This window comes from Phocoena phocoena, chromosome 3 (assembly GCF_963924675.1).
Source record: "Phocoena phocoena chromosome 3, mPhoPho1.1, whole genome shotgun sequence".
Taxonomy (NCBI): Eukaryota; Metazoa; Chordata; class Mammalia; order Artiodactyla; family Phocoenidae; genus Phocoena; species Phocoena phocoena.
In genome coordinates, this window is record NC_089221.1 from 128,358,805 (window position 1) to 128,419,752 (window position 60,948).

General features: G+C 48.3%; 1 protein-coding gene across 2 annotated transcripts; it reads right to left on the bottom strand.

Moving 5' to 3' along the window:
- Positions 1–29,592: 29,592 nt before the first annotated feature.
- SPARC (secreted protein acidic and cysteine rich) lies at positions 29,593–52,553 on the bottom strand. Of its 2 annotated transcripts, XM_065873375.1 has the most exons (10): positions 52,483–52,553; positions 42,146–42,215; positions 40,591–40,653; positions 39,919–40,006; positions 38,393–38,514; positions 36,448–36,568; positions 34,546–34,679; positions 33,513–33,661; positions 31,308–31,456; positions 29,593–30,822 (listed from the first exon to the last, which is right to left on the bottom strand). In XM_065873375.1, exons 2-10 carry the CDS (start codon positions 42,200–42,202, stop codon positions 30,794–30,796), a joined length of 912 nt encoding a protein of 303 aa, XP_065729447.1. In that variant the 5' UTR covers positions 42,203–42,215; positions 52,483–52,553; the 3' UTR covers positions 29,593–30,793. The 2 variants fall into 2 exon arrangements, with proteins under 2 accessions (XP_065729447.1, XP_065729448.1); XM_065873376.1 differs by lacking the exon at positions 52,483–52,553 and having other exon boundaries at positions 30,245–30,822; positions 40,600–40,653; positions 42,146–42,202.
- Between the last annotated feature and the right edge of the window lie 8,395 nt (positions 52,554–60,948).

Here is a 60,948-nt window from a genome sequence, read left to right on the forward strand (position 1 = left end):
CTGGGTTCTAGTCTCAGCTCTGCCTCTTTTTTTTTTTTCCTGCCTCTTACTAGCTGTGTGGTGTGGGCAAGTCACTTTACCTCTTTGACCCTCAGTGTCTTAATCTATAACAAGATTATTGTGGGACCCAAATGAGAATGCGTAAGAAAGCATGCAGCAAAATAAATAAAGGAAAACATTAATATGTGGAGTTATTAAGGACACACAATAATGCTGGTGAAAAACAGTGCATGCTGGACAGCTTGCTTGTCACCAACAGCTATGCTTTTAATTCCAAATGTAGTTGAATCCACGTAGATCTCCTTTACTTATTAAAGGAGAACTGACTGTCCCATCTCCTTGTGAGGCTTTTGCTGAGGACCTCTCTTTCCCCAGGGCAGCACTTACAACATTCCTTGCTTAGTTATCTGCCTTCTGACTTACAGCTAATTGACGGCAGTGTCCAAGCAGTATTTATTAAATACTTAATCTTTAAGCAGAAGACACAGTGGGAGTGATGGATGGATGGATGGATGAATGGATGGGTGGGTGGATGGATGGATAAATGGATGGATGGTCAGTTGAATATTTTCAGAACCCAGAGGGAGGTTAATTCTGATTATAACACTTCTTAGAGTCTTTAAGGATGGGTAAGATTTCAGCAGGGTAAGAACAAGAGGTTAGAAAGGAGAAAGGAAGGTCTCTTAAATAGTTTCTGGGACCCAAAGCAGTCCCACAAAAAGCTATGCTTTCAGCTTACTCTGGTCTCCAGAATATTTTAAGCTGAATATAGGGAACAAACTGTTCATAGCTCCTTTTTTTTTTTTTTTTTTTTTTTTTTTTTTTTTTTTGCTGTACACCGGCCTCTCACTGTTGTGGCCTCTCCTGTTGCGGAGCAGAGGCTGTGGACGCACAGGTTCAGTGGCCATGGCTCACGGGCCTAGCCGCTCCGCGGCATGTGGGATCTTCCCGGACCAGGGCACGAACCCGTGTCCCCTGCATTGGCAGGCGGACTCTCAACCGCTGCGCCACCAGGGAAGCCCCATAGCTCCTTTATTAAGTAATGTAGGAGGCAAGACAAAAAAAAAAAAAAAGAAAGGAGAAAGGTGTTTGGGGAGCTGAGGACAAACTGAGATAAGGCAGGAGACAGGAGAGTTCAAGGTGCTTGGTGATAGTTGTAAGTGGTCTGGGGTTGATGGAGTGCAAAGAAAGCTGTGGCCTGAGATACAGCTGGAAAAGTAGAACCTGGTTATGGCAGACCTTGGAAGGTGGGCAGAAGTGTCTGCACTCTTCCATCCTGCAGGCCGTGGGGCATCCTGGAAGGTTTTGTAAGGGAGGAGAGACCTGCTGTGCCCTGTGCTCACTGGCAACAAGTGAAAGGATGGGCACCAGGCCAGGGGCCGGCTCTGGGAGGAGGCCTGACCACTTCCTGCTGTCTTCTGGGCCTTCCAGAAGAGCTGCCAGGATGGGGTAAGAAGGGTTCCCCGTCAGGCTGCACAGCTGCACACGGGCACCTCTGCCTCCCAGCTGTGTTCTGGAGCCAAATACAGGAGGCTATGGATCCTCCTGCAGAGAAAGCCTCCCCACTATGGCAGGGATCCCCAACCCCCGGGCCGTGGACTGCTACGGGTCTGCGGCCTGGTAGGAACCGGGCCGCACAGCAGGAGGTGAGCGGTGGTCGCGAAGCTTCATCTGCCATTGTCCATTGCTCACATGACCATCTGAACCATCCCCTCTCCCCCAACCCCCAGTCCATGGAAAAATTGTCTTCCATGAAACCAGTCCCTGGTGCCAAAAAGGTTGGGGGCCGCTGCCCTGAGGAATGGCTGGAGTGGACACCAAGCCTCCGAGGCCTGCCTCCAGGGCAGACATCCCTGCAAGACTTAACCCTCCCCATTCCCCAAAACACACCGAAAGGACCGCCCTGACTGCCAGGAAAGGCCTTGGTTCTGGGTTCAAGGGCTGGCTCTTCTGGTCCGGGTGCCTTGGGCTAGTCCCTGCTTCTCTCTCACAGGCCCTGTGTTGCACAGCTCCAGAAAGTAACATGCACGTGGAAGACAATGAAACGATGCCCCTGGAGTTGTGCAACCCAGCGGCCTTGCCTCCCATCTCAGCTTCCTCAGCTCTACGAAAAGTGAGGACGAGGGTTGGTGTGGATCATCTCTGAGGGCGATTCCCGGTCTCACCTGGCAGCAGTGTGAGCGGGGTGTGGGGCTTTGGGGAGGGAGAAGGGATGGAGCCTTTGCCCAGGGCCAGACATAGCGATAGAGACGGTCTAGAGGTTGAAGGATAGCCAATCCCCAAAAACAACGGTGATCCCCCCTCCCAGACCAGACCTGGACTTGCATCCCTGACCCCATCCCTACTACTCTTTCCAGTTGTGTGTAATCTAATCTCTCTAGCCAGTTTTTCCCCAAGAATAAACCAGGGAGAAGAAAATATATACCTCATAGGGCCGTTGTGAGCATTAAAAGAAGTGATGTATTTCAAGCACTTAGCAGAGTGCCTAGCCCAACATGACAGCTCAATAAATATTAAGTTCATCACTATTTTTGTTTTATTTTATAAAACAAATGGATCTGCCCTCAGCCATTCTTACTTTGACCAACCTCAAGATCACAATAAGCCCCATCCAGGGATGGCCCCAGAGCAGAACACACACAGATGTTCACTGAAAATATGCATGAAAGGGGTTCTGGGGAGTGAGAAAAAGAAGAGCAGGATACCTCCTCTCCCCACAAACAGAATGACCCCCATCTTCTGATGAACTCTAGAGGTGGACCTGGCTACTGGAGGAATTTGGCCAAAGCTTAAGTTAAAAGAATGAAGCATTAACTGTGAAATTTCAGGTAGAACGACGCACAGATGGTTTATCTTCCTGATCCCCTAAAGCCAGACTCTGTGAGTGGCATATACTGTACAACATCCAGCCCATGGGCTAGCCCCAGCCCAACTTTCCATGGCGGGGATGAGAAGGAACCATCAAGGAAGGTTCAGGGCCTGAGTGTTTTACTGATAGTCAGCTGGAAGCCATTAACACCCTGCTGAGGAATGGAGTCCAGCCCTGCCCTGCCCTGCCCCACCCAGGCTGCTGGATGAAGGAAGGGCCAGGTGTGGGACCCAAATGCAGAGAGGAACGCTCCACCTGGAATCTGGAGATTCTTAGAGCAAGAAAGCCAGCAAGCAAATCCATCTGATATGGCCTCTCAGACTTTTCCATATTTTATATTTCCTACATAATTAGAAAAAAATAACATATATCAAACACCAATATTGGGGGAATTCCCTGGCAGTCCACTGGTTAGGAACCCGTGGTTTCACTGCCAAGAGCACGGGTTCAATCCCTGGTCGGGGGACTAAGGTCCCGCAAGCCGTGAGGCCTGGCCAAAAAAGTAATGATATAATAAACACCAATATTGGGCTAGTCTGAAATTCACAACACATAGTCTCTAATCCAGAACCTGCCACTAGGGGGCATCTATGGAATGTTGAGCAAGTCACTTCCTACCTCTGAGCCTCAGTTTCCCCAGCAGTACAGCGAGTAGGGATTCCCTTCTGTTCTAACAGCCTGTACTTGTCGAATAAGTGCCAACATTAGGGTAGTGGGATTGTAGAGGCCTGGCTACTTGCTTGTCATTTGCCTGTTTTCCATACTTACAAGTTTTCTGTTACTTTAAATTTGGGAGAAAGGCAACCACTGGAAAATCACCACTTCTCCTCTCATTCTCCCCAGCAGGAAGCAAACCCCATGCCCCAGGTGATCTGGTAAAAATGGGAAGATTAAGATAGCGGGACCCTACACCCGTCAGTCACCTGGTGGGTCACCTGGGTAATCCTGTGATTCTATCAGTACAAACCCAGAGCCTTAAGTTTCCAGAAAGCCAGAGCTGATCTGTCACACAAAGACCACCTGGTGTCCAGTTTCACCCCTACAAAGTAGAACCTTAGGACCAAAGAGACAGGAAGCTGCCCAAGATCACATTGTTCCCCGGGGTCAGAATGGAAACATCTGAAACTCAGGCAGGTCTCAGACACCATTATGTTCTGTGATTTTGGTGTTATAATTTTAAACTTACTTGACAGAAGTTGAAAGAATAGTGCAGGGAACTCCCAGAAACCCTTTACCCAGATTCACCATTTGTTTATATCTTGCCCCATTTTCTTTACCATTCTCTTGCTCCGTAAATACACACACACACACACACACACACACACACACACACACCGATTTTTATCTGAACCATTTGAGGTCAAGTCAAATACAGTATCCCTCAGGGTGTTAGTGAATATTTCCCTTTCAAAACCACAGTATACTGATCAAAATCAAGAAATTTACCTTTGATACCGTACCATTGTTTAATATACTGTCCATATTCAAATGTCCTCAGTCGTGCCCCCAGCCCCACCTCAGAACTGGCGATTATTTTTACTCATTACCCCTGTGCCCCTCCCTTTCACCTGGGGAACCTGACTCAGGCCTTTAATCCTTTCTTTCTCACCCGCTGCCTCCTGCTCAGGGCCCCTTTCCCCTCCCGCTCCACTGAGGCCTGCCCAGGCCAGACAGGACAGGAGGTGCCGCCGCGAGGAGACCTTTCGCGCTCTCTGACCCGGGAGCGCAGGACGCCTAAGCCTCTGCCTCCAGTGCCCCCAGGGAGGGTAGGTGTCTGGAGGTCCCAGGGGGCGCACCCGCAGTCGTCAGTAGTGCCCAACAGCCTGCCCTGTCCCTAAGGGCCAGAGGGAAGCCCAGCCCAGGAGGGGCTGTGCCGAGGAGCTCAAATTCTGTCTAGTTCTAGAGACAAAACTCACTCCTGTGAAAAAATCCACGTGCTCCAAAAGGGGTTTCCGTTCAGAGGGTTCTGTGTGATTGCGAAAGGGCAGGGAGGAACTTTCTGGGGTTCCAGATATGTTCAGTATGTGAGTGGTGGTTTCGGGGGTGCATGCTTGTGGAAAAGTCCATCGAGCTGTGCTCCTGAGGTGTCGACCCCTCACTCTACGTACATGTCAATAAATAATCATATCTGTATAAACGTGTGTGTGTGTGTGTGTGTGTGTGTGTGTGTGCGCGTGTGTGCGCGCGCGCGCAGGGTCATGTGGCTGTGAGGTGAAACACAGTGCAGGGAGCAATGCCATGAGCTCCAAGAGGAAGAGACAGCTCACACCTGTCACTTTCTAGACACTGAATCAACTGTTGAATAAACAAATGAATTAATTTGATGCTATGACCATAATTCTCAGCGTGGAAAGATAGTCATGATATCTTGCTAAATGGAATAAGCAGGTTATAGAATAGTATGTGGGAATGATCCCGTTTTTGTAAATATTTATGTTTGTATATTTTTTATATCTAATCTAGGTAACATACCAGCTTCCTAATAAGGGTTCTCTCTGAGTGAAAAGATATGGACAATTTCTTTTTTTTCAGCTTTGTTTATACTTAAGAACATTTTTTATAGCAAATATGAACTGTGTGGTTAAAAAAGCAAATACTTTAAAAAAATTATTCATAAAAAAGCACACCAGGAGGGACTTCCCTGGCGGTCCAGTGGTTAAGATTCCGAGCTTCCACTACAAGGGGCGCGGGTTTGATCCCTGGTCGGGGAACTAAAATCCCACCTGCCACACAGTGTGGCCAAAAGAAAAAAAAACAAAGATACTAAGAAAGCACCAGGAAGCAATGCAGGTCCTGAGCATTCTGGGGCTCATTTGTGGTTTCTAAAGAAGGGTTATACACTTTGCTGTACACCTGAAACGAATACAACATTATAAATCAACTATACTCCAATTAAAATTATTTTTTAAAAAAAGAAGGGTTATAGTTTGTAGTATGTCCCAAATTTATCAGAGCAAACACCCTTTGGAGAAATGCTGCTCTAAAGAGAAAAAGGTAGAAGGATTCTGGGTTGCTGGTAATTGCATGGCGTCGTCACATCAACCCAGAACTGCTTGTGTCCATACTTCTTCTACACCTAAGAAAAACAAAACTTTTATGTGCAAACTATGGCTCTTTGGCTTTTTTGCTATGCTGAATTCTAGTTGATACCAGAGTTCACACAGTGCCAGGCAGTTTGGAAGTGGTCAAAGACTGTTAATGCTGTTATTTTCAGCTCTTCTGGGGGGGCGGGTGCTGGGATCTTATCCCCAAGACAGAAGCTACTTTCCCAAGCCTTTCACACATGATTCCTGAGGTAGTTACTGAATACAGATCAGTTCCTCTGCTCGCTAGGCTGCAGCTGAACAAGTTGGAGATGGAGTCAAGTTCTGGGGCTGCAAGTGTAAAGCCTGGAAAAAATCCCAGACCGCGAGTGTCAGAACCAAATATGTGTGGACTCAATGGATCCTGGAGGGTTTCTGAAACCACAGAGGCCCAACTCACATGGGGAAGGCTCTCCTCAGGGATGAGAACCACTGACTCTTGGAACAAGAAGAGCCCTTAAAAGGTGACCACACCAACCTCCTACTTAAAATACATCCCCTCCATGGCATCCCCTCCAAGTGGTCCTCCACCCTACCTGAGCACCTCAGTGATGGATGCTCACCACCTCCGAAGGCAGCCTGGCCCTTCTTCCAAGACTCCAGACAAAGTTCTTCCTTGTGTTGAACTATGGCTTCCACTCTTTGGCCCTGGTTCTGCCGTCCAAGACCTCACAAAGCAAGTTGTCCCCTGAAAATCTTTCATGTGTTGAAGGTGTTTCCCCTTAATTAAAATAATAATAACAGGTACCGTTAATGTGGAATTTACCGTGGCCGGACGCTCTGCTGAGCATGTTACATGCCTGATCTCTTTCACTTCTCACAATGGTCCCACGAGGTACGGATGACTGTTGTCCGTATTTGGTAGATGAGGAGTCTTGAGTCTTAGGAGGGATGAAGAACTTTGTGTGAGGTTGCTCAGCCAGTAAGTAGCAGAGCTGAGATAAGGAACCCAGACTTTTCAGAACTTAACCACTGCACTCTGCTACCTCCTGTGTGTGTATACACACACACACACACACACACACACACACACACACACACACACACCCCGAATCTTCTTTTCTAGCACTATCACACTGACAACTCTGTGACCTAGCAACAAAATTCCCATTTGGTTCTGAAGGGTCCAGAACCTTCCAGGCAATTCTACCGTCCCCTCCCCTGGTTCACTCACCTCTCTGCTATGGTCAGCACCTCTTAATCCAGCCCTTGGTTTCATCTCCTCACATCACTTTCCAAATAGTCCCAAATGTAGGGCATATATGTTATTTTTTAGTTTGTCCAGCAGGCCTTCCTCTCTCCGTTGTAAGTGACTCAGAGGGCCCATTGCTGAGTGTCCCCATCCAGGCAGGTAACCCAGGCTGGGCGGACTTTCTCACTCCCCTGTCCTGGCACCAGTGGTTGGTACGACAACAGACAGCCCCATGACCTGACTGTGACCAAAGAGAATCTTCCTCTGGGAGTCCTGTGGGGACTTTGGGAGAAACTTCCCCGCCCCCATGGACTGACTACTGGATCCATATGCGAGAAGATAAAAACCTGAGGAAGTAAGCCCATTGTGTCAGTTTCCTATTACTGTGGTAACAAATTACCACAAACTTAGTGGCTCAAAAGAACATAAATTTATTGTCTTATAGGACTTTCCCGGTGATCCAGTGGCTAAGACTCCACACTCCCAATGCCCGGGTTTGAACCCTGGTCAGAGAACTAGATCCCACGTGCCACAACTAAAGATCCCATGTGCCACAACTAAGACCTGGTGCAGCCAAATAAATAAATATATATTTTTTGAAATTTATTATCTTATAGTTCTAGAGCTCAGAAGTCCTAAAATCAAGCTGTCAGCTGGGTCACGTTCCTTCTGGATGCTCTAAGGGAGACTACAAGACTCCTTGACGTTTTGTAGGTTCTGGCGGCCATCTCCATTCCTAGGTTTATGACTCCTTCCTGTGTCTTCAAGTCCAGCAAGTCATCATCTTCAAAGCTCTCTCTCTCTCTCTCTCTCTCTCTCTCTCTCTAACCTCTGCTGTCATCACATCTCCTACTCTGACCTTCCTGCTCACTCTTATAAGGACCCATGTGATTACACTGGGCTCACCTGGATAATCCATGATACTCTCCCCATCACAAGATCCTTAACTTAATCGCACATTGCTTTTTACCACATAAGGTAACATATTCACAAGTTGGGTATTAGGACACAGACATCTTTGGGGCCTGTTGTTCAGCTCACACATCCATTCATGTAAAGGAAGCTCAGCATCAAAAGAGAAAAGCCAACAGGCAGAAAGAGCAGAACTGAGAGATGGAGAGAAGAGAGCCCTGGATCCAGCCATGTCTGAAGCCTCAACTTACGTGTTGCATGAACCAATAACTTATCTTTCTACTTAAACTCATTTAATCTCAGTTTCTGTCACTTGCAACCTAATTGGTTCTGATGGTTACACATGCCTACCTTAAAAAATTCCCAGTCAACTCAGCTCTTCAAAGGGGCAGGCTCTCTGAGTTCCTGCTTGTTTCACAAACCCAGAATTGACACCCATAGTACTACAAGTACAAATACATGTTTGGGGAGCAAATAAAACAGAGTAGAAAAATTGAGATTGTCCTGGGAACTCAAGTGGAAAAGTTCAAAGAACACTGCACTGGTGGCCAGGAGACTTGGAGTTAATCCAAGCTCTGGTGAGAGAGAGCCCAGGAGACCGCACAGCTGCTCTGGTCTCCCCATCATCATGGTTGACACTAAGGCTGCATCTCACTCCAACCTTCTGTGTTTTCTAGTACATGGTCCTGTTTACAGAGACCTTAGTGCTGAGAATACCCTTCTTGCTCTGTGTTTCTATCACACACAAAGGCATGACACCAGAAGTGAACGAGAAGCTCGGCTTTTGTGGTACATAGCCAGTGGCAATCACTCTACCCTTCCCATCTCCTCCTCATCCAGCTTTTGGCAGCAAAACAGTGACTTTGAGGGGCTTCCCTGGTGGCGCAGTGGTTGAGAATCTGCCTGCCAATGCAGGGGACATGGGTTCGAGCCCTGGTCTGGGAGGATCCCACACGCCGCGGAGCAACTAGGCCCGTGAGCCACAACTACTGAACCTGCGTGTCTGGAGCCTGTGCTCCGCAACAGGAGAGGCCGCGCTAGTGAGAGGCCTGCGCACCGCAATGAAGAGTGACCCCCGCTTGCCACAACTGGAGAAAGCCCTCGCACAGAAACGAAGACCCAACACAGCAAAAATAAATAAATAAACTCCTACCCCCAACATCTTCTTTAAAAAACAAAAACAAAAAACAGTGACTTTGAGAGAAAGCCAAGGAGGAGGGAAGAAAAAGAGGCAGCTCTCTCCTCTAGCTGTTAAAAAAATCACACACGTGTAAAACCTATTGGCCACACAGCCCCCTGTACTCCTGACTAATTTACAATCCAGGCAAGGGAACAGCCTACGTTGGCTTGGTATATTTCTCTATTTTTAGAATTTTAAAAATAATAACCACCCACTAATTTAGAGAATTTTAAAAATAAGATTTCATGGGTTTTTTCTTTTTTAGGCAAACCATATGATGATTGGTTCTCTGAGGGTCCTTGTGGCACAATCTTTTTAAGAGCTTCTTGGGAGCATGTAGTCAGGGGAGAGTTCTGTATGAAACCCTGGGAATGGCCAGGATGTAGAAACCAGCCCCGCAAAGGGCAGGTGCGGACCATGCCCTGAGTTGAGCATCCTCAGGCAGAGGGCATTAGGTACCCAGCGTGTTGTGTTCCATACGTGCTTGTGCCTGCAGCCCAGAGGGATATGTTCTGTGTGGGAGTCATTGCATCTCCAAGACTGTAAACTAGTAGCAGCGCCTTGAACTTTGTCACTTTGGGACAGCCATTTTCCGTGTTGGGCCTTAATTTTCTCCTTTACGAAATGAAAATAGTGGACCAGAATTCAGTGTCATTCCAGGCAACGTGAGGGCGCTTCTGGAGGCTGGCGATGTTCTGTTTCTTGAACTGGGCACTGGTTACATGGATGTGTACAATTTGTGAAAATCCATTGAGTTGTACATTTATAATGTGGGCACTTTTCTGGATATATATCTTGCTTCAATAAACGTTTACATAATGTATAAAAGAGGTAGGAGAGGGAATGGGTGAATCAAGATGAAACAAAATTGGATGTGAATTGCTGAAGCTAGGGGATGCGTCTCAGAGGTTTATTATGCCATATTTTATACCTTTGTATCTGTTTGAAATTTTGCATAATGAAAGTTATAGGGACTTCCCTGGTGGTGCAATGGTTAAGAATCTGCCTGCCAATGCAGGGGACATGAGTTCGAGCCCTGGTCCGGGAAGATCCCACATGCCACAGAGCAAGTAAGCCCATGTGCCACAATTACTGAGCCTGTGCTCTAGCGCCCATGAGCCGCAACTACTGAGCCCACGAGTCACAACTACTGAAGCCCGTGCTCCTAGAGCCCATGCTTCTCAAGAGAAGCCACTGCAATAAGAAGCCCGTGCACCACAACGAAGAGTAGCCCCCACTCGCCACAACCAGAGGAGGACAGCGCGCCGCAACAAAGACCCAACGCAGCCAAAAAATATAAATAACTAAATAAATTTATTTTAAAAAATTATAATAACAGCTCTTCTTTCTCTAAAATGCTGTCATTTGAGGAGCTCCCACTATTGTGTAAGAATGAAGAAGAAAGGATAAAGGCCAGTCACAGCTCTCCGCCTTCTGGAGTCAGAGAAGAGAAGGTTTCCTACCCGACACGGCCAAAACAGGTTTACTGTAACAGCAATGAGGCATGCTGTGCCTCTTGGACAGAGATTGGTTTTGTTTCATCCTCGCTTCAGATATTGTTTGACATATTCATGTGTGATAGAGCAGATTAACAAGAGTGCTCTGAGACACGGCTGTTTATTTAAGTCACCCGTAAGAATGCCAGTGAGGTCTGGTGCAGGATAGATTCTGGGTTGTCACAGCCCACGCTAGGTTGCTGCCTTGCCCTGGTGCCAGCTGTGCCAGTTCAGCTGGTGGCAGGAAGCAGGTGAAAGGGCAAGTCCCACAAGGACCCTCTGGGGTTTGGCTTGACCTTCAAACAGCAATTGCAGTGTCACCCTCACCCTTAAAGGGGTTGTGACTAAAACACCATGGCAAAGTGGCTGGGAGTCCCTCTCTCTCTGTAAATATGTACCCAGCCACTGCTCCATGCCAGGTGCAACTCTGGCGTGAAGGGTACAGCAGTGCACAGAACAGACTAAAATCCCTGCCCTCGGGGAACGTCCATGATTTGCTAAATCATATAAGAGCTTTAAAGACTTCCTCAAAAAAGTTTTTTAATTGTGGTAAAATATACATAACATTAAATTTACCGTTTTGACCACTTTTGAGAGTATAGTTCAGTGGTGCTAATTTACTTCACTGTGCAACTAATCTCCAGAACTTCTTCATTTTACAGAATGGACATTCTATGCCCATTAAACAACTCCCCTCTGTCCACCTCCACCCCAGGCCCCTGGTAACCACTATTCTACTTTATCTATCAATTTGACTTCTCTAAGTATCTCATATAAATAGAATCATACAGCATTTGTCTTTTTGTGACTGGCCTGTTTCACTTAGCATAATGTCTTCGAGGTTTGTCCATGTTGTGTGTGTATCGGAATTCCCTCCTTTCTGGCTGAATAATATTCCCTTGTGGTATATAGCACATTCTCTTCAGCCATTCATCCGCAGATGGACATTTGGCCATTATGAATAGTGCTGCTACGTATATGGATGTACAGATGTCTCTTTGAGACCTTGCTCTCAATTGTTTGCGGTATATACCCAGAAGTGGAATTGATGGATCATATGGTGATTTTAATTTTTTGTGGAACCACCGTACTGCTTTCCACAGTGTCTGCACTATTTTACATTTCTACCAACAGTGCACAAGGGTTCCAATTTCTCCACAGCCTCGCCAACACTTGTTATTTCCTGTTTTGTTTTGCTTTTTTCAGTAATAGCCACCCTAATGGGCGTGAAACAAAGACTGTTTTTAAAAAATTACTTGTACCAGCTTAATTATAGAACAACGGGGCTAAATTAAGTGTTCTGGAAAGACACGTGAAGGAAGGCACAGCTCAAATTCATCATTAACAAATGAGCAAACTGAGGCTGGTGAATAAAGGTCTTGCTCAAAGTCAGGCCTTGAGGTACTGATGGAGGTGGCCCAGGATTCTAAACCAGGGGTCGACAGACTTTTGCTGTGAAAGGACAGGTAGTAAATACTTTAGACTCTGGGCCACAGGATCTCTGTCTCAACTCCTGAAGTCTGCTGCCGTATCAGGAAAGCAGCCATGGATAACACGTACAAGCGTGGCTGTGTGTCAGTAAAACTTTATTTACAAAAGCAGGCAGTGGGCTACAATTTGCTGCCTCCTGTTCTAAACCAATACGCTAAAATGTGGCAAGCAGGTGTAGCAGTGTTCCTCGCCTCCTGCACCCACACTTCCAGTTGCCTGTGTGTGATCTTGTTGGTCAAGGTAACCCGCCCAGCTCGGACCAAGAGGTGGGCACGTGGCCCAAGCTGGACCTTTCTATCTGGCCTTCCTATCTTGAAGCAAGGACAAGGTGTTGAAACTGATCAAACCTGTGGTCACTCGTGGTGTCTCTGTTGCAGGTTCCTCCTACCTGGATCCCCAAAGCTGCCCAGTTCCCAGCCCTTTCCTATCCTGGTGTCTCAGTTCTTCCTTCTATTCTTCAAGTATTCCCACATCCTTTCAGTAAATTTCCTTTCTCCTGAATTAGCTGGAGTCAGTTTCTGTTGCTCACAACTAGAGAATCTTGACTGATCATTGACTTTTAAGGAACAATATCCTGTATAATTTCTTCAACCACAATGCTCCCAAAGAGCTAAAATAGGATCTGATTTCTTAAAATGCAGTTATCCAAAAGTTGAAGGACATCTCAGATTCATCAGTTGAAATGCTGCCTTCCATGCCTGCCAATGCGGACACACCGCCGGGACCACCATCATCCTTGTTTCTTAGTTCAGCAAATACCCCAGCCCTCCCCAGCTGTCTGTCATGCAAGCCCCTTGCCCACTCTGGGTCTCAGTTTCTCCATCTGTAATATGGAGGGAGTGCACAAGCACGGTGACTCAGGTTCCATCCAGCTCCAGGCTTTTATCAGGGTCTCCTACTATGTGCTCAGCCCTGTGCCTGCAAAGGAGCTTGATGATGAATTGGGGAGAGACGTAAGGCATTGATAAGCAGTGGTGACTCGAGGCTGCCTGTGCAAGGTGCCAGGTGAAGAAAACAGCCATTGGCGCTCAGGGGGAAGAGAGCCACTATGGGCTGGAAAGGACTTTAACTGAGGCTTTAAGAAGTGATAGCTTTTTTTAATATATAAATTTATTTATTTTATTTTTGGCTGCGTTGGGTCTTCGCTACTGCACGCAGGCCCCCTCCAGTTGCGGTTAGCGGGGGCTACTTCTCGTTGCGGTGCGCAGGCTTCTCATTGCGGTGGCTTCTCTTGTTGCGGAGCACGAGCTCTGTGTGCACAGGCTTCAGTAGTTGTGGCTCGCGGGCTCTAGAGCTCAGGCCCAGCGGCTGCGGCGCACGGGCCCAGCCGCTCTGCGGCATGTGGGATCTTCCTGGACCAGGACTCGAATCTGTGTCCCCTGCATTGGCAGGTGGACTCCTAACCACTGCGCCACTGGAGAAGCCCCTAAGAAGTGATAGCTTTTGAATAAGGAGAGAAGAAGGAAAAACTCTATGCCCTTTGGAGGCCCACTCAGCAGCCTTCAAACTAAGGTCTGGCGGCAGGTCCTGGCTTCATTTCCCTCCCTGGAGGAGCAGAGGATGAATGGAACAAACCAGGGGATGCTCAGGTCCACTTCCACGGGTGATATTATTTGTTCCATTGAGTTTCTTATAGGTGTTCCTAGTTGTTGGCTGCAGGGAGCCGGGTGTGTACAGTTCTGAGCTTTTTAGCTAGAATATCAAAGTCTTGCTGAACTTGCTTGTTTTCTGCCTATTCCAGCTGTCCAAGCAGTTATAGACAGCCCCCTGCGTCCTCCCCACCCCACCCTCCAGGAGGGCAGGAATGAAGAGGGGCTCTGATTGTGTGGTCCAGCCCCCCAGGAGGTACCTCTGATACAGACTCTTCCCTCACCACAGGGGTGCTGGGCAGGGTGGCACAGGGCCGTAGGGGATGACCCTCTCTCCTCCTCAGCTTTCTAAATGCCATCTGTTCCAAAATCCAAAGCTTGCTTTCCGCTACACCCAAACCACCCGTGGGACTGGTTATCCCCGGTACAAACACCTCTTTGTTTCCTGCTTGTGTTTGTTTGTTGGCATTTGAACAGTTCTCTGTGGTTCGTGTTTGAGGCCAGCCTGAGGCAAAATGAGATTGGCAGAGGTAGGCATGGGTGCCACACCTCTCTTCCACTCTCCTGCCCAAGTCTAGACCCCAAGCTCCCCTTTATAACAGACACCACGACCACCACCTTTGGTATTTCCTCCCCCCTCAGGGTCTCATTCTTTGCTTTTTCACATGGCTTATCTCCGAAACAAATCTCTTCTAAGAGATGAAATTTTGAAAAAGTGTTTCTGTTTTAATAGGAATCTTCTGGAGACATAATACCCAGGCACTGTGACAGGTTTCTCAGGGCAGATCAGGCTGCCCCTCAAGTATACTTCCCCCTCCGTTCTTTGTCTATGCAATGGACACTGGTGTGCTCTGGCCCAGCAAGAAGGGGACCTGAGCCCCTAGTCTCAGCTCAGCTATCAACGTTGGTATCTTCTGCCCCTTGGGGAGAGCCTCAGTTTTCCCATCATTATGGCAAAGGGGTTGGATGGAAGGATTACCACCAGCCCCACCATTTACCAGCCTGTGTAAGCGGGGCGCTGGCCGGGGGGAGAAAATGATGGGGCTGACCCCCCACACCAAAAGAAAGTTCTCTGCTTTTTAAGAACTGCTCATGAAACTAGGAGACGGTAAGTTTTCTGTAACACTCATTGCTTTTCTGCTACTTGGGATGGTTTTCACCGAGGTGTGGCACTTTACAGCTTCTAAGGTGCCGTCACTGCCCTGATTCAATTCAGTGCTTGTTCTGTAAAAAATTAATAAACAGAAACCTCAATTAAATAGAATTTGGAGGCCTGAAGAGGGAGCTTTCACACCCAGCACCACTGCAGAGCCCAGCAGGAAGAAGAAAGACCCCTCTTCTTTGCTAGCACGGACTCAGCCACTGAAAAGCCGTGGACTCTTGTTTAACTACAACCCTTCCACCTGCCTTTTCCCCTATGTAAAAGAGTTCTTCTCTCCTAGCTGTGCAGGGACTTGCACATAGCTCACCGTGGTTGCAGTTCCCAAATTGCAATTCTCTGCTGATCCCAAATAAATTCATTTTTGCTGGAGAGCTATCCAGCAGTCTATTTATTATAGGTCAACAGTTCAACAGATAATTCTGAGCATCTATAAGGTGTCAGGCATTGTCTTGGCTCTATGGATATAAGCATGAGTGAGATAAGTGGTAGGGAAATAATATGGTAGGGAAAAGGAAAAGGGAATTGAGAATGGATACTTGTGGCTCCTTGTGGATAGAACTTTGAATGTAAAATGGGAGTGAATAGAAAGAGCCCATTTCCGAAAGCAAAGTAAGCATTTATTAACAAGAAACAGCCAAACTTGGGAAGGTCTAGAGGCAGCTTGTGCAAAGGCCCTGAGGCAGGAACTAAGTGGGCCACTGGGCCACCAGGGATCAGAAAGACGGCCAATGTATTTGGAACTTAGGGAGCCAGGGTGATGGCAGGACATGAGGTTGGAGAGGAAAATGGGGCTGGATGGAGCAGAGAGATTTATGGATTTTGTTTTGAGTATAACAAGAGATCGTTAGAGTTCTTTTAACATTACAAAAGTCACGCTGGCTGCTATAGTGCTGTCATTAGCACCACTTTGTACCTCTCCAGGGCACCATTCACTGTGCAGTTAATGTAAACAGAGCCCCCTGGAGTTGTGCAAGGTGAAGCAGTCCTGACCGCGTGAGCAGCTCAATCCACATGAGCCTTCAGGCTCTTAGGACCCTGATGCTAAGTGACTTAGGGGTAGAAAGTCTTCCTCAGGGGCTCTGATGATGTCAAGCCTCTGTCATCTTTGAGAAGCCCAAGGGGAACTCTGGCCCCTCTAGGGTGTCTGCACTGATCCCCATAAACACTCCCTTCTCCCAAACTCTTTCATCTGAGAGGTCGAACCAAGGGGCGGCAGATGCTCCCTCACTCTCTCCTCCCTTCAGGCTGACACTCTCTAAGCCTTTAAGCAGCTCGTAACTCCATCATCTCAGTGCCCCTTGGAAGGGAGCAGCCGGCAGATTAGGCGATTCTGGGATCCAGGCGCTGAGGAATTCGGGGCCTCTCAGGTTTCTTGGCAGGAGTTACAAGTACATGCAGAGACTCTTCTTCAGAACAAGTGAAAATAATTCCTTCCAGGGGCAGAAAAAGGCATGCTTTTGGCACAGGACTTCATAAGATGTTATCTCAAGAGACCCGCATGGGAGCCCTGGGAGGGAACGCAGAAGTTGCTGAACCAGGTGGAGAAATGGACAGGCAAGCGCGGAGAGACTTACAGGGTTCCTTCCCACAGCAATTCAGGGACTGGGTCTGCTACCTGGCAGCCTCTTGCGTTTTCCACTCTCCTGGGACTGGAGGGAGGGAGGGGAGGGGAGGGGAGTGGAGGGGAGCAGAGTCCTACTAAAGTTCCAGGCTCAGTCCCACTCCCCAAGCTGGACATCTTGGAGGAAAAAAAAAAAATCACAAATTTAGAAAGTTAGGGCTGCAAGGGACCGTGGGTATCATCCAGTCCAACCTTTATCCCATGGATGAAAAGACTGAGACCCCAAAGCTGAGTACTTCCCCTTGCTGGCCAGCAGAGGAGGTGGCCTTCTATGCCAGAGGAGGAATTGGAATGGATGCATTTTCAAGGGCATTTTGGCAACATCTGTCAATGTTTTAAACACACATATAGTCTTGTGCCAGAAATTCCACTCTATGAATCCATCCTACAGAAATGCTTGCACGTGTGCACAGAGCTGTATGTACGAGGTTCACTGTAGTGCACATTTTGTCGGTGCAAGAACCCCAGAGACAGCACAGGGCATGGGTATCGGTAGGTGCAGCATTAACCTGTGGGGCATTCGTTTTATGGAATACTGTGTAGGCACTCGGAGGAGGAAGGAGACAAACATACATCATTGCTATGGGAAGATTACTGGTGATATTTTAAATGAAAAATAAAGCACACAATAAAGCGTATGGTATAACCCAATTTGTGCAACAAAGAGTATATATACATATGTACGTACACACATATATTCTTGTGTGTTATTATGATATTTCCAAAAAGATGTATAAAGAATATTAACAGCTGAGGAAATGAAACGGGAGCTGAGGAGAAGACCTTTTATTTACATTTTATGTCCTGCACAGTTTGGAGTTTGCTGTTGGGTGGGTTTTTATTATGTCCATGATACTTCATGATACTTACAGGCACAGGAATGATGACATTGTAGGGCTTTGGGATTCTGCTTCTGGAATTCCTTTCCTGGCTGTGCCACTAAGAGTAGATATGGAGCCGGTCACTTTCCCTTTTTCTCCCTGAGACTCAGCTTCCCCACCTGTAACATGGTGTGTGTGTGTGTGTGTGTGTGTGTGTGTGTGTGTGTGTGTGTGTCAGGGAGTGTGGTGGAGCAGGTGATCTCTCAGTGTCCTAGGGGCAGACAGGCCAGGCTGCTCCTGGCATAGCTCCAGAGTTGGGGCGCACAGCCTGGGCGTTCCCATTTGTTGTGTCAGGTTTCCCCCTGCTGGTCTCTCAGGAAGTGCTCAGGAAGCTTCCAAGAAAGAGGTTCTCAAGGATGGTTGTACCGCCCCTTGGGTGTCCTTTGGAGATGTGTGGAGTTGTTTGGGGATGTGGCGGTGTTGGGGGGCAGCTGGCATTTAACGGGCAGGGGCTGAGAGACCCTAGACATCCCCCAAGGCTTCAGGCAGTACTGCACAGTGAAGAATTGTCTCACATCCTGCATGGTTTTTGAATGAACTAGTGAAGAAATCCTGTTCATAATTGTCTGAGCCTGAAACTCACTCTCCTTTACAAACATTAACAAAGTCTTTTGCGTTTTTGTTTGTTGCTGTTCTGTTTTGCGCTGTTTTAGGGTCTACTGAATTGCAACCATCCTGTAAATCAATGATGCTTGCTCTTTGCTTTGTCTAGAACTTTACCAAGAGTTGTTCACCATCTCATAAAACCACGTCACCAGGGGCACCTGTGTGGTCCCCATTTCCACCCACTTGTATCTGCGCGCATTTGTAGCCATATTCCTTGGCAAATCCGTAACCAGAGAGACCTGAGAGGTCTTTTAACAGATGGAGAACTAAATGTTACTAAATTAGCAGAGGTATATGAAATGCAGAGGTTTTATTTTGTTTGTTTTTTATTTTCTAATTTTTTCCAGCTTTATTGAGATATTAGAGATATATAACATGTAAGTTTAAGGCGTAAATGTGATGATTTGATATACGTACGTATTGCAAAATGCTTACCACAATAAGGTTAGTTAACACCTCCATCCCCTCATAAAATTACCTCTTCTTTTGTGTGTGGTGATAACATTTAAGACCTCTGTTAACAACTTTCAAGTATATAACACGTTTTGATTATATTCACCAGGTTGTAGATTAGATCCCCAGAACTTATTCATCTTATAGCTGGGGGTATGTACCCTTTGACCAACATCTCCCCATTTTCCCTACGCCCCCAGCCCCTGGCAACCACCATGCTACCCTCTGTAAGTTCAGCTTTTTAGACTCCAGATAAAAGTGAGAACGTACAGTGTTTGTCTTTCTCTGTTAGATTTATTTCACCTAGTATAATGCCCTCAGGGTCCACCCATGTTGTCGCAAAAGGCAGGATTTCCTTCTTTTATGGCTGAATAATATTGCAGTGTGTGTGTGTGTGTGTGTGTGTGTGTGTGTGTGTACATTTTCTTTTCTTTTTGTTGAAGTATAGTTGATTTACACTGTTGTGTTAGTTTCAGGTGTACAGCAAAGGGATTCAGTTATAGTTTATTCAGATTATTTTCCATTATAGATTATTACAAGATATTGAATATAGTTCCCTGTATACAGTAAACCCATGTTGCTTCTCTATTTTATGTATAGTAGTTTGTTTCTGTTAATCTCGTACTCCTAATTTATTTCCCCTCCTCTAACCCCCTTTGGTAACCATAAATTTGTTGTCTATATCTGTGAGTCTATTTCTGTTTTGTATACAAATTAATTTGTATTATTTTTTAGATTCCGCATATAAGTGATATCATGTAATATTTGTCTTTGTCTGACTTACTTCACTTATTACGATATTCTCTAAGTCCATTCATGTTGCTGCAAATGGCAATGTTCTATTCTTTTTTATGGCTGAGTAGTATTCCATTGTATATATTTACCACATCTTCTTTATTCATTCATCTGTTGATGGATATTTAGGTTGCTTCCATGTCTTAGCTATCGTAAATGTGCTTCTGTGAACATTGGGGTGCACATATCTTTTCCAACTAGGGTTTTTGTCTTTTCTGAATATATGTCCAAGAGTGGGATTGCTGGATCATATGGTAACTCTATTTTTAGTTTTTTTTTTAAGGAACCTCCATATTATTTTCCATAGTGACCGCACCAATTTACATTCCCACCAATAGTGTAGGAGGGTTCCCTTTTCTCCAAACCCTCTCCAGCATTTATTTTTTTGTAGACTTTTTGATGATAGCTATTCTGACAGGTCTGGGCTGATACCTCACTGTGGTTTTGATGTACTTTTCTCTAATAATTAGCTATGTTGAGCATCTTTTTATGTGCCTGTTGGTCATCTGTATGTCTTCTTTGGGGAAATGTCTATTTAGGTCTTCTGCCCAATTTTTGATTAGGTTGTTTGTTTTATCTATATTGGGTTGTATGAGCTGTTTGTATATTTTGGATATTAACCCCTTGTCAGTCACATGGTTTGCAAATATTTTTCCCCATTCTGTAGGTTGTCTTATTGTTTCGTTGATAGTTTCCTTTGCTGTGCAAAAGCTTTTAAGTTTGCTTAGTTCATATTTGTTTACTTCTGCTTTTATTTCTTTTACCTTGAAAGACTGATCTAAGAAAATATTGCTACAATTTATGTCAGAGACTGTTTTGCCTACATTTTCTTCAAGGAGTTTTACGGTGTCATGTCTTTTAGTTATTTATTTATTTATTTTACTATTTTTTTTGCCTGCATTGGGTCTTTGTTGCTGCATGTGGGCTTTCTCTAGTTGCGGCGAGCAGGGGCTACTCTTCGTTGTGGTGTGCGGGCTTCTCATTGTGATGGCTTCTCTTGTTGCGGAGCACAGGCTCTAGGCGTGTAGGCTTCAGTAGTTGCAACACGTGGGCTCAGTAGTTGCAGCACACAGGCCCTAGAACATGCAGGCTTCAGTAGTTGTGGCACGTGAGTTCAGTAGTTGCGGCTCACAGGCTCTAGAGTGCAGGCTCAGTAGTTGTGGCACATGGGCTTAGTTGCTCTGTGGCATGTGGGATCTTCCTGGACCAGGGATTGAACCCATGTCACCTGCATTGGCAAGTGGATTCTTAACCACTGAGCCACAGTGGAAGTCCCATGTCTTATATTTAGATCTTTAAACCATTTTGAGTTTTTTTGGTGTTTGGTGTGAGGGAGTATTCTAATATTATTGGTTTACATGTAGCTGTCCAGCTTTCCCAACACCGCTTGCTGAAGAGACTGTCTTTTCTCCATTGTATATTCTTGCCTCTTTTGTCATGGATTGACTGTGGGTGTGTGGATATAGTTTTGGGCTCTCTTCTGTTCCATTGATCTATGTATCTGTTTCTGTGCCAATACCATGCTGTTTTGATTACTGTAGCTTTGTAGTATTGTCTGAAGTCTGAAAGGGTTATGCCTCCAGTTTTGTTCTTTTTCCTCAGGATTACCTTGGCAATTCGGGGTCTTTTGTGGTTCCATATAAATTTTGGTATTATTTGTTCTAGTTCTGTGAAAAATGTCATGGGTATTTTGATAGGGATCACATTAAATCTGAAGATTGCTTGGGTAGTATGGCCATTTTAGCAATATTAATTCTTCCCATCCAAGAGTATGGGATATCTTTCCATTTCTGTGAATCATCTTCAGTTTCCTTTATTAATGTTTTATAGTTCTCAGGGTATATGTCTTTCACCTCCTTTGTTAAGTTTATTCCTAGGTATTTTCTTAGACACAATTTTAAATGGGATTTTTGGGGGTCACTTTCTGATATTTCATTGCTAACCTAAAGAAATGCAACATATTTCTGTTTATTAATCTTGCATCCTGCTCCCTTGCTGAATTCATTTATCAGTTCTAGTAGTTTTTGTGTGGGGTGTTTAGGATTTTCTATATAGGGTGTCATGTCATCTGCATATAATGACAATTTTACCTCTTCCCTTCCAGTCTTATACATTTTATTTCCTTTTCTTATCTGATCACTGTGGCTAGGATTTCCAATACTATGTTGAATAGAAGTGGTGAGAGTGGGCGTTCTTGTCTTGTTCCTGAATTTAGTGGGAAGGCTTTCAGCTTTTCACCATTGAGTATTAAGCTGGCTGTGGGTTTGTCATAAATGGCTTTTGTTATATTGAGATATGTTCCCTCTATATCCACTTTGGTGAGAGTTTTTATCATGAATGGATGTTGAATTTTATCAAATGCTTTTTCTGCATCTATTGAAATGATCATGTCGCTTTTGTCCTTTCTTTTGTTAATATGGTGTACCACATCGATTGATTTGTGTTACGTTGAACCATCCTTGCATCCCGGGAATGAATCCAACTTGATCATTGTGGATGATCCTTTTTATGTATTGTTAGATTTGGTTTGTTAATATTTTGTTGAGGATTTTTACGTCCATATTCACCAAACTTATTGGCCTGTAATTTTCCTTTTTTGTAGTGTCTTTTTCTGATTTTGGTATTAGGGTGATGGTGGCTTCATAAAATGAATTTGGGAGTGTTCCCTCCTCTTCAGTCTTTTGGAATAGTTTGAGACGGATAGGTATAAGTTCTTCTTTGTATGTTTGGTAGAATTCCCCAGTAAGCTGTCCAGTCCTGGACTTTTGTTTGCAGGGAGTTTTTTTGTTTTTTATTTTTGTTTGTTTTGGTTTGTTTGCGGTACGCAGGCCTCTCACTGCTGTGGCCTCTCCCGTTGCGGAGCACAGGCTCTGGATGCACAGGCTCAGCGGCCATGGCTCACGGGCCCAGCCGCTCTGCGGCATGTGGGATCTTTCCGGACCAGGGCACGAACCCGTGTCCCCTGCATTGGCAGGCAGACTCTCAACCACTGCGTCACCAGGGAAGCCTGGTTTTTTGTTTTTTTAAAATTACACATTCTACTTCACTTCTAGTGATTAATTTGTTCAAATTATCTGTTTCTTTGTGACTCAATTTTCATAGGCTCTATGTTTCTAGAAACTTGTCCATTTCTTATAGGTTGTCAAATTTGTTGGCATATAACTGTTCATAGTATTCTCTTAATGATTTTCTGTATTTCTACAGTATTGGTTGGTATTTCTTCTCTTTCATTTCTTGTTTTGTTTATTTGGGTCCTCTCTCTTTTCTTCTTGGTGAGCCTGACTAGAGGTTTGCCAGTTTTGTTTATCTTTTCAAAAAACCCACTCTTGTTTTTGTTGATCTTTTCTGTTGTTTTTTTATCTCTATTTTATTTCCTCTCTAATCTTTATTTTTTTCTTCCTTCTGTTGACTTTGGGTTTTGTTTGTTCTTCTTTTTAAATTCTTTTAGGTGGTAGGTTAGGTTGTTTATTTGAGATTTATTTCTTGAGGAAGGCCTATATTGCTATGAACTTCCCTCTTAGAACTGCTTTTGCTACATCCCTTAGATTTTGTAAGGCTGTGTTTTCATTGTCTCAGGTATTTTCTGATTTCCTTTTTGATTTCATTGTTGACCCACTGGTTTTTCAGTAGCATGTTGTTTAGTTTCCATGTGATCATTTTTTTTCTACATTTTCTTTATCCATTCATCCATTCATGAACATTTAGGTTGTTTCCATGTCTTGACTATTGTTAATAATGCTGCAATAAGCATGGGGATGGAGATACCTCTTTGAAATAGTGTTTTCATTTCCTTCAGATATATACCCAGAAGTGGGATTACTGGGTAGTATGGAAGTTCTATTTTTAGTTTTTTGAGGAACTTCCATACTGTTTTTCATAGTGGCTGCACCAATTTACATTCCCACCAACAGTGTAGGAGGGTTCCCTTTTCCCAAACCCTCACCAATACTCATTACCCTTGTGTTTTTACTGACAGCCATTCTAATAGACGTGAGGTGATATATCGTTGTGGTTTTGATTTGCATTTCCCTGATGATAAATGATGCTCAGCACCTTTTCATGTACCTGTTGGTCATTTGAATATCTTGTTTTGGAAAATATCTATTCAAGCTCTCTGCCCATATTTTAATCAGATTGTTTGGTTTTTTGCTGTTGAGTTTTATGAGTTCCCGGTATATTTTACATATTAACCTTTTATCAGATAGATGGTTTGCAAACATTTTCTCCCATTCTGTAAGTTGCCTTTTTATTTTGTTGATTGTTTCTTTCACTGTGCAGAGGTTTTTGAGTTTGATGCAGTCCTACTTGTTTATTTTTGCTTTGGCTGCTTGCACTTTTAGTGTCATACTTAAAAATTTTTGCCAAGACCAACGTCAAGGAGTTTTTCCCTGTTTTCTCAGACCCAGTGTCCACCTGCCCTTTTTCTTGGTTACAAGGCTTTTCCTACTCTGACCTTGCCCCACCTCTCATTACTTAATTAATTAATTATCGTAACAAATATTCACTGAAATCTTAATATGTTCCAAGAAATGTGCTCAGGGTTAGGGGCACTGCAGTGAACAAAAGAGATCAGGTCCCTGTTTTCAGGGACCTTACATTTTCATTGGGGGAGGGTTGTCAGGTAACAAAAGTTAATAAACAAGATAATAATTACAAATTGTGATTATTGATATGAAGGAGAGGAAATGGGAGTAAGAGGGGTAGACCTGAAAGGTCTCTCTGAGGAGGTGACATTTGAAGTGAGTCCTGACAGTGGTGAAGAGGCAATATTTTCATTACTAATGAAAAGCTACTAATGAAACTGTTTTAATGTGCCTACTAATGAAAAGCTGGGGAAAGAGTGTAGTTCCAGTGGCAGGGACAGCAAGTGCAAAGGCCCTGAGGCAGGGCAGACCTCGGCTGTTTCAGGAACACAAAGGAGGCATTGTGGCTCCAGTATAGTGGCTGACGGGTGTGTGCTAGGAGACAGGGCTGGAGGGGTCATTTATTAGACACCATCTGTAAACAAGACACAACCCTGTCTCCTGGCACTGTCTTTCCCGTCTGCTCAGACTGCTTGCTTCCTGACCATGATACTTCCCTCTACTTCTCTGAATCCTATCCACCTTTCAAGACCAGCTTCTATCCATCTCCTCCCAGAAACTCCCCTGACTCTCCCAGCTCTTAGACATGGGGGATGGGGGGGACGCCTAGTATGTGTTGAAGCAGGCGGCTCTGTTCACTCTCTTGCCAATGTTTCTCAAGGTCTTATGGTTTCTAGACCACCTGTATCACAGTCCCCTAAAATGTTCCTAAGTTTTGAAAGTGTTTTTAGTGAAATGTTTAAGTTATAGCAAATAAAATTACGTATATTTATATGCTCACTATCTGCTTTTAAGAACTTTACCATTTGTCCATATTTGGTACAGTTCTGTTTTTGTTTCTTAAGAAATAAAACACGTTACAAATACAGGTGAAGCCTGAGTGCTTGTCGAAGTGCAGATTCCAAGGCCCTAGCCTGGGTCTACTCACTCACAATCTCTGGAAGTAGAGCTGGCAATGTGCATTTTTAACAATCCATCCTCCCTCCTCCTCTCTCACCTACCACGATTCCTATGCATAGTGAAGTTTGACAATTACTGATATATGCCAGTTAAAATCTGCCCCATCAAGCAGTTGCCTGTTCTTCCTTGTAGCCAACTCAGGAGGTCTTAATCTTTGCTATGCATCAGGGTCACCTGGGGAACTTTTAGAAATGCAGATGCCCAGTCTCCTCCCTAACCTTGTGAATCAGATTGGGACAGGGATGTCAGGCAACTCTCTGACCCAAACCTCAAAAAGGTGGATTTTTTTTTTTTTTTTTTTTTTTTTTTGAGGTACGCGGGCCTCTAACTGTTGTGGCCTCTCCCGTTGCGGAGCACAGGCTCCGGACGCGCAGGCTCAGCGGCCATGGCTCACGGGCCCAGCCGCTCCGCGGCATGTGGGATCTTCCCGGACCGGGGCACGAACCCGCGTCCCCTGCATCAGCAGGTGGACTCTCAACCACTGCGCCACCAGGGAAGCCCCAAAACGTGGATTTTTGATGGTTGCCAGGGGTGGGGAGGAGCGGGGCATGGAGTGGGGAGGACCCATCTCCCTTGTTCTGTTTGAAGCACTGCTAGGATCATCAAAGTCATGTTCAGATATCCTTCCACTTGATTTCCCCCAGAATAATGTCAACAAATATTTCCCATGCGCCTGACTGCTGGGCAGAGCTGCTAGCAAAAGACGTTGGTCAGGTATTTGTGGGGAAGAAGACCTGACCCATATCTGGGCTGCAGTCCCAGCTCAGACATTAACTCAGTGGGTGGACTGGAGGTTGAGTTGCCAGATTTAGCAAAGAAAATGACAGTACACCTGGTTAAACTTGAATTTCAGATACCTAGTGCATAATTTTCTAATAGAAGCATGTTCTAAACATTACATGGGACATACACTAAAAAAAAAAAAAATTGTTGTTTATCTGAAATTCAACTTTAACTGGAAGTCCTGTGTTTTATCTGGCATTCCTACCTGAGGGGGTATCTTCAGCTCCTGCAAGCCTCAGTTTCCCCGTTTGGAAGATGAGGGGGCCTGGGCTTGATGACTTCTGTGGGTTCTTACGGCTTGGATGCTTGTAGCAGTCAGTTTCGATGCATCCCACTGTTCTGGGAGCCCTTCTCCCCTGCTCCACCAGAGGGCGCCCTGGCTCAGCTCAACGAGCTCCAGGCCTATGGCTCAGGGAGCGGACTGCTCGGTCCCTCTGGCTCTGGGTGGCCATCTGGAAACCGGGTTGTGAGGCTTCGATGGCCCCAGGTCCTTACTCATCCCTAGGATAGCTTATTCAGAAGGAGACATGGGGAGATCTCTTAGAGTCTCTGAAGAAGAGACCATCTCACTCAGCTCCCCCTCTACCATTATATAGAAAGGAGAGTGGACCCCGGAGGGGAAGGCACTTGTCCAGGCTCACACCCCTGTCCTGGAAACTAGACTTATGATTCCCTATCCAGAGCCTCTTTACCTCCTTAGGGTGCCCTTATTTCTGCTTCCTGTTGGCCATATTTTAACCCTTGCAGTCTTTTTTTTTTTTTTTTTTTTTTTGTGGTACGCGGGCCTCTCACTGCTGTGGCCTCTCCCTTTGCGAAGCACAGGCTCCGGGCACGCAGGCTCAGCGGCCATGGCTCACGGGCCCAGCAGCTCCGCGGCATGTGGGATCTTCCCAGACCGGGCCACGACCCCACGTTGCCCGTATCGGCAGGCAGACTCTCAACCACTGCGCCACCAGGGAAGCCCTACCCTTGCTGTCTTAAAGCCAAAGCCAACACAGACACCAGGCAGCCCAGCACAGCCTAACAACTGTGGCCTGCCTGAGTCCCTTCTCAAAGGGAATATGGTCTTGAAACCTTACAAATGAGAGAGGACCAGGGGTAAAGGAACAGTCCAGGCAGTGGGGAAAGACCAGGCCCCTCACATTTAAGTTGGAAATATCATCATCATCATCATCCTCTATGAGGAAGGGACCATGACCTGTGCGGCAGGGACCATTATCACCAGGATTTTACAGATGAGGAAAACAAGCTCAGTGTTTGGTCATTGGACTGAATGGGGCTCAGTCCAGTTCTGCAGCAGATGTTGGGAGGGAGGGAGGGAGGCTGGCTTCTGTTACCAGGATCTAGATGATCTCCAAGGGACCCATACCCCCCTTCAAGGAAAAGAGGAATTGCTCAAAGGGAGAGATACCCACCACTTCGGAGCAGGAGATGATTTTAGGAGACTTACAGACTTGGCATGAATTAACATTGAATTAAGTGTAATTCAGTTCTCTTCTGGACCATTTGATTATCAAAGAGAAAGTCTCTTAGATTTCTTCTTTTGACAAGAAACAGAGCATCCTTCAAGCACAGGGGACATTCATAATTGGGTGACATTTTTTTCCACTGTATTTTTTAAAATTTATCTTTAAGGTTTATCTCTATGGTAAATGATACTGGTTTTCCACCCAAGGTAATGAGATAATTTCTTTTAAATGGTAAGTTTTTGTTTTGGTTTGTTTTTGGTTTGTTTTTAAGAGATTTGACTTAAAGGGAGGAGAAGCACAGATAGAAGGAGAATGTGAAAACACTTGCCTCTAGGGATTCTGAGGGCCCCTCTCAACTCAGCTGATCAGTGTTGCTGTAGCCAGCAGTCAGCGAAGCCCCACCCTGTCCTCCCAGGGCCCCGGGCTGATTCATGCTCCTTGCCTCTCTCTGATGCTGCCTTTCCCTTGAAAACTGAGAAGCTCCCTAGAGGGAGGCATCCAGATATGAGGGAGAAAGCTCTGGATTCCAGTTCCCCCCATTTTTCATTGCCTCATCACATGGTCAAGTCACTCAATCTCCCTGAACCTCAGTTTCCTCATCTGTGAGTAAGTTGGTGGCAGAGCTGTCGTGATAGTGGGTGCTGTGTGTTGCACGGGTGATCTTCCCCAGGCTGACCAAGGCACAAGGACTGCATCCTACAGTCTCAGGGAAAATGTCACATCACATCTCCCTCCCTACCCAAAGGAACAACCCATCCAAGCCATGTTCCATCAGAGCTCTTTGCTTTATTTCCCTTACAGCACATGTTTCTACCCAAAATGGTCTGACTTGTGCATTGTCTGCTTAGCCAGAATGAAAGCTCCAGGGCAGCAGGGGCCATGCCCGAGCTTACTCATGAGAACACAGAACATGCCTAGCACAGTGCAGGCATCTGGTAAACGTCATCGAATGGATGAACAGCCGTTACCGAAATTTACGCTATCAGTCTCTGCCTAGATTCCCAGAGATTATGAGACTAGTGCTGGTCTTGAGTTCCTCAAATGGCCAGTCTCTCCTCCTTCTGGTGTGAAAACAGAACACCAGAATACAAGTTTATGAGATGAGTTTTATGATTTTTTTAAATGAGTTTGTATTATGTTAGTAGTTTGAAAATAATTTAAAATAAGAGAGGAATAAACCAACTCTAGGCTTGGCATTGCAACGGAGCACACTTCCTGGAACTGTTTCTCTGTCTCGAAGGGGTGCCTCGGAACACCAGCCTGAAATATCACACCAGCGTGGTGGGCACAAAAGAGCTTCGAAATGTGCTCTGTGGACTTACGATGCCGTTATCTTTCCAGAACCAGAGTGTTCTTTTTAAAGCCAATATAGTCATGTCTCTCTCTTTCTCTGGTTTAAAACCCTCCAACAATTTCCCATCGCAAACAAAAAAATAAAATCCAAACTCCATATCATGACCTACCAGACTGCAGGGTCTGGCCTCTGCCCACCTCTTCAGTTTCATCCAGGATAAGCCCTCATTTTGCACACCAGCCACACTGGCGTGGGACTCATGGTGCGCCCCATCCCCTCAAGACCTTTGCCTGTGCTGTTCCCCCTGCCTGGAATGCCCTTTCCCCGACCGCTCCCCTCTCTCACCTCTGCCCCTCCAAACGCTTCATTCCTTCTCTTCCTCTGTGAATCAGCTCAAGTTTTCTTAAGGAAGCCCTAGAACAGCTTTGTCCAATAGAACCTTCTGTATTGATGAAAATGTTCTGGATCTACCTGTTCAGTAGGGTAACCACTAGCCACGTATTGCTATCAAGCACTTGAAAAGTTTCTAGAGTGACTGAGGGACTCAGTTTTAAATTTTAATGAATTTAAATTTAAAGCTCAATAGCCATGCATGGGTCGTAGCTACCATGCGGGATAGTGGGACTCTAGAATAATCCCGTGTCCTCCTGTGACACACACTCCTGGTTTCTTATACTCTCCCTTCAGTGTACCTATCACGCCTTGTAATTTATATTTATTTGTACATTTTTTAACCCATTCCACATTAGACTGTAAAAGCCAGAAGAACAGATGCTTTGTCTGCTTTGCCACATTTGTGCCCATAGCACCTGGAATGGGATCTGTCCAGGGGAGGTATGTCATAAACATTTATTGAATGGATGGATGGATGAATGAGTGAGTGGTTAGTGAAGGGAGAGAGTTGCTTAGCCTGGTGCTCTGATAATGAAGTGCAGTCATGAAAAAGGTCAGCCCCCAGGTCATAAAATTAAGAGTAAGCTAAATCTGTGCTTATAAGCACCATGCATTCCCTGTGTATAAGCAAGCCTGTGTGTGTGTGCATGTGTGTGTACAAAAGCACAAGTGTGTTTGCAAAACTTTGCATTTGTACAGTCGTGTATGGACACGAATGTCCATGTGTTGGCGTGTCAGGGAAATGAGGTCACTAAGACACATGCAAAATCACTCATGAAGGCGGTTTCTAAGTCAGTACTTTTTATTTTGAAAGATTTGTCAAACTCTTCACATCGTGGTGAGAGTTTACATGATTAATAAGAAGCAGCTTTTTCATGAAATGCTTGGAGGTGAACGAGTTCTCAGCCTGTGAGATCCGACCATCCCATTGACTTTGAAGTTTCTTTTGATTAATAGAAAGAAAAGAGAGGGGTGGGGGAGAAGAGGAGGAATGTGCTAGCAACCAAAGGAAAGATCCCTCATGACAGCCATCCAGATGTGAAAAAAGAGGAAAAAACAAAAAAAAACCCTAAACAAAACCGATTCACCAACTGCACTTTTTCTGTTTTCCAACATTCTGAGCCTCTCTTCTTGATTTTGGCCTTTCTGGCTGAAACACCCTCCTACTCCTGCATCTCCCAAAGACAGTTCAGAGGGAAGCAGCCCTGTACAATGTGGTGATCTGTCCCCCAGAGGTGTGGTGGATTCTAGAGAGCTGATGGTCCACGGCTCTGAAAAGTTTGAACAAACAGCCTAATATGAAAAGAAACAGCACTGAAAAGTGAGGGGGGTGGGGAATGGTGAGGAACCGGGTTTACGTGAGAGTTTATGTATTCCCAGAACACAGTCTTGGGTTCTTTCTCTCAGTTATAGCCCCGGGCAAACAAGATTTGTTATCTGCCGTTCTGGCTGGTGGGTTCTGCAGGTTTTCCCCACCACTGATCCTCTAGCCCCAGAAACATCCTTGCCAACGTCACATGTCTATTACTTCCCTTTGCCCACCTTCAGGCCACGTAGGGATGACCCCCCTGGCAGCCAATACCCTGAAATAAAATTAACACAAAGTCTGATACAGTGAGTATTAGTTTCAAACAGAAAAGTAGAAAATCTAAAGATGCAACGTGTGTTGAAGGCAGACTTGAACAGATCAAAATTTCCACCTGTATGCCACTAAGACGATGGGCAGAGGTGCAAACGTTAAGACAAAAGTGGGACTGTTAGTAGATGAGTAAGAGGCCGTGATAGCTGAGTTACAGCTAAGAATGTCTTGACTTGGGTTAAAATTTCCATGTTTAGCACCGTTAATGTATTCATTTAAGTCTATATTAGCACCTTGACCCCAGGCAGAACAACAAACCATCCAAACATTTTAAACATTGGGGAAAACAGGAGGGGGAAGGTCAAAGAGAAAGAATCGGGTTCTGCAGGTGGAGACGTGGCTTTAGATTACGAGATCCTTGTCGATGTCCCCTGTAAAGCAAGAAGAAGCAGCGTTAGACTTGGAGGTCGGTGTTGATGGAGATGTGCTTCCCAGAGAGTTGGCGGATCCCACCCATCCCCGGGACCAGGGGCCAGGTGACCCGTCCAAGGTCAACCAGGGAGCCTATGACTGAGAACTTTGGTCTCCCCCTCCCTGGCCGGTCCTTGTCACTTACACCCACTGCCAAGTTACACTCCCTGTCTCCTCTCTAGGTGCCTGTCAGTTCCCAAAGTAGTGCTAGACACAGAGTGAGAGCTGATGCTCGAGGAAGGGAAAGAGAAGGAGACACCGATGGATGGACAGAGAAGGATCAGGAAGCCGCCTGAGAGAGCGAGGCCCACCCAGGCAGGGAGAGCAGACAGAAGTTAATGAGGCACAGAGAGCAGAGATGGGCAGAGAGGACAGACACGCAGACGGCAGAGAGGGCAGCGAAGAGGGAGGAAGAGGACGGCGGCCCCTTTGCTCAGACACTCACTCTCCTTGATGCCGAAGCAGCCGGCCCACTCGTCCAGGGCGATGTACTTGTCCTTGTCCAGGTCACAGGTCTCGAAAAAGCGGGTGGTGCAGTGCTCCATGGGGATGAGGGGCGCACGCAGTGGGGCTAGCTCGGTGTGAGACAGGTACCTGCAGGGGATGAGGTGGGGAGAGCCTGAGAGCTTGAGAAAGCCCCACACCCCTGCATGGGGAGCCAGGGGCAGGGAGCCTGCCCCTCGGGGCCAAAGGAAAGGATGCTTAATGCAAGATGAGAAGCCAGAATCCTGGGTCTGCCCCCAGCTCTGCCACTGACCTGCTGTGTTTCTGAGAGCACAGCCCTGCCCCACCCTGAGCCTCGGTTTACCCCTCCCTCAAAGGGGGAGGAGTTGACCATAATGTCTAAGGGCCCTTTCCTGTTCTGATGTCCGTGGGTTCATAACACAGGTCTCTTGGTGCACTGGTTTCCTAACTGGCTAAGAGTTGAGGGCACAGAAACTTAAACTGAAAATATTCAGCATTTCTGCTATTGGTAGATCAAAATCTGGTATGGAACAACGATGCATGTTTTCTGTGGACACATATTTTTACAGCTGCAAATGCACGTTAAAGAGGCTAAAAAGAGATGCATCAAAATGAAGAAAGTGCTGACTTCCGGGGAGGAGCGTGGGAAGAGACTGGGATTGGCAGGGAGGGTGGATGGAACTTTATCGTTTGTACACTGTGTCATGTGTAAGAAGGAGGCCTTTTGATTTCTCTCCCACTGTCCTTCCAGCTGGCCTGGACTCCAGAGCACATGTATGATTTTTTTTCCTTGTTCCCCAGAGCCCTCAATTCGTTGTCCTGAAAACACTCTTCCCCAAGGGACTACAACTTGACTCCAATTATCTCTCTGAACCCCAGGCCCTCCTGCCCCACCCAACTCATGGAAGGAATCACATAATGTTTGAACTGAACCCTCCCCCGCTTCATTGTATACCAGTGAGAAAACTGAGCCCCAGAGAGGGGCGGGGACTCAAGCAAGGTCACCAGGCAGCTCTGGGACAAGGAGAGGGGAAGGATGGACCCCCTGACCCAGGCTGAAGCGCTTTCCCAGACTCACAGTCCTTGCAGCTCCATCCAGAAGCCTCCCTCCTGGCCCCTTCCTTGCTCAGCCTGAGCTCCAGATGTCCCCTGACTTCTGCCCTCCCCACCACAGTATGACTCAGATGGATCCCAGCCACGGAAAGAGCCTGGGAGAGAAGCAGCAGGGAGTTTCCCAGTGCTCAGGAGACCCCAGGCCCCCGGGATCACCCACAGGGTGGGCAGATTCCAGGCACAGGGGCTGGACCAGGAGGGAGCGGTGAGCTTCCCCGAGGGGAGCATCCCTGGGCACAGCATGCAAGCAGGGTGGCCTTCCTTTTCGTGCTGCTCCAAGAACACACAGCAAGAGAAGGCCGGAAGGCGGTAGTGAGGGTGACCACCCCTGCTCAGCTGCAGGTGCGCCAGCTTCCACCTGCAACTTCCAGGAGGCTTCTTTACTTTTTCCTGCGACTGGGAAAAAACTGATCATCACCCAGAGTGTGAGCTCCATGGGGGCAAGGGCCATGTCAGTTCCGATTACTGTTCAATCCCCTGCCTAGAATCGTGCTGGGCGTTTAATAGACACTCAGTCAGTGTTCACTGACCAACTCCCTGCCTATCCTGCAGGGCAGTTACACAGCACTTGCGATCAAACCAAGGGCTTGCCTTGGGGATGGGGCTGGCTCTGTGAATTTCTTAAGAACGTCCAGGGCCGGTTTGCCCTGTTAGGGCTGGGTCTCAGGGTCTTGCTGAAGGACCGTGAGCACACAGGCTGCCCCACCTTGGATCTACCACCCCGAGGAGTCTGGCGTTCCTTCCTAGCTCGCTCTCCCTCCGTGAATGGATACCCCAGGCCAACACTCACCAGGTTAAGGACGGCTTTTCAGTTCCAATGGCTTCTGCCTCTTCTGGCAGGAGGGAGTGTCTCATGGCTTTCTTCCCTCCTGGTCCTGCATCCTTTCTCCTACACCTGTCCCTTCCTGCCACAGCCCTTAGGCAAACCGTGGGCTCTAGGGCTGGGAGCAGCAGAGGCCACTGGGAGGTTTTCTGACAGCATCTAGTGCACCTAGCAGCGCTGACCCATGACTGTCCACTCCAGAGCCAAGCCAGAGCAGCTCCCCGGGATCCGGAGGGCCTGGGGTCTTACCCATCGATGGGGTGCTGGTCCAGCTGCCCGAACTGCCAGTGCACAGGGAAGATGTACATGTTGTAGTTCTTCTCAAAGTCCCGGGCTAGCAGCTCCACGGGGTGGTCCCCGGCTTCCAGGCGCTTCTCATTCTCGTGGATCTTCTTCACCTGTGGGGGCAGAGACGCATGGGACAGAGTCCGGGGAGGCTGTCCAGACCAGTCAAGGCCCCTCCCGCCTCTGACAGGAGGCCAGAGCTGGCAGACACCAGCCAAGGCCACGGTTCAAAATGAGGAAAGGAAGTGGCGTAGATGGGTACCAGCATCTTGACCACAAAAATGAAGGCCTGGGGCGATCTCAAAGGGCTCTCCATAGGGCTGCCACACCAGAATGACTGGGGAGTATGTTCAGATGCAGGTTCCTGGGGCTTACTTCACAGAGACACTGATTCAGTGGGCCTGAGGTGGGGCCCAGGAAGTTGCATTTATCAGTACTCTTAGTGCTTGGTATGTCCATTAAAGTTTAAGATCCATAGACTCAGAAGGAAAAAAGGAATAAAGTTATTTATATCTCTTATGGAGACAAAGTGAGCAGGTCTTTTTTTTTTTTTTTTTTACAGTACACGGGCTTCTCACTGTTGTGGCCTCTCCCGTTGCGGAGCACAGGCTCCGGACGCACAGGCTCAGTGGCCATGGCTCACGGGCCCAGCCGCTCCGCGGCATGTGGGATCTTCCCAGACCAGGGCACGAACCCGTGTCCCCTGCATCGGCAGGCGGACTCTCAACCACTGTGCCACCGGGGAAACCCAACAGGTCTTTTTGTTACAGGACTCCTCAGAGCCTTTAAGGTGTGAATGTACTCTAGGAGCCTTCAAAGGCAGCAAGGAGGAGTCTGTGTCCTAGCGCCCAGAATACAGGCACTCGTTGGAGTGGGGATGTGGGCTTACACTTGGGGGTCTAGATCTAGGAATGGGACTGTGGATCCCAGCCAGCCTGGGGCCAGGAGGTGTCCAGCTCAGGTGCCCTGGGACAGGATGAAAAGGTACCGCACTCACTCGCAGCTTCTGCTTCTCGGTCAGAAGGTTGTTGTCCTGATCCCTCTCGTACAGCGTGACCAGGACGTTCTTGAGCCAGTCCCGCATGCGCAGGGGGAATTCAGTCAGCTCAGAGTCCAGGCAGGGAGCGATGTCTAGGGTCCAACACACAAGCATGGTCAGCACAGACCCTGATTCTCCCTGCCTGAGGGCCAACATGCTGGCTGGGCGGCTCTCCCCGCCCCACGCCCCACGCCCCACACCCTCCTCCAGCAAGAAGCTTCAATCGGCGACCTTGATTGAAGCACAGGGCTCAGCCTCTCTGGGCCACAGTGTCTTCACACCTTTTGAACAAAAGAGATTGTGTGGGGGGAAGAATACTCTGCAAATGGGCAAGTGCAAAGGGCACGTCTGCTGTCCCCTTGACCTTCATCTGATCTGCGGAGGGAAATGGTTCCCTCCAATGGCTCTTGCATTTTTCTGGGTGTTGCGCCCTGAAAACAGAGGCCAGGACCCTCGATGATGATGTTGGCTCTTGAGAGGCGTTTGAAGCTGGGATACTGAGGAATAGCATCCACCCATAGGCCCCGCTTAGCTGGGGTGGGGATTCAGGTATGCTTGATCACCAGAACATTCTCAGCGATACGATTCCATCCTGGTCTTTGGAACCTAGGATCCCAGAATGTCAGACCTGGAGATTTCATCCAAGTCCACCCTCTTGTTGGACTTATTAGAGGTCCGTGTGGAGAGAAGGGGCTTGACTAAGGCCACACTGTCAGAGCCTCATCCGGCACCAGAGCATGTGGGTGCCTGAGGGCCTAGGGGTCCATCCTTCCCTCATCCTTTCACCTATGGAAAGCCCCCTCTGTGGTTAGGGCCACAACCTTCTTCACCAGCAGCTGGGGAATGGAAGAGAAGATCTGGGTTGGAGACGCTAGGCGTTGGAGGGAGTGAGTGATACGCCCCAGAAGACGGGAGAGCCTCTCAGCACGTGTGTCAGTCTCACTGCCCAGGAATTCCTACCAGCATTCCTCCCCCTGCCTTTCTTCTCCAGGCTGTGCCTTCTCATTTCACACCCTGGGCCCCGTAACTGGGAGAGTAGGGCTGACCACAGGAGAACCTCATTCCCCCTCCTCCACCTTTCTGCATGCTGCACACCTGAGGCAGGTGAGGGGCCCTCCCCAGTGTCATCTGGTGCCAGGATGTACCAGACACACCACGTGGATGTTGTCTTGGAGGGGAGCAGAGGTGGCCTTGGGTGTTTCAGATGATAGGGAGGCAGCCACGGTGAAGCAGAAGCCTCGGCCAGCTGAGACTGCAACTGGGATCACTAACAAAGGGCCAGAGGACACCCTGGCATCCCTTTTGCCAAACACCTGGCTCCCAGGTTTCTAGAAGAAGGTGGTGAATCATATGTCTTATGCGGGCAGACAGGAATGTAATGGAGTAAAATGGCCAAGGATATGACAATATTGAGTAACAGGGCCTAAGGGGAACTGACAGCCTTGCCCCAATTTTAAAGCATTCAAATCCAAGTAGTTTCAAAACACTTTATAGGCCCAGGTAGAACATCACTTTTGCTTCACATGTTGAAGCAGGAAAGATTGTGGTTAGCCCTATAGAAGAACTTCCTCATCTTTACAGGAAAGAAATGAGCTGTCTTGGATGCTAGCGAGAGGCTCCAGAAATCCTCCCTGATCTTGTGCTCCCACAATTGCTCAGTTCTTCCCTGGACATGTCCTGAATGCAGACACCTATTCGTAGACAATCATCTCATTTTATAAGTGGGAACCCTGAGGCTCAGGGAGGGGAAGAGATTTGCCCAAGATCACACAGCACAGGAGTGGCAGAGCCAGCCTCCGTGCCAGTTCAGTGCCTTCTCCCTGAGATGGGAGGCTTGGCAGGGTCCGAGGAGAGACTCACATTTGCAAGGCCCGATGTAGTCCAGGTGGAGTTTGTGGCCCTTCTTGGTGCCCTCCAGTGTGCACTTGGTGGCAAAGAAGTGGCAGGAAGAGTCGAAGGTCTTGTTGTCATTGCTGCACACCTGGCGGCGAAGCATAGAGGGCGTCACGTTCATTCCCAGAGCCCTTCGCTGGTACCGCCATCCTTGCCCATTTCAGAGTTGGGGACACTGAAGGCCAGGCAAGGAACGTGATTAGCCCAGGGTCATACAGTGAGTTAGTGGTGGAGCCCGGACAAGAATCTACTCTTTGGGCTCCCAGGCCAATGTTCAGCCCATGCTGAGAACCACTGCTGGTCTCTGAGCTGTGGTATGACTGAGTCAGGGCTGAGACATGGGAAAGCAAACCTGGGAGATATGGAAAGGATGAATTGAAGGTGAGGATGGGTAAAGCGCAGGGCGTGCAGAAGAGTTAATACAGCAGGCCTGGGATTGTTATCCTTAGAAAGGCGTGCTTATGAGGTTGGCCCTTGGCTGGAGTCTGAAAACGTGGCTGGTAAACAATTCCCTGCACTGTTAGAAAACTGTCCACAATGATGAAAGTGGCTCACTGTGCCTAGATTGCTTGTACAAATAATATGGTTCATGCTGAACATCTGTTTTCCTGCTTGGAGTCTGGACTTTGGGTACATTTTAGGGAGAGGATGTCTGTGTGACTAGCCCTCAATTAAACGTTGGGTGCTGAGTCTCTAAAGGGCTTCCTTGGGCAGAAGCCTTGCTCACATGTGGCTACATCTCATCTTTGTAGCTGGGGAAAGAGTGGGTTCTGTGAGACCCCCTCATGGCAGGGGGAAGAGTAAGCAAGACTGTGCATGGATTCCTCCACACTCTGCCTGTATCTTGTTCCCTTTTCATCCAGCTACATACCCTTAAGTCTTAGCGGTGAGTGCAACTGTATGCTGAGTTATGTTGGTCCTCCTAGTGAATCTCTGCATGAGGGGATGGCGGAGCAGAGATGCCGTGGGCTGAACAAAGGCAGTGGCAGAGTAAGTGGCTGTGTCAGGAGGAGGGGAGCCTTGCGTTGAACATCCTGCACACGCTTATTGCTTATATTATCACTGCAGAGGGAGACCTGATGGGCGCTGGTGACCGGTGCGGTAGGGGGTGAAGGGGTGACGAGGAGGGGAGAGTTGACAAAGATGCTAAAATTTGGAGCCCAGAGAATAAGCTGTACTGGGGAGAGATTGAAGATGGAGAAGCCAGGTGGGAGGTTGTGGGAATGATACTGGTACTTGATTTGTTGCCCTGAGCTAGGTTACCACTAGCACAATGGTTGACATGCATGGGTGCTCAATAAGTATTTACTTGGATGGATGGATGGATGGATGGATGGATGGATGGATGGTTGAGTCCTACTGGAGGTATAATGAACAGGTTTGAAAGATTTTAAAAAATAGCACATATTGAGAACTTACTGAGTACCAGACATTATCTGACAAATCCCCACAATAGCCCTATGAGATAAAGTCTATTTCTGTCCCATTTTTAGAGGTGAGAAAACTTGGAGTGGAACATAGCTAAGATCCCACATTAACAAGTGGTGGAGATGGGCTTTGATGTCAGCCTTCAGTCTGACCCAGAATGCACATTTTTGGACCTGATGCTTTGCCAAGCTGCTCCCACATATAGAAAGCCCCTATCTCGGTGCCTGGCGGTGTTGATGTATTCCCTTTGGAGTCTGAGTAGAGCTGGAAGCTGGTGGCGCCACGTCAATTCCTGGTGGTTGCTGGAGAGTCCAGTGATGGGAAGAGCCTCCCCTCTGACTCACTTGCTGTGAATACACCTAGCGAGGGGACTTCTGAGACTGGAGCTGCCCCGTGGGACCACCAAGCCAGCAGTGTTCTGGGCAGATGCTCTGTGTTCTGAGGACCCCAGCCCCCCGCCCTGCCCCTGTCCCTCGGGCCTCACCTTCTCAAATTCGCCAATGGGGGCAGGGCAGCTGGTGGGGTCCTGGCACACACACATGGGGGTGTTGTTCTCGTCCAGCTCGCACACCTTGCCATGTTTGCAGTGGTGGTTCTGGCAGGGGTCTGGTAGAGCGCAAGGGCACCCGGTTAGCATCACCCGGGCTAGCACGTCCACCCCACCCCACAGTGGATCCTTGGACAGAAGTCCTAGGCTGTGGCCCCCACTCGGGCTTTGAGCAGCCCTGTGTCCTCCCTTCTCTTCTGCTGAACCCAGCAATCGGCATGTAGGGGAGCAGTTGGCTCAGTTTGGGGATTAGAGACTCAGTCTGAGGTCAGGGCCAGGCACACTTGGGGGGCTGGGGGCTCCGTCTGGGACCCAGTAGCGCCAGGTGCCATATAGCTCCCCCAAGGATGGAAGCAACCATTGTGTCCTCAGCTGTTGGTGGATCAGTCATCGCAAGGCATTTTGGGATTTTAGAATAGACTTTCTAGAATGACTTGGAAAGTCAGCTGTTGTCACGGAGCCAGGGAGCTGTGAGGCCTAACAAAACAGACTTGAGCGGCTGTAGCGGAAAAGGGAGCAGAGCCCCAAGGCCCACACTGAACAATAGAGCCCGCCTGTGTCTGGTAAACACTGGATGAGGGGCGTGGAAGGGAAGGAACGTGACTCAGTAGACGCCCCTCTGCTCCAATGAGAATATTCTGTGCCCTCAGGATGCGAGCCCGTCTAGCCTTTTCCTCCTGGTGCTTGGCTGGGGGTATCATAGTCATCCTTTGTTGGATGCCTGCCCTGCTAGGGCGCTTCTGCTTTATCTCATAATCCTCTGACAGCCCTGGGGCAAGGATCTACCATCTTCACCCTTCCCCAAGTAAGACATGCGGAAGCTGGGCTCAGAGAAGCTTCGCAGGCTGTCGGGAGGGCATCGCAGAAAGAGGCGGCGGTTTGGAGGCAAGCCTTGTTTGGTTCGCCTCCAGAGTCTGTGCTATTAGCCCCTGGGGTACGGAGCATCTCCACTGTGTGGGATGGGAATGCTGGCACTGTGGGTGGGAGCCAGAGGCCCTGGGTCATTGCTGTGGCCCTGGCGCTAACTCCACGGGTAGACTTATATGAGTTGTGTCAGGTTTCCAGGCCTTATTTCCCCACGGCTGAGTGAAAATCAAATAAGCTCACGAGTGTGAAAGCTTCTGGGGCCATCGAGTGACCAGATGGGAATGGGGACCTCAGTGGGAATGTGAAACCCAACTTTGGAATTACAGTAAAGGGCTATAAGGGGAGAAGGCCATTTGCAGTTTGAGAACTTCCCTTCCTGACACTCAAGGCCTGGCTATAAATAGATCTTTCCAGATTCCAGAAAATAATCCCAACCTTTTCAGTCAAGGCAGTTTCTCCTCCACGGCCCATCCTGCAGCGAGGACCCCACCCTGCATTTCCTTGGGAAGGAACTTCATGCACACTGGGCCCACGCTTTAGGCCCAGGTGGCAGAGGGCAGAGGCTTCATGTGACCAGACACGGGGAAGGGACCTACTTTCAGCCACCACCTCCTCCTCGGCTTCCTCAGCACCTTCATCAAATTCTCCTACTTCCACCTGGACGGGGTTGGTTCCCACAGGTACCTGGGGTGGAGGGGGAAGAATGAGTCAAATGGCCCTACCCCCATCCCAGACCTGCAAGGAAGGGGCAAAGCCTGGAGCCTCAGGTACCCACAGAGGGATGGGGAGAGACAAGCTGGAGAGGGGCACTGGGCCCAGGTCACAGAGAGCACAATTGCCAGGTCCAGAAGTGAGACTGAATCTTACAGGCCGCTGTGCCTCTAGGGCCCCAGACCTCTATGGAGATGCCTCAGAGGCCACCAGGGGGTTCAGAGCAAGAGGGGGTACCAAGCTCTCCACCCTTCCAGCCACACCAGAGCAGCTCCTCTTTCATCTGTTTGACATATGGGGAAGACCGTGGGCGATCATCTATGAAAAAAGGTTCCACAGCTTAAAAAGTAAACAAAATTCAAAATCATAGCTCCCAACTCTTAGGTTCCGTGGAAGGTTTGGGGAGCATTCAGGAGTGTGTCAGGATTGGGGGATACACAGGATTTACATCTGTGCTGCGCCCGTTCCAGCAGGAGGCCCACAGCACCTGTTTGGCTTTCTCAGGGAGCAGATGTGGGCAAAGAGGGGCCGCAGGTCTGGAGTCCCTCCCCACCTACCTCGGATACCTCAGCCACGGTTTCCTCGACCACCTCCGTCTCATCAGGCAGGGCTTCCTGTTGCTGTTGGGAAGTGAAAATGGGGTTTGGAGAGGTCAGGGCCAAGGCCAGCTTCACTGCTGAAGTGCCTCGGCCTGGACCTCTCAAGCTGGCGAGTTAGGAGAGCGGCTCGTTGGAGACCCCCAAGGCTGTGCACTTGGGGGTCTCCAATGAGCAGAGCCCCTCAGGGACTTCTGTGAGCAGGGATGATGCACAGGAGAAGCCAAACACGGGGGCCCTGTGGGGCTCTGGAGCACCTGCCTTTATAGTTATATCTGGAGCTTCTACCTAAGATTTGGCTTGGAAAAACATTTCCGCCGCTTAGGCTCCCATGAAGTGTGAAAACCGCTAATGCAGGCCAACTCCCTTCATCTTACAGATGGGAAAACTGAGACCCGGAGGGGATGAACACTGAATTTTAACAGAGGTCATTATCTTCCCCACAACCATGATATCATCATCATCATTATTATTATTTGGCGATTCCTTCTTGGAGTCAACTTGGAGTTACAAGAAGCAAGATAGCATATGACTCTGAGGTGCCTGGCTGGCTGGGGCTTCTTCTAAAAGTGATGCTAACTTGCCAGATCTTTTGCCAAAATCTCTCAGGATTGCCAGCATCTACCATCATCACACCTTCTAGTGAAGAGAGGGTGAGGGAATCATAGGTGAAAAACTTTTCTTTGCCCACTTCACGTTTCTTCCTCTGTCTTCTGGTCACAGCTTCCAGCGTAGCATTGGATGACCACTGCTGGCCCTCTCCATGCGATTCTTGGAGGGCCTGTCAGTCAAGGTGCCTCACAGTCCCTTGGCCAAGAAGCAGGCCCAGGACCCAAGCTCAACTAGATTGGCTCTCCTTGAATTTTTTTTAATCTTGTTGGCACGTTTTCTCAAGATGTGAAAACTGTCAGAGTAGAGACATTCAAATGGCAACACTTCCATGACCATCCATTAGATCTTACCTCCAGGACCGTCCATTAGATCTTACCTCCCAGATCCCAGAGCTGCCCTTTTCTAGTTCTCCCCAAGGCCTTGGATTTTATAATCTACCCCTATATCCTTTTCCCTCCTAATTTAGTCAGATTGGAGTCTGTTGCTTGCAACCAAGTAGCCCTCATTGATTCAGAAACTAACCCAGCCCTCTCTCTGTGGCTTGAATCCCTTCTAGCATCATCCCCATCGGCACCCCCCGCCCTCTGCTAGAATTCCTCATATGACAAACAGGTCAGTTCCTTCTAAAGCAATTCTAGTCCCTTTCTGGGAAGCTCTGATTGTTAAAAAGTGCATCTTCATGTTACATGGAAATCTCTCTTCTCTGGAATCTCCACCCAGTGGTCCTCATTCACTTTTTCTTTGGAGCTTATTAAAGAAAAAAAAAATTTTTTTTTTTAATTAGACAGTTAAATCATGATGGGGAAGTCTCCGTCCCTTCTGAGCATCTAGGGCTGGCAGATTCGATGCCCCTGGGCTGGTGGTGGGAGGTAAGACCAAACAGATGTGACCTTTAGGTACTTACAGGGGCTGCCAAGGCCCACCCGGCCAGGCAAAGGAGGAAGAAGATCCAGGCCCTCATGGTGCTAGGAACCCTGTGGGGAGGAGAGAGATGGAGAGTTCAGTGAGGGGGAGGTTTCTTTTTTGGGATCTTAGTTCCCTGACCAGGGATCGAACTCACACCCCCTGCATTGGATGCGCGGAGTATTGACCACTGGACCGCCAGGGAAGTCCCCATGGGGGAGGATTCTTGATGGAGAGTTCTTGACGCTGAATTCCTGTGATATGCAAGGTAATTTTAGGTGGTCCATGTTAAAGGATAGTGAAAGACACGGGAGTAAGTTGCTTCTACTCATTTCTCTTTCAATCCTGATTATATGAGAGTCTCAGTTTGGTGCTAATGTGTCTTTAACACCTAACACTCATCCTTTTTGAACCGAGAGTATGCCTCTGGCTCAGAGCCTCCACGGGAAACTACATTCAGCTGGAATTCAATAAATTTGTTTTGTCTCCTTTGTGTTTAGTTTTACAGTTTCCTTCTATTTATGACAAAGGTACACAGATTTTTCCATTTATGGTAGTGGTCTTAAGTCTCCTTTCTCAATACATTTATTTATTATTATTATTAAATTCATTTATTTATTTTTATTTTTGGCTGGTTGGGTCTTCCTTGCTGCACGCGAGCTTTCTCTAGTTGGAGTGAGTGGGGGCTACTCTTGGTTGCGGTGCGCGGGCTTCTCCTTGCGGTGGCTTCTCTTGTTGAGGAGCACGGCCTCTAGGTGTGTGGGCTTCAGTAGTTGTGGCTCTCAGGCTCAGTAGTTGTGGCTCACGGGCTCTAGAGTGCCGGCTCGGTAGTTGTGGCGCACGGGCTTAGTTGCTTCGTGGCATGTGGGATCTTCCTGGACCAGGGCTCGAACCCGTGTACCCTGCATTGGCAGGCGGATTCTTAACCACTGCACCGTCAGGGAAGTCCCCTCAATACATTTATTTAAGTTTTTAAAAAGTGATTCGACAAAGGTGATTGGCTAATTCGTCAAGTCTGGGCAATGCTGAACCAGATCATGTTCAAGGGTCCCTTCAATCCCTGGTGTTCTAGGATTGTTTTCTTCCTATACCCCAAACTCTCCTCCTCCCCTCCTCTTCCTTCTGCTTCTTTCCCATCTCTAATAAGAGAAGCTAATGGGCAGCAACCTCTTGCCAATTTGAGACAATGAGATCTACATTCTAAACAAAGAACAATAGTTTTTGAGTGTGGCCCGTGGAACTTGTGGCCATACTTTCCTCCATTTACCCAGGAGGATGGCACTTCTCCGGATCCTGTGTGGGAACTAATATCCAAATGCTTACATATGTTGCATGGTACCTTCCCTTTCCCCTTCACAGTTAAAGGATGTTAGCTGAGATCTAGAAAATTCTCCTGCCCTGGTCACTGCTGTGACCTTCCTCTAGATGCTGAGCTCTCGACTCTAACAATCTCCTGACAGGAAGGCATCTTGGAACAGAATCTCCTCTGATGGTTCACTGCCAAAATGCCATCCCTAACTGAGGAACTATGGTGGGGACATTTCGTTTCTTGTTCTAACTGAATGGACTTCCGTTTCCAAATGGCTTTAGAAAGGTCTTCCTTATACTGTTCAATTTGCCTCCCTCAAGCTTCTCCTGGTCTACTCTGATGGTCCTTCTGTGGCCACACAGGGCAAGCATGCTCCCTCTGCCCCCAAGCAGCTTTTAGCCAAGGTGAGCAACAACCGTATCTTCCCTCGTTTGTCCCCCAAAACTTCCATATCAGTCCCATTATCCCTAGTTCCTCCCAAGACTTCTCAACTGACCAAGCACCTTGGTGGGAGGTACCCTGGCATCGTGGAAGAAACACTTGGCTTGGAACTAAATACCAGGGATTCTGATTCTGTCGAAATACTAACCTGGTGTATTGGTTCAATCCTTCATCCTCTCTAGACCTTGGTTCCCCCTTCTGTTGAGAGCGTTAGACTAGGTGAACACTGCGGTGGTAGCCTGGGCCCTTAAGATGCCCTTAAACTGTCACAGCATATGCTGGTCTAGGCATACATCCTCCCCTCTGATATCCTCCATTTTAACTTGGATTATGGTATTTGGGGAAACAGGGGAAGGGCAGTCTTCATAATGGTCCCTTATTGGACTGAAATAGACACTAAACCTCACTATTTCATAGAGTATACAAGAAATAAAACCAACAGAAATTTAAAGATATCAACCTGGGAGCCTGGCTTTGCTTCACGATGTCCCCAGCTCCCAGAGGAATTCAGTCTTCCCCTTCCAGGCAGTTTTGGGAACGTTCCTCCCCTCACACAGCTGTATGCTTTTCTTCCCCCCTCTCCCCGCAAGCCTTGAGGTGGAAAAATCTCCCTTCTTCCTTCCACACTTGGAAGATACAAACAAATCAACTCCCGCATGTGGCTTTGGACGAAGGGAACAGGAGAGAAAGCATGAATGAAGGGCTTGTCTGAGATTGCTTGGAGTTGAAGGGTCAAAGTGAGACTTGTAGCAGGAACAAAAAAAGTCATCTCGTCTGGGCTCCAATTGCAGAGAAGACATATCGTTAGAGAAACAGCCCAACTAGGACTGGAAATGCAATAAGCTTCAGGTTGGAGAGCCAGGAAGACTGATGTCTCCAGAGTCTGTGTCCTTCGTATGAGCAGAGGAACCGCTCCTTCTCTTTGACCAGGGAAGGGTCTGTGGGTCAGCTCTTCTGTCTGCCCTGCCTCACCACCTGCGCTGTTTCCCAGGGGCACACTGACCCTTTCTGCCACCCCCATCCTTGGTGCTGCAGCCGGAAGAGAAAAATAATTCTACATCTTACAGTACTTTATAGTTTCTAAAGGCCCCACATATAGTACTCTGTCCGCTTGGAGCCTCTGACACACTGGCAGGCATGGGAGGGCTCTGAGTCCTGCTGTCACAATGAGGAGTCTGAAGTTGAGAGGGAGAAAGTCACGCAACATTCAGGCCCCTTTCAAGCTGACAAACTCCCTTCCCATGGCGTTGGTTTGGGCCTCACAGGGGTCATGCTCGGAGATGGGAGTGGGGTGGGAGAGAAAAGCGGAAAGTGAGAATGTTAAGAAAAGGACACGAAATCTTGGAGGAGGAGTTATTCTCCAAATTTGAGGTTTTGCCCAGTGCCCAGTGCTACCTCACCGGTCCCAGAACCCTCTCCCTCCAGATGATGGGATGGGAGGGAAGGGGGGCAGCTGGACTGTTCTCGGATGCGCGACCATACTCCCTGCATACCTATGACCTCCCTCTTGGAGGTTCTGTAAACCATCACTGGCCGAAGAGGCAAGGCACCCATCCTGCAAAGCTAAGGGGGTGCATCAGTAACGCCAGCAAGGTCAGAACACAGGGTCAAACCCCAGCATCCAGAAATTATCAGCTGTGCACCCATCCTTTGCCAACCAAACCTAGGTCTGGCGTGCCCAGGGAAAATAAAAATACTTTTGTATAAATGAGCAATTTTAAATGAAAACTCCCTTCTTTGTATCTCTTTAGTTTGTAATGACACCTGTGTTTATCCTTTTCAAAATGTCTTCATAATCCGGCATCCCACTGGGGGCTGAAGGCATGCCTTTCTGCCTTCTAACACAGGAGAGAAGGCTGAGGCCCGGAGCCGGAGCCGGAGTCGGGGAATAAACCTACCCAGAGCCCCAGGGAGCTAGCGGCAGGGCTGAATGAAGACCCAGGCTGCCCCCCTCTGCCACTGGCATGCCCTCCACCTCACACACTGTTTCCCTTTGTGGCAGCTCCCTCCCGAGGTGCTCACCTGAAGGGGGCCCAGTTGGGCTGCGAACTGGCCCAAGTTACAGGGAAGGAAAGGAGCCTGAGGGGGCGTTGGGGGGATGAGGGGGGCAGGAGGTGTGTTTCCCTTGGCTCAGTGGTCATCAGATGCAGACACCGCTCACTCCCACCCCACCGCCTGTCCTGCCTCCTGTTCCGTACATCCAGTCCCTTCCTTTTGCCTTTATTTGCTCTGGAGATGGCTGAAAACCCGTCCTTGGCTGCCAGCAGGACCCGAAGCTGAGGTCACTTCTCTGGGGATGGAAAAGTACAGCCAGCGCCCCCAGTTCATCTCCCTCAAAATATAACGGGCCTCCTTTGGGCTCTCGCTGGACACTGAAAAGTCCCTGAACGTCAGAACTGGGGAAAATCTCAGAATCATAAAATTTTAGATCGTGGGTCTTAGAATCATAGACCCCTAAGAATATGAAACACAGAATCTGAGATGCAGTCATCAAATCTGATTTGAGTAGAAGAGTTTATGAAGCAATGCAGTCTAATAGAACTTTCTGAGATGATGAAAATATTCTATATCTGCATTGTCCAATATGGTAGCTACTGGCCTCCAGCGGTTATGGAATACTTGAAATGTTGCTAGTGTAAATGAAGGGCTGAAGTTTTCACTGTATCTCATTTTAATTAAATCTGTGTAGCCACATGTGGCTAGTGGCTACCATATGAAACAGGGTGGTTATCAAGTTTTATAGAGGCAGTATGGCAGAAAGGTAAGCCCAGGGGCTCTGGAGATAGAATATACAGGTTCAAATCCTGGCTCTGCCACTTAGCATTTGTGTGACCTTCAGAAAGTGACTCTCCCTCTCTGGGCCTCAATTCATGTCTCCGTCTGTAAAATGCAAATAACACACCTACCTTGAAAGGCTCATGGGTGATTTGCCCGAGAGAATACAAGAGGTTAGCAATGGAAGAGCATCTTAAAATCCAAAGATCCCAGAATCTCCACCCCCCTTGAAAATCCAGGGCAAGGATACCAGCTCTTTGTCTGTGGCCCAGGGAGAAAAGGTGTTGGGGTGGAGAAAGGAGACATTGCTCCTCTTGGTCTCAGGCACACCAGCCCAGCCCCCAGTGGGCACAGTGACAGAGCCGGCCCCAGGCTGCCCTCTCAGTTGAGCTGCTGACGCAAACCAGGCGTCTTGCTTCCACTGTTTGGCTTGCAAACAAGGGTTCCAAAAAAACACATGTTCCTGGTAAACAAGCCCAAAGAGAGGAAAACAAGTGTAGAGGCTAATAAAGGAACCCCGTGAGTGAGCCAGGCCCGCCCGGGAGCTGGGACTCAGAAGGAGGGCTGAGCCAGGCCAGAGAGGCACCATCACGGCCAGTGTAGCTACATGGGCACTCACACCCCGGGGGAGCAGACGCAGCCAGTCAGAGGTGATGTGGAAGTCGGGTCCTGGGTTCGAGTCTTGGCCATGTTGCTCCCAGCTCACCATGCAGGTTAGGGTAGGCTCCTCTACTCCCTGGACCTCACCTAGCATCACTCATCTGCACAATGAGGGGTATCTTTTAGACCAGTGTATTCAACATACAAGCCAGGAGCTCTTTCTCTCAATGAAGTCTTCTGCACAAGTCCAAATCTGAAACAGCTAAGAGCCTCTTGCATTTGTTGAACATGTGAATGTACTATTATCTATTCAATGAATTAGCTTGAAATTAGAAAAAAAAAAAAAAAGCAGGTGAAAGCAGTGTTGAGATGGGGGCTGGAAATCCTGTACACTTGGACACCCCCTGAGACACCTTGGAATGCCTCTAGGTTCTTTCATGAACAGAGTTTGAAGCCCTTGGGGCCAGGGGGTCCCTAAGGTTCCTTTCAGCCCTGACATTCTGAGTCAACTGAAGCAGAAATCTTTCAGAATACCACCTTTCCCAACTTGCCCCTTGACTCCCTGCTTCCACTTCTAACATTTCTTGCTGGAAGGGAAGAAGCTAAGGGAAACTTTTAGGGTATTATGGGTGCTCAAGCCTAGCTTTGAAGAGGTTCAGAGGCAACTCAGAAGTAGCCCCAGAGTGTGAGACTAGAATCAATCTGACTGAGGTTCTATAAACAGATCTGAGATGCCACGTTTCACCATGGTTAGGAGAGGCCCCAGGGTGGAGCTTCAGGCTCTCCTTCTTGGCTCCCCCTAGGGGCCACTGCTGCAACTGGGTGACCACAATGAAGGGGATGAAAAATAACATCAAAGTGTCCAGGCTGTCACATCCTAAAGATAGCAAATCTGTGGCATATATGCCTCCACCTGCCCCTCCTGTGCATGTGGCAGACATTACTAATCAATCATACGACCTTTTCCTCTAAAGTCCAGAGTGGCATTCAAATCCTGAACACAGTTCTTCTAGCAGCTGTCAAGCCATAGGAAATCTCTTTGCCGTGCTTCTGATTTTAGAGATAGGGAAACCGAGGATCAGAAAGGGAAAATAATTCACTCGAGGTCGTATGGCAAGCTAAACTTCCCAGATGTTCAGAAACATCCAGATGTTTGCGTTTTTATTTTTTCATCTGATCAAGTCAGGATCCTAAGGCTATGACCAACACAAGATGGCCCAGAAGGATCCACAGATGAGATGGGTTAATACCAAGTTTCTGAAAGAACCCAGCTCTGGAGAGAGTTGCTATTTCCATTTGTATTTTCCCTATAGATATCAAGCTCTATAGCTTGATGAGTGAGGACAGAGTTAATTTCCCGTCTAAGACATCTTCTGGGTGAGGAGGCTGTTTTTCTAAATAATTCTGTCAAGTTACTGATTGCTGGCCTTGGGCCTGCACAGCCCAGCTGTCCCTGAGTTCAGGGTTGGGGTCAGGACCCAGGCTCTGTGCTGCAGAGAAAAAGTAATTTCTTCCATCCCCAGGGCTGGCTGAAAACTCGGCTCCAGCCTTCCCTTTCCTCCTCTAAAGGAGGTTAGGGAGGGAGCCAGCAGGAAGCAAATGAGCAGCCGCCCCTTAGCCATATCCTGCTGCCCTGATGACAAAGCCACGCGGGCTGGCTTAGGCCATGGCAGGCCAGCGAAGGAGAGAAAGAAGTCCTGCTCGTCACTTATTATTCGCGGGGCTCATTGCCTCTAGAGGGAGGAGGGTATGGAGGACGCCAACCTGCTCAGATGAAACGAACAGAACACGCATTGAACATCTGGATGTTTCCAGACATCTGAAAGTGTGGCTCAGGCAACAGTTTGCTGTGTGACCTTAAGTGAGTTATTCTCCCTTCCTGAGTCTCAATTTCTGTCTGTAATATGTAACAGGCGGTCAGGAGTCTGTCTCCCTGCCATGGCCTATAGTTAGATCTGGCTGTGCACATCCGTGTGTGGCTACGAACAGCAGCTGTGTATCTGTATGAGCGACTGATGGCCCTGAGGACCTCTGCGTGAAGCTGTGTGTGCGACTCTGTGCGTGTCTACTTGACTCGGCATCTGTCCGTTTCAGCCTGTGTTGGTGAGGGTCAGAGTTTGCATATGCATCCAAATGGACACCTGGGCCTTGTCTGGGAGTCAGGGTATCGTTCAGGGAGAGCTTTGAGTGCATGACCTTCTGTGTCTGCTCATGTATTGAGACATTTATTTTTAGCTATGCCAGTGGGTGCCTGTTGGTGAAATCAATGTTTATATATTTGGCATCCTCGTGGGTTTTTTTATCTCTGCACACATAGCTACCTATCTAAATAACCTCAAAAATAAAATGTTTTCCTGTTTACCTCACATCCTCAGCTCTTTCCTCCACCATCCTTTTCTATTTATAGCTTATTTTCAGCAAGGAAGACTGCTCTTGTGAATAGCAAACCCCAGCCATGCTATTGGTTGACAAGTCTCTAGAGATGGATAAAGATTTTAGCAGGACTGTTATGTAACCCAAGACCCCCTAGCCCATCCTCTCTTGTTTCCTTTTCAGCTAGGGGGCCAGGAGGTGTTAAAAATGTAGCCCAACTATTCCTTCTAATGAAAGCAGCACCTGGCATTTAGGTTCACAGGACTTCAGAGCTGGAAGGGTACCTGGAGACCATTTAGTTACATTCCCCATTTAACAGATTGGGAAACTGAGGTCCAGAGAGGGGAAGTGTCTTTCCAAATGTCACTCACTGTGAATTAGGATCCACCTCTGCCATTGCCTTGGCCAGTGCTCTTTCCACACTGGAGGGTACAACACTCTTGGGAGATACTCAAGAAGATGCCCAAATCAAAAGAATTTGAACAATATTTATTTCATTTACATGTGCCTGTCGGCACTTTTAGTAAAGGGAAGTTATATCCAAACCCCAAGATGATGAAGCTGCCAGACAAAAAAGCTGGGGATGATTTCAACTCTTTGGATGCCATAAATTCATCAGTTCTAAAAACCCATCTGATTAAGTGGGAGGGCCACAGTGTAGCAAGTGCTTCGCTGTGCATCACCCTGTTTTGTCCACACAGTATCCCTTTGAGGTGGTGCTGTTATTGCTTTTTAACCAAAGAGGAACCTGGGGCTCAGAAAGGAGAAGCCATTAGTTCAAGGTCAAATGGCACCTTTGAGGCAGAGGTAGAATTGAAACTCAGGTCTTCAAGTTGCCTGTCTAGGAAGCGGAAAGCATATCACAGCCTCACAGCTGCCCTGGGGTGCTGGGAGATCAGAAGGGCAGGACCTAAAGTTTGCTGTCCTGGTGTTTGGGGACAGAGAGGAGTGGGGGACATTCAGACTGAGCCTGATGTTCTAAGTGTTTCTAGAGTCCCCAGCCAGCAGGCAGAGACCCTGAAAAAAAGGTTGCCATGGCAACTCGCATTCCTCATGGAGTGAGTCATAGCAAAGTAGAGCCTTTTGGTGGGTGGGACTTGGAAAAAGTTTCAAAAGTTGATTCCTGCCCCAAGCACCGCCCCCTTCCTCCCCACCCTCCCTCCCTCCGCTCCAGGCTTTGTCGATGTGGCAGCTGATGGCTGAGTTAACTCTCTCTTCCCCCAACCACTCCCGTTTCAAAGTTTTTCATCCTCCTGCAAATACACCTTTGCTTCCAGTACCCACCCACTCCATCTTCCACATCATGCCCTCTGGCTACCTGGAGGGTCAGCATCCATTTGAGAATATGTTAAGACCGAAGGCTGTGAACATCCTCTTCTACACTGCTGCTGTCTCTGCCTCTTTCTGTCTCTGTCTCTCACACACACACTACTGTATATACAAATTTAAGGGGTTTGCAGGTGCCTTTAAGCCTATTCAAAAGCTAGTCCGTGGATTCTGGTTTAAGAGACCTTCCTTTGAAAGTTTCAGAGGACAACGGGCACCCCAAAGACCATCAATCAAGTCCACCCCTCTTACTTCACAGACAGGGAGACTAAGTCCAGAGGAGACGCTTACCTAAGATCACACATAAAATGTGTACCTTCGGTCTGCCGCCTTGCTTCTGATGTGCTTCTCACCCTACTGTCAGCACTTGGGGTGTATACAAGTTTAACCCCAGAGAAAACACTTTCTCTATGTGTTCTGCATAGAATAGAATTTTCCGGAGGAAAATGTGTGCCTCTCTGTTCCTTTTGGGGCAGAGTGGGCTTCCTAGAAGACATGCCTCCCCCAATGCCCCCTTTTCTCTTGGTGTCCTCAGGGACTCAGGAAGTCCACTTCTCAACCAGCCAGTGGAGCCATAGACCGAAGAAGACCTAACACCAGCCTGTGTAGAGTTTGAGCTTCTCATAGCAAGGTGTGAGAAGGTTGCCCTGGAGCCCTCTCCATCTTTCCTCCTCCCTTCCGCTCTTTACAGCGCATCCCCCCACCCAGCCTCCCATCAGACCCAGTGCCTCAGCTGGACCATATCAGATGTCTGGGGTCTTCAGATCTAGAAACACAGAGGGCTACTTCTGACCATTTCCTGTGTTTACACCCCAGGGAACCCAGGATAAGACTGACGGTCTGATAGCGCTATTTCAGGGTGAATGGCACCGGAATCAGTGTGTGTGTGAGTGTGTGTGTGTGTGTGTGTGTGTGTGTGTGTGTGTGTTGGAGGATGGGGTTTGAGAGGGGAGAAATTCCAGGGAAACAGGAGCCTTCCCAGAGGTGCTGATTAAAAATGAAGACTCCCCCTTTGCCTTCCAGAGATCAATGTATCATTCAGGCAAAGTCTCTTTTGGAAAACAGAGCCCCTGACCAAGAACCAAGTCTAGGAAGTTTCTTCTTCCGGAATGGGAAGCAGGGCAGACTCTGCTGCTGGCCGGTCCCTCTTGCAGCTGTGCCCAGATCAGATTCCCAGGAAAGGAAGAGGCTGCCGCGTTTGTAAAGGCAGCCTCTGAAACCAGAGAGACGGACACAGAAAGAGACAGAGAGAAAAGACTCCCTCAAAGACAGTCTGATTATTTTCCACGAACCTGAAAGGGAGACCAAGTTATCCTGAAAAGCAACAAGCAGCAAGTCCGTGGTCCCTTAAGGGGAGCAATGATGGAGCCCAAAGGAGATGCACATCCCTGTCTCTGATCCAGGAGACCTCCCAGCATAGCTTCCCCTCCCCTGTACACAAAGTTGAGGAGTGAACCAGAGTGCAGGAGTTATGGGACTAAAGAAGGGACAGGCAGGGCAGGGGTCGTGCATACCTCAGTGGCAGGCAGGAAGGCAGCAGGCGAGAGCTCCGGGCAGTCTGAAGGTCTGCAGGAATGTGAGGGGTTTAGAGCCTGGTAACAGGAAACCACTCGGAGCTCTGGGCTGGGTCTCGCCCTCCACCCCGCGGTCCCTCCTCCTCCTGTGTCTCCTCCTTCCCCTCCCTCCCCCTCCCCTTCTCCCCACAGCCAAAGCTGTCTCTGTCTTCCATTTCTTTCTTCCTCTCCTTGTGGGTCAGGACGGCCCACCTCCCCTACCCCCGTCTGCCACATGGGTTCTGGAGCCGTTGCCTAAACAGACAGACGGAGCGGTGTGCCAGGGCTAGAAGGGGCGGCAGGAATCACCTAGAACAGCCTCCTCCTTGTTCAGAGGGGAACTGAGGCCTGGAGAGGCAAGGGATCACCCCAGGTTCCCAGGGGCAGAGCCAGGCCCAAGGGTCTTGATTGTATGACCAGTGATCTTTACAAGAGCCTCCCTAACATCAGTCAGTGCTGAGGAGGGCAGAGCAATTGGAGGGGGTTGTATCTGTGACAGAGGCAAGGCTAGGACTCGCCTCTATACAGACTAAAGAAGCTGCCGTTGATGCGTCATCGCTGTTGATTCGGGATTTGGTCTAAAAATAGCCACTCAAACTCTAGCTGCACCAGCAATGGACACAGAAGGGGTTAGCTTTCTAGCTGGGGGACCTACGTCATCAGTATAGAACAGATAAGGTAACTGATGATATCGACTACAATCACAGAGGTGACAATGGCCCAGGTTTACTGAGGACTTAGAATTTTCATAGGTATTGTTATTATGCCTATTTTACTAATCAGGAAACAGAGGTGCAAAGAGCCTGAGTTACGTGCTCAAGATCACGTGGCTAGAAGTGGGGTAGGCAGGCTGATTCTACATTCAGCTTGGTTCACTCAGGCTGTATGAGCTTCTCGGTGCAACAGGTCTCAGTTGAATATTTATGAGAATACTGATGAGTGTATGAATATTTATGAGTGCAGGCCTAGCACTTTGAGAAGTATAAGAATTAATATCTGGTCCTTGTCCTCAAGGAGCTTTGAATCTTGCTGAGAGGGCATGCCTTAGGCATCCACCCACTCACATGAGGAGTACAGACTCTGAGGTTTATCCCCAGGGGTTCAGAGTGGCAGGATCTCTGAGGTGGAGCAGGCAGAGAAGGCTTCCTGGAATAGGTGGCTCTCAAAGCATGAACTGGGTTTGAATAACATGGAAAGGGAGAAGGCAGAGAACATTCTCATAAACCTCTATACAATATGGCCTCCACCTCCTTGCCCATCCTCTTCTCCTGCTGCCACTCTCTTCCTTTTTTTTTTTTGCGGTACGCGAGCCTCTCACTGTGGTGGCCTCTCCCGTTGCGGAGCGCAGGCTCAGCAGCCATGGCTCACGGGCCCAGCCGCTCCACGGCATGTGGGATCCTCCCGGACCGGGGCACGAACCCGTGTCCCCTGCATCGGCAGGCGGACTCTCAACCACTGCACCACCAGGGAAGCCCTCTCTTCCTTTTTTACTCTACTCCAGCCACACTGGCTTCCTTTCATTTCCTCAACAACCACGACGTTATTCCCACCCCAAGATCTTTGCACTTGCTCTTACCTCCGCCGGGAAACTTCCTCCATCTGATTGTGTGTACCTGGGGTTTTTTCACCCTTCAGGTCTCTGTTCTAATGTCATCTCCTAAGAGAGGCCCTTCCTGACTCCCTGTCTCACAGGCATAGTTCAGCACCTTTCACTGTTTTGTTTCCTTCCTGGCACATGTCACGATCAGGAGCTATTTGTCAACCGTACTAGACAGACACTCCATGAGGATAGGGGCTTCTCGTGTCTTAGTTGCTGCAGTGCTCCAAGTGTCTAGAGCAGTGGCCAACACGAAGCTGGCTGTCAATCAGCGTGGGAGTTGTCTTTTACCTAGGGTTCCACCCTGCAATAGTGCCCAGCACTGGTCTTCAAGTGAAGTAAGTCAGAGAAAGACAAATACCATATGATATCACTTATATGTGGAGTCTAAGAAAAACAAAAACAGATACAAATGAACTTATCTACAAAACAGAAACAGACTCACAGACTTAGAGAAGGAATTTATGGTTTCCAGGGGGGAAGGGTTGGGGGGAGGGATAAATTTGGAATTTGGGATTGACATATACACACTACTGTATGTAAAATAGATAACCAACAAGGGCCTACCATACAGCACAGGGAACTCTGCTCAATATTCTGTAACAACCTAAATGGGAAAAGAATTTGAAAAGAATAGATACATGTATATGTATAATTGAATCACTCTTCTGTACACCTGAAACTAACACAACATTGTTAATCAACTATACTCCACTATAAAATAAAAAGTTAAAAAAAAAAAAGAGAGAGAGAGAGATCCTCAAACCTGCAAAAGTCTGGGCGTCTGTGCATTTTTCTTCAGAGAAGGTCCATGGCTTCCTTCAGGTTTCCAGAGGGACTGGTCAGGAATCCATGAAAGTTTCTCTGTTCCAACTGACCCCCAAGACCCCTCCCTGGTCCAGAAGCCAAAAGTGCGTTCTCTGCCTCAGCTGTTCAGTACAGGGTGCTGGCAGACTCCTCAGGTACCTGTTTGCAGTGCGGACAGATGTATGTTTTCATAGGATTGGTTGCTATAGCTCCCAGGGATGGCGGGGGGGGGGGGGGGGGGCGGGGGGGGAGTATCTTAAACTCTGTGTTTTCCTTCATGAACTAAGATAATGATGCTGATGAGAATGAGCTGACGGAACCATTCCCAGTGTTTGGCTGGAGTTCCCATATGGCCTTCGGTTCAGGAACTGGAAAGCCGGTTGGGGCCAGGCTAAAGCTCTGGGACAGAGATCCTGTCTGGGGGCCACTCCCAAGCCCCTGTGGGGGAACCCTGAGCCCAGATCCCTCAGGGGAACACTTGGTAGGCTTTCTATCTAGTGGTGAGAGCACCCTGGGAGAACAGGAGCCTCTGAAGCAAGATGACTTTGACCTAAGACCATTAGGACTAAGGCTGGTCCTCCTGCCACCAGCAAGGGCACCACCAAGAGAAGGGAGAGACGTGCAGCTGGGCCAGATGTGCTAGATCGGGGTGCCAGTCCCCGCTCTGCCACTGAGTCACCAAGTGACACAGGGCTCATCCCCGTTCCCGTCTGAGCTACACTTTTTCCATCGGTAAGTAGATTGGACAGCATAATAGTAATAATGAGAGCCAGCATTTATTAAACACCTACTATGTGCCGAGCACTGAGCACGTATTTTCTGACCTAACCTTTATAAAATAGGAACTATTAGTATCCCCATTTTAGAGATGTGGAAAGTGAATTTCAGATCAATAATTTGCCCAAGCTCATGCACCGAATACGTGGTCAAATCAGAGATTCAAATCCAGGTTTAAGGGATGCCAGAGCCCAAATCCTTAACCACTAAACTCTCCCCTCTGCTAAGCATCAGATTGGACCAGCTTTTCAGCTTGCAGAACGAGAAGTCAGCACCGTGGGGTCCGTGCCAGCTGCCCACCACCCCTTCCACCCTCTCACCAGCCGTGTTCCTTTAGGCACCACCCCCGCTACCTTGATCCCGCCCTTCCTGACTTAGCACCCAGCGCAGCTTTAGAACTCCAGGGCAATACCCACAGGTGCACAGCATCCAGGCTCCCCACACCTCCCAGGACATCAGCTGGCCTCCGTCACTCATTCATGGACTCCACTGCACAGAGGCCTAGCAATGAGTAGGACAAAGGCTGTCCTCTTGCCTTTTACATTCTCACAGCCAGAGGCAGGTGATAAACGAGTTTCAGCTTGTCATCAATTCTGTAATGAACTAATAAACAAGATGACTTGAGAAAGCAGTGGGGGGACTATTTAGATAGGGTAGCTGGGGTAAGCCTTTGGAGGAGGCCAATTCTGAGGGAAAAAAAAGTTGAATCATGAGTCAGTGAGAAGGGCTGGGGGAGGAGTGTTCCAGGCAAGGGGCGAATAAGTGCCAAGACTCTGGGCGGGGAGAGCTTGGCTTCTTCAAGTGACTGGAAGTGTAGCTAGAATTACCGATCAGAGATTTCCCTTCTCCTCCTGGCCTTCCTCTTCCTTCTCTCCATCCTCTTCCTCTGCTTCATGCATATTATTTTTACACCCTTTCGGCCATTCCAAAGTACTTCTTCGTCTACTTTCTCAGTGAATGACAGAGCCATCCTGTGAGGGAGTCAGGCTAGGGCTTAGAACCTATGTTGTAGATATGGGGAAACTGAGGCCCAAGTCACCCAGTGGAGCTGGGGCTCAAAACCAGGTCTCCTGAGCCCTGGCTCAGAGGCAGAGTCTCAACCCCACTGAGAACCTGCTTGTCTTCTCGTAACTCCAGAGTCTGTGTCACCTGCACCACCTGATGGACCATCTCTGGGAGCTGGACTCGGGCCAGGTGGGCAACCAGTGTTCCCATGTACGGGCAGAAATACCAGGACAGGGAGCGAGAGGTCTGATCTCTGGAATAGATCAGGGAGGCGCTTGTCGATTTAACTTGTCTCAGGAAGGAAGGCCACCAAGCAGAAAGTTAAGTAAATAAAAGCAGTGCCAAGAAACATCCCCTAAGGCCTCACATCGGAAACAGTGTCAGGATCTCAGTGGTTCAGATCTCCAGGCTGTAAATCCTAAGGGGGCTTGCAGGTAAAAAACTTATTGAGTTTTGCATGTGGGAACTTGAAGGCCTATGGGGGGACCATGTCCCGTTGGAACAATTATGAGTAAACTGGGAAGAGAGAGAATAATAGCCAATATTTCTCAGCAGACACTGGGCAAGTGTCTTCTCATCTTCCATGTCTCATCTTGTCATGTCCATCTTATCATTTAATCTTCACTTAATATACACACTTAGGTAGGATGTTAGTTTTCCATTATTGCTGTAAGAAATTACCACAAACTTGGTGACTTAAAACACACATTTATTACTTTACATTTCTGGAGGTCAGAAGTCCTAAAATCAAGGTGTCGGCAGGGCTGTGTTCCTTCTGGAGGCTTGAGGGGAGAATCTGCTTCCTTGTCTTTTTCAGCTTCTAGAGGCCACCCACATTCCTTGGCTTGCGGCCCATTCTCCATTCCTCCAAGCACATCATTCCAACCTCTGCTTCCATTGTTGCATCTCCTTTTTCTGGCTTTGACCCCCTTGCCTCCCTCTTATAGAGGCTCTTGTGATTACACTGGGCCCACCCAGATAATGTAGGATAATTTTCCCATCTGCAAAGCCTTAACTTCACCTGCAAAGTTGGTCTCTTTAGCCATATTTATAGTTACAGGAATAAGAAATGGACTTCTTTGGTGGGGGGCCGGGGCATGATTTAGTCTACCATAGGTAGGTACCATGACCATTTCCATTCCAAAGATGAGGAAACAAAGGTTCAGGGAACTACGTAACTTGCTCAAAGTCCCACAGTGGTCAAGCCAGGAATCCACACAAGTAGCTTAACTCCAGACCTCACCTCTCCATAGCTTCCCTAATCAGAACTCTGTCTATGCCATGCTCTTGGTGAGGCTGCCTCCCTTCCCCCATCTGGCCCCAAACGCACCCATCCTTTTTTTTTTTTTTTTTGCGGTACGCGGGCCTCTCACTGTTGTGGCCTCTCCCGTTGCGGAGTACAGGCTCCAGACGCGCAGGCTCAGCGGCCATGGCTCACGGGCCCAGCCGCTCCGCGGCATGTGGGATCTTCCCGGACTGGGGCACGAACCCGTGTCCCCTGCATCGGCAGGCGGACTCTCAACCACTGTGCCACCAGGGAAGCCCCCCACCCATCCTTTGAGCTCAGGCTGACTCTCTCCTAGTCTTTCAAAGTTTTGAGCTGATAAGGCCCTTCAGCCCTATCCAACCCTACACCTCCTTGTATGGCTGGGGAAATTGAGGATCGTAGAGCCCAAGGTCACAGTGTAGACAGCTAGGCCTAGAGCCCTGGTCTCCCAACTCCAGGCCCAGGTGGAGGCCAGCTCTGGCTGTTTCAAGTCTCTGGAGTCAGGGACAGGACCAGCTGATCCTTTGGGCTGAAGATTATGTATCAAAACTCTGAAATGCACCCTTTGTGCATCTGGCTGAAGGTCAAGGCTGCCAAGCTAAGACGGCCTGGGCACATGGAGACTGACTCAGCCTGTTGTCCTGTTACTGTATCTTTTCCTGGGCCAGCCCTCCTATTGGCTGAAGGGCACAAAGACCCCATTGTCATCTGGCCCTTGGTCCCCTGGGCAAAGTGGCCACTGACTAGGGCAAGGCCAAAGGGAGAGGAGGATGAAATTTCATGTCAGCACCCCTCCCCACTTGCACGCTCCCACTGGGCAAATTCAGATTTTCCCTCAGCTCCTTGCTATTCACAAAGGACTCTTATTCCCATAGTCTTACGGAGCGGCACAGTCAGTCTCTCAGGTAGAAAAGTCCAAATTTAGGGCTTCCCTGGTGGCGCAGTGGTTGAGAGTCCGCCTGCCGATGCAGGGGACACCGGTTCGTGCCCCGGTCCGGGAAGATCCCACATGCCGCGGAGCGGCTGGGCCCGTGAGCCATGGCCGCTGAGCCTGTGCGTCCGGAGCCTGTGCTCCACAACGGGAGAGGCCACAACAGTGAGAGGCCCGCATACAGCAAAAAAAAAAAAAAAAAAGAAAAGTCCAAATTTACTAAGCACATTCGGGGCTTGAGCAGACAGAATGTCCTGCTCATGGTCACCCTGGTGGCCCATGTGGCACTGAAATGACAATTCCAAACTTAACCCTTGGTCCGAGGCTCTTTACACTAACCAGCTGCCTCCACCCAGGGTCCAGGGAGAGCTTTACCGAGCCACCTCCTTCTTCGTTGCGGTGACAAACGGTTCACGATGTGTTGGCTGCACTTCCTCGCATTGACACAAACCCACCCAAGGAGAAGTGATTGAGGTCCAGTTAGGTTCTGCCCTTAGTAGGACCTGTGCCCTGTGGCCCTGCCTGTAGTCTGTCCTTGTGTGACCCACCTTTCCTCTCCACCTCGGTTTTCTTTTTCTTTTTTTTAAATTTATTTATTTTATTTTTGGCTGCACTGGGTCTTTGTTGCTGAACGCAGGCTTTTCTCTAGTTGAGGCGAGCGGGGGCTACTCTTCATTGCGGTACACGAGCTTCTCATTGCGATGGCTTCTCTTGTTGCGGAGCACGGGCTCTAGGCACCCAGGCTCAGTAGTTGTGGCGCACGGGCTTAATTGCCCCGCGGCATGTGGGATCTTCCCGGACGAGGGCTCGAACCCGTGTCTGCTGTATTGGCAGGCAGATTCTTAGCCACTGCACCACCAGGGAAGCCCCCACCTCGGTTTCCTTGTCTGTTAAATGAGCATAATTATCTGATCCTCCTGGGTGCACGGTCAGTGTAAGATTCAAGCAAGCATGGGTTTCAGAGAGTCAGTTAGCATGAGCAAAGTCAAAAGTCCCAGCCTTGGAGTCGGATCTCTGGGCCTGGATCCTGTAGCAAGTGACTTAACTCTAAAACTGGGGGCATGTTATCTCACCTCCACGTTCAGTTTTCTCAAGTGTAACGTGTAACTCCCCCCGCTTTATCTTGTGAGGATTAAATGAGATCATATAGGTAACGTGTTTGGCTCACCGTTCATATCCTACACTATCAATAAATGTGAGCTATCTTACCATTAGATCATTAAACATTTCCCAAAGCATGTCCACAAACTATTAGTCCTCAGATAAAAAGGGGGACCCTGGGTTCGAGCGAGTTTGGGACATGTGGCATTTGCCACCTTCCTTATAGCTATTCCTCAGGCACATGACAGCATTAAAGCCTCTGAAAAGTTCTGCAGAAAAGAAACCTGTTTAACTCCATCTAACATTTACACATCTTTCTTTTCCATGAACTTCTGAATGCGTCCCACAGAACTCGTGTTCCATGAAAATACCTTTAGGGGAATGCCTATTTGATCCAATGCCCTTGTCCAAAGAAGAAACTAAAGTCCAGGAAGGTGAAGCGACTTGTCCTGGGTCACGTGGCCAGTAAATGGCAGAGCTGGGACTTGACCCAAGCTAACGAATTCTTTGGGCTATTGCTCTGTTAAAGCAGGCTGAGAAAACACCTTCTGCTGTTTGACTCTCTAAATGTCAAAGATTTCTATACTGGTTTCATAGCCTTTTATTCTTCCTCTGAGGTTCTGTATCCATGACTGAGGATGCCAGGCTCCCTCTGGCCTGAGCTGTCTCCCCGCAGCCCTGGGTGGGGTTGGAGGAGCTCGACTATGGATTAGTTCTGCCTCCTCCCACTCCTGGCTCTGTAACACTGCAGCTGCTGGTCCAGGTCCAGGGAACACTCCCACGCAGGCACCAATTTTCTTCGGAAGCCCCACACGCCTGGAAATCTTTTCTGAAGGAGAAGGAAAGCCCAATAACCCAACCCAACAACGTGGCAACTCTTACATGTTCCCTGACGTGGCCCGCAAAACCAAGCCTCTCTTCAGTTTTAGCAGCTGTAGGCCC

Coding starts and splice junctions, on each gene's coding strand:
- SPARC (XM_065873375.1), bottom strand. CDS start 42,202: ATGAGGGCCTGGATCTTCTTCCTCCTTTGCCTGGCCGGGTGGGCCTTG. Junction 40,654..42,145: donor GGTGGGCCTTGGCAGCCCCT/GTAAGTACCTAA, acceptor ACTTCCCAACAG/CAACAGGAAGCCCTGCCTGA. Junction 36,569..38,392: donor CCATTGGCGAATTTGAGAAG/GTGAGGCCCGAG, acceptor CTTCGCCGCCAG/GTGTGCAGCAATGACAACAA.